The sequence below is a fragment of the Micropterus dolomieu genome, linkage group LG08 (genome assembly GCF_021292245.1).
Source record: "Micropterus dolomieu isolate WLL.071019.BEF.003 ecotype Adirondacks linkage group LG08, ASM2129224v1, whole genome shotgun sequence".
NCBI lineage: Eukaryota > Metazoa > Chordata > Actinopteri > Centrarchiformes > Centrarchidae > Micropterus > Micropterus dolomieu.
In genome coordinates this window covers 11,042,923-11,115,011 of record NC_060157.1, presented here as the reverse complement: position 1 = coordinate 11,115,011, position 72,089 = coordinate 11,042,923, and the positions used below count along the sequence as shown (strand labels likewise).

Sequence of the window (72,089 nt, the reverse complement as noted above, 5' to 3'; positions counted from 1 at the left end):
GTGTGCGTACAGGCAGTGTTGTGCCTAACAGCACTGAGAGAGTGCCGTTCATTGAACATGCTTGTTTTGGTGAACTGAATGTATCGTTGCCTTTTTAGTTAGACTCAATATAAACTATTAAAATAACAGAAAAGAGACTCGTCTTATTACCAGGTGTAAGTATAATCAGGTTAAAATCAAGATACTATCAGGATACAAGATGCATTATATGTAAATGGGGTCATATAGGACCAAAGAAAATATTCACATTTGAGAAGCTGAAATCAGAGAATTTGGACATTTTGTCTTGACTCAAAACAATTAATCAATTCTCTAAATAGTTGGCCAAATATTTAATAGTTGACAACTAATGGTATCGACTTAATCGTTGCCGCTCGGCCACTTCGGGAACAATCTTTTAAATGCCTGTCAATGAACTGGATTTTTTTAAAAACAAAATTTAACCTCAGTTGTCTCTTCTTGACACAGTACAATGCTTGCACGCTGCACGGTGGCAAAGGCCAGGAGCAGAGAGAGTTTGCGCTGTCCAATCTCAAGGCAGGAGCCAAAGACATCTTGGTGGCTACAGATGTTGCTGGTCGAGGTATCGATATCCACGACGTCTCTATGGTGCTTAACTACGACATGGCTAAGAACATTGAAGGTAAGAAACCTCATTACGTGTGTTTTTCTTCACTTCCAACATATTTATTTTGTGAAAATTAGACTCCTGGTGTTGTTTCACTCGAATGAAGTGTCTTGTTTTCTCCTCTTCCTCCTCTCCATGCAGACTACATCCATCGTATCGGTCGTACGGGTCGTGCTGGTAAGAGTGGTGTGGCCATGACTTTCCTCACTAAAGAGGACTCGGCGGTGTTCTACGACCTGAAGCAGGCCATCCTCGAGAGCCCGGTGTCCACCTGCCCTCCAGAGCTGACCAACCACCCGGACGCTCAGCACAAACCTGGAACCATCCTGACCAAAAAGAGACGAGAGGAGACCATCTTTGCCTGATTTACCCTGAACTCTATCCATTTGAACACACATACACACACAACTGTGTTTTAAACTGTTGTATCATGTTGTATCTCTACACAATATGCATTTCTGTTTTACTTTCAGGATTTGGTCTGCAGATCATTTCTTATGTTCTTTTTCAACCTTGCCTCCCCATGCTTGTCTTTTCAGCCAGTCTGTTCGTAGAAAAGAACACATTGTTTACTGGTGCAGAACCATCAAGCACTGGTTTGGGGATTGTCTGGCTCAAATGTGGCTAAGACATATTGATGTGTGTGAATTAGAATATTTTTACTCTGTTGAAAATGTGTAAATGAGGACTCAGTGGTAGAGGTTTGTTTTGCTTCTGTAAACAAGAGCCAGGATCAGTGAGCAGGACCCAGATGATGTAACTGATATGCACTGTTTAATTGCTACTCTTCATATCAAATGTGATAAATACCAGCCAGGATGAGTGTAGATGAGTAGTAAGTGCATTTTATTATTTGTATGTTATCATAGTTTTCTGACTGTTAAAGAGACGATGGCCGTTTCTTTCGCTTCAGATGCATCCTCTGGCTAAATTGCAATTCATCATTTTAAATATAAACATTTGTATGAAGTGAATACAGTAAATTTGTCAAATTTATCTGTAACATGAAGCATTTTTCTTTTTAGTCTGAAATGATAGTGGTGTCTTCAACGAGTAGATGTTGGGATGGAGAAAAAGATCTTCAGATATGTACAAAAGAGCAAAATTCAGGCACTTGCACATAGAAATCCAAATGTCATGACAGTTGTGTATTTTGCATTGACAGTATTGTCAATCAAACCACACTTGCACAGTCCTTTAGTTAGATGACTTTAGATGAGTTTTTGAGTGGAAAACCCAGAAACCCTTATGTGTGGGGACGTGAATGCAGTGCGCTCTCACACGTGGAGGAGATACCCAAAATAATCAGTACAATTTTGAACAGATAACATTAACTATTTTAATACTTTAAGGGTCGACCACTAAGCTTGTGGCTTTGAGGGTAACATTCTCACATAACAGTAACATGCTGATGGTTAGTAGGTATAATGTTTAGTCACTAAACAAAGTATTGTACAAATTTAAATTTTAAACTTGAATATCACCAAAGTTCTTAAAATTAATCATGATGGTGAACATACTGTATATATCTGTACCAAACTTTGTGTCAATCAATGCAGTAGCTGTTGAGATATTTAAAAAAAAAACAAAAAAAAACACAAATGTCAACCTCATCGTGGTGCTACAGGAAAAGTCAGCATTATAGGCTCTGGGGACGCTGAATGTCTGTACCAAAGTTCATGGCAAGTTTGAGTGTATTGTAGTAGAACACAAGAAAAGGACACGAACAATTAAAAGTACATAAAATGTCATGTTTATTTTGTTTAGGTCATCTTTTATTTAGTATTGTAAATCTATTTTCAAATAGAAAGCATTCTATACAGCATCAGGCAGGAAATGTCTCACTTTTTACACATTTGCTGTCTCTTTTGATAAATAGAGGGAAGAGGCGTGTTGGGTCACGCTAGCACGCTGTGGTAATCTGGTGGATACATGGTTATATTTAGTGCAGTTATTGCATTACAAAGCAACCATCCCAAAAAAAAGTAGTGCAAATTTTTTTTTTTTTTCTACTCACACAAAAAGAGGAAGTCCAGATGGTCTAAGGCGTTTTAACGTTTTTCAATGTTAGGCTTAGTATTGCATACAGAATAAGACAGAGGAAACTAAATTATAACCCTTGTAAAAATTGTGCTTAATAAATTGAAAAACCTCAACTGCTTATCAGTTGCTAAATTGGTCCGCTTTGAAAAAGATACTCCAAAATATAATGAACATAGCTAATTGGTGAACTAAGACATGCGGGGCTGAAATAATTCACTCATTCATTTTTTTATTTATCACAAAAAAAGACTTGATCTGGGGCTGGGACAGTTTTTTAGTGAGTGACTTTTAAAAGTGCGTCAACCAGGGTCCAGCCAATAAATTGTGTGTGTGGGGAAAAAATGTCCCCAATATTAAGCTTTGTGGATAAATAAACTGATTTTAGTGATGTTAGTGGTGTGAGGAGTGAGTAGCCCCAAAGACAAGACTATCACTACAAGACAACGAGGAGAATCAGAATTAACGCATTACTAAAATACTTAACTGTAAAAAGAAAATCAGATTTTCATGCAACACTTGCATAGATTTTTTTTCTTTTTTTTTCCTTCAATCATGCTAATTTTTTTTCTCTTTTCAAAATATACAGAACACTGGATAGAGAGATACCTGTGACACATGGAAGCAGTAAACCTAAAGCTGGCAGCTTGACACTGTGTGTGAACAGGAGCAGGTTGCTGCTCATCAGCAATCATGTCCAAAACTCTTCATCTGCTCGTGGACTAGTAACGGTGCAGGAACAGAATGACGTCGTGTCACGGGTGCTACGAGTCCTTCGGGAGCACGACACATTCGTTACATGGAGTCGAGCGTGATGAGCGTGTAGGACATACACCTGAGGATCTGCCTTGGTAAAAACCTAGTCAACTGTTAAACCTGCAGTACACAAACAATGTTTGGCAAAGACGTACAAAGTGGAGGGGAGGGGGGGGGGGGGGGGATAAGTTGGATGCTACAATCAATAACGTGCTACAATCGAATTACAGGGTGATCGGTTGTTGTGGAGACACCGGGTGGTGTTTTGGAGGTGCAAAAGGCATGCAAGCTTACATTCTCTGAAGCCTGGATTCGAGGAGGAGCTGCGGCTGTGCAGCATGTGCTTGATATATGTGAATGATTCAATGTAAACAAGCAGTTTGGCAAATAATTTACCCTTTTAAAAAGACAACATTCCCTTTCTTAGTTGTGTTTACATTCTCTGTGCCCATTTTTAGATTTTTTTTTTTAGAAGTGTTAAGAGTGATTGTGCAACAGCAAAGAGAAGCGATGCCCAGAACGTACTGTACTGTACTGAACTGTAGGTGACACTGACGCTGTACTGCAGCTTTGTACCAGCTTATTTCACTGTGTGTGTGTGTCTCCCACGTGCCGTTCACCGTCTTCAGAGTACAAACTGACTGAACACATGGGTGGCAACATTTCTCTGAAACAACAAACAAGTCCATATTAACAGAATCAAACAAATATAGTAGCAATGAAACAAACCAGGTGCCCATTCAGTATATACATTGGAATCAAATGCATTACGATTTCCCATAAATGGATTCAACAGTAGACATTCCTACATTAGTTTATCCGTATAGATCATTCATTTCCTGTTCTGACGTTGATGTGCAAATAGTCTTAAAATAATTATACTCATACATGCAATAGTAAAGAGAGTTTAAAAGTCTTAGGAATTTTAAGGCCAGTATATGAGACATCCTACAATAGAGAAACCTTAGGCAAAGCAGCTAAAGTTTGAGTTTGCGTAGAGCTGGTAGCCTGAAACCTTTCCATTGCAGAGGTGAGTAGCCCTGTTGACTTTTATCTGAATCTGGAGAGGTCATTACATCCCCCTCGGTTTAGATAAACTGGGAGTCTGGAAGAGAGCAACTGGAAATACTTTAAAAATAGACCTATAGTTTTCTACTTAATAAACTTTGCGTCTGTTTGTGATTTAAGTTTGGAGCTGATTATGGGGGAAATTTTTTCCATCTCTAAATCGTTTGTTTGGGAACGTGTGACAGTCGGAGGGCTTGGGGTGATCTTGGTGCTGATGTCTGGGGAGGGGCCCTTGTTCCTCAGTAGGTGTCTCGGGGCCAGGGGCGGCTGCGCTGGCGGTTGTTCCTCTGGTTGTGACCTTGCTGAGCTTCGCGTTGGAGCAGCCTGTCCTGTGACTCGTGCCCGTTGGCACTGTGGGCACTGCCTGTGTGCCCACGGTGAGGGGGGTACATGTCCCTGTATGTGCGAGCATGGCAGGGAGAGGCATACTCGTCATCCTCCTCCTCCTCTTCTTCTTCTTCCTCCTCCTCCTCTTCGTCCTCCTCACCCCCCCTGTGGCACGGGCTCCCCCTCCGGCCGCGAGACAGGGAGTCGCTGGCCTCGTCAGACGGCATAAGACTGTCCTGCTCCAAGGGGGAGTGGGCCTCCTCGCCTGCCTCCTCTTCGTCGCCCTCTAAGCCCACCTCCTCACGAGGCTGCGGCTGGTTCTTATTCTGGTTCTGGAGGATTCAAAAGACAGCGCTGAAAACAGGACAGCATCTAAAAGTAGCTTCACATTTTCTGGTAATTGTTTTTTCCTCTAACGACACAAACACAGACAGTTTTTCTGCCACAGCAAGTTTTCACAGACAGCAAACACACAGAGGATGGACAGAATAATGTGAACACTCCATTCCAAGAGGGAATTTGAAGGAAAAGTTTCAAATCTATCTCAAAACAACACTCACCTGCCCATATGTAGTTTGAAAAGAAGTTACTGGTTGCTGCAATTTTCCCCCTGTCCACACTGGCTACAAACAGATTCCTTGCTAAAGGGTTTGCAATGTTAGAGATACAGGAATAAAACCAGTGCTGAAGCTAACTTAATGAGTAAAATAAAGTGGGTATCTTATAGTCTTTTATGTAAGAATTTCTCTTTTTGGGGTTTCCATAGACTGTGCTTCCTTGCCGTAGGATATTTACACAAATAATTATCACTGTGTCTCCTAAACTGGAATCTCTTTACAGCCAGTACACAACCAGGAAGAACAATCACAGCGACCAATAACTGTTAATAACTGTAAATGTGGGCGTGTCAGTATTGTTTTAAGAGAGACGTGTGTGGGGGGGTGGGATAAAAATCTATCCTTTACTCTTTAATTACAAACACTGAAACAAAATTGTGATGCCAGTTAGCAGCATTTTTCAGCTTTAAATCAGCACTTGATAAATGTTTCAAAACAATATCACTAATAAAATTAAAGGGAGCTATGATTCAGCGTGCGGGGACAGCTTGGTATAAAGCTGCTATCCCACGGAGGTTTTGTTGAATAAAAAAGGAAAAAAGGCATGACTTCAAGGCAATTTAAAAATGATTATGATGACTACATGTTCTAGTTAATGCTAGGTTATTGGGATATTTGACCCATTTTATATATACTAAATAAATACTAACATGTGGGTGTTGTTTTAGGCGTTTCACTAAAAAACAAAAATGTCAACATCATGGTGGTGCTCTAGTTAAAGAGCACCAAAGTCAGTAGGATATTCTTGGGACCTTGAATGTTTGTATGAAAGATTGTACCAATCTGTCAAGTAGCAGCATGGCTAAAAAAAGGACTGATAATTTTTCTGATAATCAATCGGCTAATCGTTTCAGCCATAGGTGGCATGCTGATTGAAAACACATTTGGTCCATATCTGCAGAGGTAGTTAATATTCAACTTTTTATGAGTGCTGAGTCACTATTTCCAGTGTTTAAAGCTACAAGTCACAAAGAAGTTAAATCATCTGAGCACAAATGCACAGCTCAAAGAAATGTTCCTTTAAAATTGTGTTTTAGAAAGTTTCTAAAATGTCACAAGGAACATTGTGGGAAATCATAACGGTTTATTCTAAACACAACCTGCAGGTAGAGTAAGGGGCAGCCATCACAATCAAAAGTAACAGAAATCCGACAAAACTGTACAATATATAAAGGGGGTTTGAGGATGTTAATAACTGGCATGCAGCAGTGTTGGGAAAGTGTCTTCAAAGTACTTTTTTTTTTCGGATTAAACAACAGACGGTGATCAAAAGAAATGACAGTGAAACAGCTGAATGGATGGTTAGGAGGTTACTCTTGGACATACAATGTTACTGCACTGATATTATGGTCTTTGTTGTGTAAATGATGTATTTAGTTCAGGTGAACACATTATTTAAGCATCAATCATATGCTGTTTATTAGCATTATTAGCAAGATAGCATTTTGTGTGCCACACAGCATGCTTGGAAAAGGATCAACGCAGATTTAAAATAGAGAACAATTGGTCAGATTTTGACATTTCATGCAAGCGTTTTATCATTTTCAAACACTACTGTACTCAGTTGTGGTGTTCAATTGAAACTGCTTTGTGAATTTTCTCCCAGAAAGCTTGTGGAGAGGCGATTCACCTGAGAGCATCAACTAAAGGAAAGGAGGCAGGATGCAATGAAGAAAAACATGTCATCTTATCTGTGGCGAGATCTGAATGAATAAAATGCTGTTCATTCACCGTCTCAGCCGCTGTGTCGTGTTCAAGTGTCGGGAAGTGCATAAGGAGGGATTGTTGGGGTCGAGAGTGCAAATATAAATATATATACACAGTATATGTATGTATATATATATATAAACCCTACTACTCACCCCATTTTGTAAGCGATCATTCAATTAATTCCTGTGTTTCAGAAAACTGCAAAAATGTTAAGCATGGATGAGAGGACAGACAAGACAACTGGAGACAATCAAATAAAAACAAAGGAGTGAGTATCTGAGATGGGAAGAGCTGGTAAAGACATTGACAACATACAACATGTTCAAAACAGGTTTCCTACTTCCAAGTCTTTAAAACAGTATTTAAAGTATTTTCATGCTCTCCTGTTCTTTTACAGGTCAAGCTTACCTGTAGGCTGGAAATGGCAGAAGGCGGGGTCATCAGACTCTGCTCCAATAAGGGGTTGAGAGGGGTGTTGCCTGGGAGGTGAGTGGCACGCCAGTAGACCTCCATGTATTCAGCCAAATGCTCGCAAGCATCTTCCAGCTGGTTCTCATCCAAAATGACATCAAACATCTCCTACATGTGAACAGAAGTAAATCAAAGATATTGGCTCCTGTGGAAAGGCATAATTTTTCCTCCAGCAGCTGACAGAACTGTAAAAACAGGTGCCAAAAAAAGTTGAATTTCATTATATAGGTGTACAACTGGCAAACACCATGTTAATTTTAAATATATGTATCTACAGAAGCAATATTTTCTTGTCATGTGTGTAAAGGATCATAATGTTATACATCTGACCAGCTAAGTCATCTATATCTATCTATCTATCTCTATATCTATCTATCTATCTCTATATCTATATATATATATACATACACACACACACACACACATATACACATACATATATACACACTCTTCTTCACCTTATAAATGCGACCTGTTCATAAAAGATATGCATATTGTACAGATTGATTAGGAACAACCAAACTTAACATTATATCAACCGCTTCCTCCTCTACTCACAGGGGGGCACTGAGAGAGTTTGTCTGCAGCCATCATCTGCACATTCAGGTGCTTGCTCTGAGACTTCCCCCTGGATTTGACCAGCCTCTGGAGCACCTGAGAGAAAGGTAAAGATAAAGGTCAAGGTGGATGACGCAGCCTGAATCCAACGTTCGTGAGTAAGGTAACCTTAAGTACCTTTGGCGAGGAAACCTTCACATAGACAATAATGGGCGCGAGGGAGGTTTTGGCTAGCTGTGCGGGATGGTTGATGGTGTCTGCGTCCAGAATCACTAACTGCAGAGTTTTGGCGAGCTCAAATATCCTCTCAATCTCACTCTGAACCTCCGCTGCACAGACAAGACACATTGGATTATATACTTTTAAACTCTTTGCTTCTTCATACCAAAAGACTCTATTCATGCTGAAATTAGCACCTAAGCTGGAGCGAGTGTTGGATCTCTCCATTATGGGTCTTTTGTTGAGGACAGATCTCTTGGCTAGAGACAGGTCGGCAGTTACACGGGTGATTGAGATTCTGTGGACAGTCGCAAATGCAGTTAGGAAAAAAAAAAACAATTGCAGTGAAAACTTTTGGTCAGATTTATTAAAAGTGCTGACTTTCCCACAACTAAAAGAAGATGTTTCTGTAATGTTTTACTGACCTTCCCTCAAATCTGTGTTTCAGGAAGTCAAAAAGAGCTTTCTGCATCATATCCGTCACCTAGGTGGACGATAAGAGGAAAGAAACAGACACAAAACTCCACCTTTGGTTTAATGTCAGGATACCAAATCAATCAGATATAAGAACAGCTTCTTTCCACATTCTATCACCATCACCCATGAACAGTGAAATATCCATTACTGTCAAAGGTCAATCTAAGCAGACTGTATTACTGAATATAAACATGTATACAGAAGAGGGTAAAGTAGATAAAAAGTGTACTCAAGTAGAAGTTACTTAAGTAAGAGTATCAAAGAGTATAAAAATATGAGTAGTAAGTAAATTCATTAGTAAAAAAACAAGGTGAAGAAGTGAACATATGTCAATCTGTAATGAAATTTTAAATCATAATTGTGATCATAAAATCTCCACATTCATTTTAGACTACATGAGTATAAAAAAATTAATAAATGTAGTGTGACAAATCAGATGTATGCAATTGTAACGTAGTAGAAGTATTGGTTTGTCCTCCAAAATATATTTGACTACTATTACAACTACTCCAACAAGTACAATTAACTCAAAAGAGTTACTTAACTTACATTTAATATTCAAAATTAAGAAAAAGTAGCTTCACACTTTCTGGTAACTTTTTTTTTTGTTTTATTCCAGATCTTGGCCCTCATCAGAAGTTCATAAGTTACATTTGAGGACAATGTGTTGAGCAGGTGTCAGAAGTAAAATATCTGCTTTACTTTGGATTTCCACCTAAAAATGTTAAAATGGTACATTCACTTAGACTCATTAGAGACCGTTTACCATTTTATGCTGAAAATAGTATGCATTCCATGAAGTTATTGTGTAACCTCTCGGCCTTAAGCAGCGTCTACAAAAACCTTTTATGATAATATATTATCGTCCCATGAAGTTGAATCTGATTGAAAAAGAATGCAGTGCGTCGTTCTCTGTTTGCTGGAGGTGAAACAGGGAGAAGCTGACCTCATAGCCCTTCAGCGATGGTCCCACGAGGACCACCGGCCTCATAGAGGGCACCACGTCGTAGGGAGGGATGTGTTCCTGGCAGAAATAGGGGACAACGAGGGGAGAGGGATGAAGAACAGAGAGAGCAGTGGTAAGAGATGATGGAAGCTGAGTTTGTTATGTTGTGAAAGGCTAAAACACAACAACATAACACACAATCAGGGTTTCTGTGGAGGGTTTCATTGAATTAAATTGAGGACTTTTTAATACCTCGTAAAATGTAATTCAAGACCTTTTTTAAAATACCCTTTTCACGTTGCATAACAGTCAAAGAATGATGTAAAACCAACAGAGTGGCAGAAATTTGATGGCTGGATTAACTAATTAAAAATAATGCATTTATTTAATATTTAAGTTTTTACTAAAATTGCTATACGCACAATCCACTGGCGCACTGTTCTCAACTGTAGTTTATAAGTAATATAAAAGGTATAACATCTTGTTATACATATAGCTTGTTTAAAAATATAAAAATAAAATTTAATAACTTACAAGGTCATTTTTTGAAGGAGCTGAATTGAAAGCTTTTAAAAGACTTAAGGACCTGCGCATTCTTTGATAAAGTCCCTTAAAACAAAAATGATATATTATGAGCACATGCTGTGTCATCACAAAGTGCTAAAACCTACCTGTTTTTGCTTCTGTTTGGCTTGTGAAAACAAGAAAATAACAATTAATGAAAGAAAAAAAATAGAAGACATCAGGGAGGTTTTCTTTTTTCCCAGCCTAAGAGAAATATTTGTAATACTTACATTCCCCTGCAGATGGCGGTGTGGTCCTCCAACTCCCAGTCACCATGTCGCCTAAACTAGAGGAATTACCCCCTGTTTTCCTGCAAAGCGAGACACTAAATTATCAAACTTATATTGTGGAAATGAGTCCTCTGAGAAGCTTGATACTAATAACTGACCTTTGTTTCTGCTCCTGTTTGAGTCTCATTGCCTCCAGGCGTAGGGGGCTGGGGATGAAGGTGATGTCCGCTCCCTCTTTTACTAGCCGACCGATCCACCAGTCATTATTATACTTCTGTTAAGTTCAATACGACAATAGAACTGTCATGTATGTCTGTCTTGTTTTAATGTAATGGAGGGGGTCATCTTCATTAGCGACAGATAATCACTCACTTCTTTGATGTGCAGGAAGTCTTTGGCATCGAAATTGACTGCAGCTCCTTGGACGGGACAGTCCTCATCCAGAGCTCCACAGTAACTCACATTCGTCTTTACTGCAAACGCTACAGGTTTGGACTATAGCAACAATAAATAAGGACAAAAAAAACACTTGTGAGGGAAGCTGCAGTGCCATGGTACAGCATAAAACTCAAGTCATGAATCTGCTGACTTTAGACTCAAATTTGAATTTAACACCTTCACTTGGACTTTGAATGACTTGATTCCCCTCCTTAAGCCCAAGAAAATAAAATTCTGACTTTCCCGACGACACATATACTTTTATTCAATCTGACAGCAGCCAACTGTGTAGCACGAGCAGGAGGGAAAGATGTGTTTGGCAGTGCAGACTAGCAAACAGATGAGTCCGATTATCACATTCGGATACACGCATATTTCTGTGGGCACCAACTAACCAACCATGAGGCTGAAAACTGAAACGCTCAACCCAACTTTCTTTGTTATTTTAGGCTACACGGGTAGGTTAAATTAAGGTTAGCGTTAATGTTCCTTGGCCAGCTATGGCTTAAGCTAACGTTAGGTAAAAGCTAGTAAGAGTTCAGTACTTAGCTTTGCATCCAAGATTTGGTGCCTAAATGTTACCTTTTAAAACCAATAAACAATGTTTAAAGTTAGCTAATGATAGGTGGCTAACAGCAAAGTTAAGCTCCTGTTGCTGCTGTTCCTAATTTCATGGTGACTTGTTTAGGATTAAAAATACAAAATTTAGGACTTGGACATGATTTGGGACCTGTTTGTCTAGACTTGGAGCTTGACTCAAAAACAATTTGTCCCACTTTGCACTAAAGGCAAAGCTTATAATTCTTTACAGACAGAAGGTTTAGAGTAGAGTTCACACAGATGCAGTTATTGACAAATCAACTACACAACCAGTTTTCAAAAGGCAAGTGAAACTCGATCATCATCCAGTCTGTTACACTGATGAATTTAAACGAATGCAACACTGTTTTACTTGTGTAAACATGCGACTGATCAGCGCGTCTGGCTGATCAGTTGCGTATGGTGTGCGGAGGATCCAGAACAACGTTTGCAAGCGCTCCCAAGCAGCAAACAGCAGTTGCTGGTTGACATGAACACCAACAGGAAACATTTCAGTGTGCATCAAGACCGTTTTGGAGTCAGTTTAACAGTCCAGAGAAGGAGTTTTCTTTCAGCTTTTGTGGGATCTGACAATGTGTGTGGTCGGTAGCCAATATTTGGGGGAACTATTTTCCACATTTCATCTATTGCACACTTGAACTACTATTTAAAAAAATACAGTATGTGGTAGTATAAATCACGGTATGGCGTACCTTAGCTCTGTCGAGCTGCAGTTGTGCCTGGCGCTCGGCTTCACGCCGATACGCCTCGCGGTCCTCCTCTGCTGACAGGTCTGAATCCGACGGTCTACTGGTGTACGAATCAGCCGACCCCTGTCAGGAGAGAGTCAGAGGCAGACATTATAAGGATTCAGTTTGAGGTATTGTAATTAATACCTTCATGACTTACATTAAGATCTTCTAGTCATGCTAAGCCAAGATTACCAAGAAATGTTACTGCTACTGTTTCTGTCTATACTTTCATCTGGCTTTCTGTTCTGCAGTCTTTATGCGCAGGTGTGCATTATGCAAATACGGGTCTGTGTTCATAAACACATTCATGCGCGAGCCTCCAACACAATGCTTTGCTCTCCCACACCAGCCATCTTCTGGTGGACCAAATATAGCACAAAGGAGGCAACTGCATCCTCTTCTCTCCTGCTTGGCCCCAATCCATTCCATCATCCCCCACAGTGCAGCACATATACATCCTTCATCCCCCTGTTTATTCTCCAAGGACACCTCCTCATTAGCACAATATATGCTGGGTAGCATTTTTCATTGTAAGCGGTTTAAGGACATATCCCAGGGATGATTAGCACGTTATGTTGAAAACCACAGATAAAGCACACAAAGAGGCATTTTACATTATAAAAATTACTTAATAGGTGCTGCTTTACTCAAAATTTTCAAGGTGGTTCATGTGTTTAGTTGTTTAAATGATCAACTGAATCAGGAACTAGTTTGACAGTCATTTAAATATTTTCTATAGCAAAAATGGCCAAATTTAACTTGTTCCAGCTTCTGAAAAGTGAAGTTTTTCCATATTTAATGATAGCCTGAATATCTTTAGGTTTTGGACTTTTCGCGGGAAAATCCCCCCCCAAGACATTTGACAACGATACAATGACATTTTCCACAATTTATTTTGACATTTTATAGCCAAAACAAATAATCAATGAACCAGGAAAATAATTACCAGGTTACTGCTTAATGAAATTCAGACAAAAACCATGATGCCGATTTCCAAAAAGAAAAACATTGAAAAGGAGACAAATGGTGCTCTAGATGCAGTTTGGGTACTGTGTGTGTGTGTGTGTGTGTGTGTGTGTGTGTGTGTGTGTGTGTGCGCGTGCTCCCATATTTGGTCTCTATTTGGCTTCTATGAAGGAACTCAGTCCTGAATCTGTCAGTAAAGAGAACCGCTGCAGCAAAAACAAGTCCAAGTAAGGCAAGCGAGAGAGAGGCGAGACATGAGACAAGCAAGAAATAAAAAGACTAAAAGAAGTGATGAGTGAGACGGACAAGAGACGGACAAGAAACCACCAAGATTAACCTCCCACAGGTAACTCCAGTGCTCATAATTACATATCACAATCAAGCATGCTCTTGAAAATGAAGCAAGATGTAAAGAACTAAGAAAACAGCACATAATACAGTTTTCACTTTGGTTTTCGTCTCCTCCAGAGTGCAGTGACTTAGTCCTGGTCATCCATCTTGCCAACATATACAAACGAATCCTCTGGAGGACCAATTAGCAACAGCACAACAAAAGGAAATTCAGGCTCCAAATCCACCAAAGAAAAGTGCCCTGACACGAAAAACAACCACCACCGTTGCGATCTCAGAATGCATACATATAATCCAAAATGGATTTTGTTCTACAGTACCGCTTCAAGCCCCAGAGAAACGGCCAGTGAACACCTCTCCTAGTTTTTTTGGGGGGGGTCTGTGTCTATGTTAGATAACTAGATCTGATTTCTAGCACTCACAAGCTCTGCAAGGCAACACTGCACCAGCGCCAGAGCAGCACCGAGAGAGAAAAGGAGGGTGAGGAAGAACGGGATAGAAAGAGACCCAGAAGGAGGGGAGGTGGGTGGGTTGAATATTGTTGACAAGATATACTGAAAACAGAAGGATGTTTACGAGGACAGAGAGTGAATGAAGGATGGTTGGAGAGACGAGAGAGGTATAAACGATTTATAAGACAAGATAAAGCGAGGCTATCTCAAGGGGAAGATGAGATTAAAACATAATAAAATGCCATGAAGGAGTGGAGTGAGACCTAGATATCTATCCTCATCGCAGATAGAAGAAGGGAAACACAGTAGGGGGAAAGAAGGAAAAAATTACCGTGACCACGAGAGACAGAGACACACAGACAGAGACGGTCAGAGAGAGTTGCATACCTGGCTGATTAGGAGGACAGCGCTAGAGCCTGATAAAGACATGAATCTGAATATTTCTCACTGTAAAGGCTTCCCTGTCTTCACTGGGAACGCACTCAAACACACAGACATAAAAGTGGAATGAATATGGTGGTGGGCGCAGGGGAAAGGTGTTATGTCAGAGAGCTGTTTAATGATGTTAGAACACAATCAGCTGCCTGTGCTGTGATTGCTATTCATTATTAATGTTTGGACATGAGGCTGTGGACCTCTGCTGCACACTCTGTGTGCTGGCTACCGGTCAAACCTGCCACCCCAAAAAACTTACCACCAATGAAACTGACTAGAAATCAGTGTATTTTGCAGATGAAGCTAAGCTGCAATGCAGAGCATAACAATGTCAGTACATCTTATTGTCTGGTGAGAGGATGTCTTGTTTGTTTGTTTTTTTACTGCTAATGTCCCCATCTGGGGGCTAAATTTAACTCTGTTCATTCCTATTCTGCTTTTGTGATTATTCTTCACACACTGCAACACTGATGGCCTCAACTCCACAGGAAGGGAGTGTGTCATCCAGCTAGTTGAGTCCTCAAGAGGGCCTCAAGTCATCCTACAGTCTAGGGACAGAACAGCAGGGAATTTCTACAGCTTTTTAAAAAAAATTCTAATTGAATCATGATTTTACTGAGACATTGTTCAGTCGTTTTGCAATTTATATTCAAATGTATTGTAATTGTCTTTTGGCAAGACATGTAGAGATGTTTTCAACATTGGCTTTGTTCATAAAATAAGGTTAATTAACTGGTCAGCCATGGTGGAGTATGCAAAACAGCAACTTTAAAGCTACAACCATTGACCAAAATGTAAACAAAACCCCACAAATGAAAATCAAAATGCAACACTAGAATGGGTCTTTTAAGACAAGGAATAATTCTAGACAACACATCTGTTAATAACGTTTTCTGATGTTATTAAACCTGCATTAAATGATTGTGTGAGTACAACACAAAACAGTATTATCACCTTATAAAGTTGATAAGGTTAAGGTTTTAGCAAAGTGTTGCTTTTTTTACACAGCCAGTAGACACAGAGCATCGTTAGCATTCATTTGGAGCCGTGCTTGTGTCCACCTGATGAATCCAAGTCAAGATACTCACTCTCCTTTTAGCTCTGTTTTTGGTCTCAACCAACTCATGAGGGAAATATCTGTCTCTAAATGCTCCACTATGTTCCCCAGCTATTTGCTAACTTTGTGTCTCTTGCTGTTTGGTGCTGAGCAGGTAGCGTGAAGTGGGTCTATCAGAGACCACAACAATAAGCTGAAAGAGGCTGAAATGCTCCATAAACCTGCAAAGTCAGGTGACGATTCTGTTCATCACCACAGTGAGAGTAGTAATTGGATCCATTGTTAATATAAATGTATTGATTACAGCCACTTAAAGTAAAGTTGGTTTATATCAATAATGTTTGTAAACCTTTTAATTTCTAACTCTTTATTTATTTATGTATATACCTCCTCTATAGTCAAAAAATGACTTGAATTGGATATTCAAAGAAAACATTAGTGCTACTGAACCAAAAAGGGCTGATGTTTACTGTTTTTCCTCTCCCTCAGGGACATGTCTAGGTGGACTTGTCATTCACTCGCTTTATGCTCACTTAAATTTAATGTCACTGTGAAACCTCAGGTAGACTTTCAGCTTTACATAGAGATTCATGTTTTTAAATCCTCTACTTTGTAGGACCAGCGGCACGTCTTTCTAGACAACTTCTAATGTGAAAGTAGGAAACTTGTTGTTTCATAAGCAAAAACCTAATGTGTTTGTTTTTTTTTGATTCACACTTTATTAGACTTTTCCAGAACTTTGCAATACACACATACACAAAACAACTGACATATAACCTGGTCATAGCGGTGGGCAACAAAAATATACATAACTAATTAGGATAAAAAGCATAACCTGTCAGTGCAACTACAAACTGGTTGTTTAAGAGAAAAAAGTAAAATGATAATCCTTAAAACGCACTAAAATACACTTTGTGCGCACAACAACAAAAAACAAACAGAAAAAAAAATATATATATATATATAAATAAATAAAAAAACATTTCACATCATAACAAAAGAGCGTCAAACGTATATAGTTAGCCGCAGCACATGAAGAGGAAACATTCTACAGTGTCAGCCCAGCCCAACTGCACAACCCAAACTAATCAATTCCCGTCCAAATAGGCGTGGTAGTGACCCCACTTCTGATGGTAAAATCCCACCCTATCAATTAATCTGAATGACAGACATTCCAGTGCAGCCAGCTTTCCCAAATGGAGATACCAAAGAGAAGGCGAAGGTAAAGAGTAGGGTCCAGTAAACTCTATGTAATATCTTGAATTGAATGAGCCTTGTTTTCAGTTCTCTCGACACCTTCTTTGAATTTTTAAGAATTGACCCCCAGTTCTCTTCTGAGAGGCCAATATTAAGGTCTGCTTCCCATGTTGATCTAAGGGCTGGCAGATCGTCTTGAGAGTTACGAAGTAACATGGAATAAAATGCTGCTGCCTCATGGCCCTTACCAAAAATGTCCAATATGCGATGCCCGATATCCACACTAGGGGGAGGCAACTCTAAATTACACTGGCAACCAGTGCAATGATGTTAAAATTGGAGTAATATGGCACAATTTCTTTTATATTCTTAGCAGACGTTCGGTCGCATTTTGCACCTGCTGAGGGCGTGACAGTAGTGTGAGTAGTCTGACTGACTCTGTGGGTTAGTATGCTGCAATAATCCAGTGAGAAGTAATAAAAGCCTCAAATGTCTAAAAGAAAACATATGCTTGACCTTAAAAGAAGATTTAACAACAGCATTTATCTGTTTATCAAATTCAATATTGTGGGTCAAATAAAATGTGAAGATTCTTAGCATAGGGTTTGTTTTATCCACAGAGTGGTCCTAGGTTGCTAGCTACAACATTTTACATAGCCTATTATTTCAATATCTGGGGATCTAAAAATTACAATTTGTCTTGTGTACTTTTAGTAAGTTAATAGCCATTTAAATGCTTGATGTTCTTTAAGCATTTCAGTTTATCAGGGCCGCCAGGTCTCAAACAGTGGTACAACTGTGTGTCATCAGCATAAAAGTCATACAACACTGCTTTTCCATAATATGGCTTAGGATTACATGTACAAAGAAAGGAAAATACAGCTACACACAGATCCTTGTGGTACGCTATACAAGAGGCACTCATAGTATTGCACTCTTTGTTGACATGGAAAGTTGAAAACAGAGAGCTACCTCTTCACAGCTGGCCAATCGCAGCATGAAATAGGTTTGAATGTCGCATTGTCGGTTTTAGAAAGCTATGGACATTGTTGGACGCAGCACCCCCAAATTCTGACGTCAGAAGGTTGTTGGGTTCCAAAGACGTTCGACCATCTAACAGAGCACTTATGTTGAAACATACTGGCCCCTTTAGGCACACTGGTGCTTTGAGCTAAATGCATGCATGCCATGGAAACAATTTTTTTCTTATAATGACAACGCTAACATGCTGATGTTTAGCAGGTGTACTGTTTATCATGTTCATCATCTTAGTTCAGCATGTTGGAGCTGAGGCTGATGGGAGTGTCATTGTCTTTTACAGATATTTGGGCAGAAACTTTAGTATTGAAGAAACTGAATGTTTGACCTGATGATGTCACTGAATGAACAATTATAGGATCACTAGAGTTATCACAATTCATCCTCTCAGGACCATGAATGTTTGCACACAATTTCATGGCAATCCATCAAACAGTTGAGATATTTAAGTCTAAACCAAAGTGCTTAACTGACAGAACGATAATGTCAGCCCTAGAGCCACAACCCTAGCATGGTTAAAAAACAATGGGTAGGCTACCTGCATAGCAGGAGATACCCAACTCAAAAATCAACTGCATAACGATTTGTAATAAATGGATTAAAAACCCAAAACAATGTATGCTACTTTGAAAATATGTAAAATAAAATGCAGGGAATGCAGGTTAATGCTAACACTAAAATGTATCGGGCTTTATTTGCAGAAAGGAGATTCTGCACAACAACAGAATATATTATTCAGGAGGCTGAAACACTTTTCCCTCAAAGCAAAAAAAAAAAGAAGCTGCACACCAGCGATTTGGAAATCCAGTTGCCAAATATCCAATTTCAAAAAGTGTTCGATTAACAATGCAATTGTAATTCAATGTCAGCAAGTTACACATGCACAGAGCTCGCTGATACACAATGCAATAAATCACTCTGTGGTTGCATCAATATCAAAGTCAAGATCAGGCACTGTATGTTAAATTGATCAATCACAAGACGCACATGGGTAATCAAAAAGTAAAGCAGGTGACAGAATGAGAGAAACAAAAGCGTTTGTTGAAGAGGGGAGGCAAGGGGAAGGAGGAAGACAAAGGAAAACAGAGAGGAGCAGCGACAACACCATGGAAATGCTACAAAGAAATGTGGGGGAGACAGGAGGAGTTTCAGACAGGCAGAAGAAGACTGTGTCGAGAGTCATTTGTACTTACTCAGTTAATGTGGTGATGCTGCTGCTGCTGCTGCTGCTGCTGCTGCCGGTCCCTCCCTCCCTCTATACACTACATGCTGTAAAATGAAATGCAGACAGACTGTACTGCGTCCCATCCCCTAACATGGGGACGACCTGCACTGGAGCCGGCAACACCTTCTTTTCTATTCTTACCCCACCTCATCCCATCCCAGCTCTCACACACACACACACACACCCACCCACCCCACAACAACAACCAACGCAGCTTTTGCGTCACTTCAAACCACTTCTCTAAATTTACATCCCAATCTTATTTATTTCCATTAAAGTCCATACCAACATCCACAGAGTGGAGAGGAAACAGAGAAGAAACTGCTGTTATAATCACACACACGGCTCAAGATTTCCCTTCCCGTTTCAAAGCTTACATGTCCTACATGTAACACATACATCCACACATACTGCTTATTGTATCCTGCTGCAGAAATGAGTCATACTCCACTGCTCCTCCATAGACACCCCACCCCTATCACAGACAAGAAACTATCTGCTCTGTTTGTGAATTTTACTCCTTCTGCAGAAAACACTTTGTCATATCACCTATTTGGGGCTGGGGGGTGCGCCTGTTGTGCGTGCAGAGAGAAGATAATGATCATAAAGAAACTAAAAGGTGCTCATGTGAACAATGAACCCACACATCAAATCGCCTGAGGCCTTCAAAATGAGATTCATGAATATTTTATGCAGTGCAATATTCTCAGGGAATCTGGAGATTTTCATTAAGCCCCCCGATCAGGATAACTAATGTCGCCCTCCTGAAGAAGATGTCTGCTCAGCCCCATTTTCCTGCTTCTCCTCACTAACGTCCCTCTGTTACATTGCTCCATACACCCTCACGGTAATGGTGCTCTGCATGAAATACAGGCATTTTTCATCATGTTTGAATCCCAGGTTTTCTTTTAAACTTTCTACTTTCTGTTCAACTATTAATGATTCATTGTTTGAGTCTTTTTTTTCCCTTCAAGCAAGAATGTCCAATATTTGCTGGTTCCAGCTTCAAAAATATGAGGATTTGCTCCTTGTTTGTGTCATAGCTGATAGTAAATGAATTCTTTTTTGGTTTGGTTGGTCAGATAAAACAAGCAATTTAAGGACATCACTTTGGCTCTGGGAAGTTGTGATGAGTGTTTTTCCAGCACTTCTGTTTGATGTTTCATAGACTAAACAAGTAATCAATAAAGTAATCAGCAGATTAATGTATGAAAATAATAATTAGGAAAATAATTGTTAGTTGTAGTGGACAAACGCTGCATTTTTGAAAACTTGTTTATTTACCAAAGAAACTTGTTTCAAGTAAATTGTAGAAAATTGTTTTATTGAATTGAATATTGAACATATCAAATATACAAAAATACAATAGTTGATATAGGGCTGCGACCATTTATTTTCATTATCTACTAATCAGCAGATAATTGTGAAAGACAACTATCACTTGTTCCCAGAGCCCAAGTCTTAAGGCGTCCTAAAATTGCTGCAAAATGTAGAGATTTTCAGTTTACTATGATTTAATATGTAAAAAAAAATAACAATCAGCACATCCTCACAGTGGCAAAGTTTGAACAAGGATTGGCTTTTATTTTGCTTGAAAAATGACTTAAGTGATTAATCAATGATTAAAATAGTTGCAGATTCCTTTTTCTTTTGATCAACTCAGTGATTATTCAACTTAAAGTTTCAGCTCTGATATTGATATTTGAAGTGTAGCACTATTTGTTAGACAGCAAATCTATCCGTTTTCACTATTTTCTGACATTTTATACACAATTAAGGAACAATGTAAAGTGCTAAAACATCATGGAACAGCCTTACTAATGTCAGTTACACAGTGTTTCTTATGTTTGTTAACATTAGCTAGTATTAGCCACAATAGGCTACTGGTGATACCAGACCAAGTAAAGCTGGAGCAGTAAAACATCTGAGTGTGCTGAAATAAGTATGGGGGCGCTTTATTGACTATATTAGTTTACCTTTTCATTTCTATTATTTAGTCTGTCAAACATTACACAGTCTCGTATTGATTAATCGACTAATCGCTTCAGCACTACTTTATTCTATTGAAGAGGCATTGCAACTATTTTCCTATCAATCTACACTTTCAAATTTTCAATTTAGGATTTTGTTGATCAAATCCACACAAAAGCTGGTTCAAACACTTGAGTGGTTCCACTAACATCATTGATTTATCTGCTGATTATTTTCTCGATTCAGTTGGTTGGTCTACAAAAAGTCACACAACAGGGAAAAATATTAATCGCATTTTACCTAAGTCAGAACTGACGTCTTTAAATTGCTTGTCCAAAACCCAAAATCCGATCAGTTTACTACATGAGAAATGGTATTTTTACTTGAAAAATTACTTTAAATTATTGATCAATTATCAAAAGAGTTGTAGATTCATATTCTGTCCATCAATCAATCAATTAATCAACTACTCCATGCTGTGTGTTGTTATGTGATGTGTGTGTATGTTTTAATGAACTGCTAGACAAGCCAAAGACAATTTTCCACCTTGGTGAACAATATAGTTTTATTCGATTCTAATCCACTCTATCCTCTTCTCCAATGTTTCGACTAGATGTTAATAAATCAGGACTAAATGGCTACTTGGAACATATTCTACAGATGGTGTAAAAGTCTGCAGGACTACAGAGCGAGCCATGTAGTTTCTGTCATTGGTAAACTGGGCTCCTTTTGAGAAAGAATATTTGAATCCTTCCCAACTCCTGACGTTCCCTCTTCGATGAGGCTCATGAACCTCAGGGATCTGGCAGTTTTGGGATGAGCTCTGCATTCACAGTTTCCATCTGTAGCCCTGTGAAACCTCTTGACTCCTCACAACCTGATTTGTGCAAGGATCAAGTTCTCCCCTCTGCTGGGCTCTCTGTGAAACTACAAGCCGCTCTGCTTTACACCGACACCCACATCAAATCAAATCCATCGTCAGAAAAAACACAAAACTGTTTTGATTATACACACTCAAATCCGCTGATCAAGGTTATTCAGCATGAGGAGAATCTCAGAAAAGCTTAGAAACCTCCTTTGCACCCCCTCCCCTACCAGTTAGAGATCATCTTAAATAACACCAAATCTCCATCAGTCTACCGCACGTGCTTGACCTGAAAACATTAATTAAAATAACTGGGCTGTGTTGGGATTTTGATGTAACACACTGCCCCTTTTTTCAGCATTTTGCTGCTCTCTACTGGGCAAAACAGCAACTGAAACTGAGGAGAGGAGCTCTCTGGGTGAAGATGAAGAGCAGAAATAGTCATATGCTGGATTGAAGGATAATAAATGCAAAACTACAAATGTCTTTTTGTGACAACTGTGAGTCCAAAAGAAGAAGAACCTTGATTCCCCACCAACTGAAAAATAATATACGCATCTCACCAATGCCATCAAAACAATGCAGAAACATCTGTTCTGATTAAAAAGCAAATTTAAATCTATTTAGCTTTATTCAGACTCAAGAGCACAACTTTCCCACAGTTCCCATAGAAGCTACAGTTCTTCCCTCCAACTTACAAGAGTAATAATGTACCTGTGACAGTGATGTACCAGGGCATGATGTAGACTACAATTCATGCATAAACATGCAAAGAGAAGCCAACAAATGTTTGGAGGGCTTTTACCTGCCGTTTGATGAAGCTGGATGTTGTGTCAGAGGACGTGCTGCCATCTGAGCGTTTGAAGCGGCTCTTGCGTTTAGGCAACTTCCTGGGCAGCTGTTATGAGAGAGGGAGACACATACACAGGTTTAAGGCTTTTCTGTAATTTTGACTAAATATAAGCCCCAATTTGGGAGAACTGGTGTAAAAGAGCTGCTGTGGAGGAGAGTGGCCACTACAATCAGCTGTAGCTTTGCAAATATTTCAGGACTGAATTCATCTAGCTGCACATGCTGGTCTGTCCAATGCAGGAAACAGATTTCCTCAGGCCTCTGAGTCCATTAATAAGAAAGCATGGATGTTGCGGGGTGTGTGAGGTGGCAGGCCCTGTAGATTCATGCTACAGGTGAGTCAGAGTCATGGTCTGTCTGTATCTTTTTACCAGAAAAATTCAGCATACAAGCCCAATCATGTTACTGTTTTTCCTACACTGGTGTAAATAAAGCGCAGCAGGAAATGCGATTGAAATAAATAATACATCATTAATACAGAATCCATAAAAGGCCCGATCTCAAACAGCAAATGTATCTCATTTTTTAATCCTGTTTGTGTATGAGAGGCATAATGAGCATATTTGAGCCTTCTTTATTATCGCATCCACTGGCATTTCGCAAGCATCAATCTGCAGTTTCAGTGGCGGAGGTTAAAGAAAGACAGAAAGAAAAAGTAGCTCGCTGCCAAAACGCGACGCCTCAATTTCAACAACAAGTAGCAAGACGTTAGCTAACCGTTATAACGTTACCTCCACCGCACTTTAACTCGGCAGTGATAATAGTTAAAGGTGTGTGAACGACAGAGCAAAGTGTGTGGATTTACCTGAAAATAGTGCGACTGAGAGGCTGTTTCCACAGCGGACAGTGGGTCTACGGGCGATTTGGACATTTTGACTTGCACCATCTATTGAGAGCGCAGGGAGGCGGGATGCACACAGACATGGGTTACTGGAGGAAACAAGGGACACAAAATACATCTATATGCACTAAAAACAGCGGGGAAGCGGCATGCAGGAGCGATAATATGACGGAAAAGGCGATTAATATCCAAGCAGAGCTGATAGGAAAGCTAGCGTTTGCTCCCGGGGTGAAATAAAATGTGTGTAACACCACGGAGGGGGGAAATGTAAAGCGGAGCAGGAAAAATACAGGAGCTAAAATAAACCATTGAGAATGAAGCGTCATCGCTCGAGCAACCGTTAAGGCCCATACTAACTGTGTGTCTCTGCCGGGGGTGTCAAGGGTGGGTTAACTGGCATAAAAATCAATTTATATGTGGATACAGGAATAAAATTTTAATCTTTGTTTTTTTTTAGAGGTGTGTTGCTTCATACAAACACTATGTTCCTTCCCGTATGCGCATAAGAATTAATATTTGTAAGTGAAATGAGGATTCAAACACAGTCAAATATATGTGGAATGTTCAAAGAGTGGATCTGTGAATTCACAATACAGGGGAGATCGAGGTGAAACGTTAGTCTGCACTTGAAAGCACATATTGTTTTTGATTTTTATTTGGTAACTGATTACAGACACACATATACAGAAACAAAACACTTTTCTTCAAAAATTTAATATACAAGCACACAGGCACAAAGACTCAAAAACCTGTACAAACACTTGTTTACACCAGTACCGACCTTCAAACTATCTGAAACGGAACATTTGCCATAATCACATTTGCACTACAAAAAGTTATATATATATATAATTTACTTTCCTGTGGATCTATATATATTCTCTCTTGCGCTTGTTAAAGAAATAGTTATTGTCTGTGTCATGTAGCACCATGGGCCAAGGAGGAACAATATTTCTCACCTCTGTATGTTTTTAATATATTTGAGAAGTGACAACAAATTTTGAGTTGAGTTATCAAATGATTTGTAACACATAATGATGTAGTTGTAGGCAGTGTCAATCAGTGGTGGGTGGTTTAAGTAGATTAGACTAATTTTAGGTACTTTACTTGAGTTGCCTATGTCTATGTTATGCTAAAAAAAAATAAGGGAACACTTAATCATCACAGTATAACATTATGTCAATTAAGCTTTAGGGATATAAATCTGTCCACTTAAGCATAAGCGATTGTGAATCAGTGTCACTTGTGTTGGCGGAAATGAAAGTGACAACAGGTGCACTGGAGAGGCAACAGCAAGCCAACCCCCAAAAGGTCCCATGGGTTTTTGCCTCCTCGTCAGCGTGTCCAGCCTCCCGTACCTGAGGTCACCGGTTTGAGACAGGACCGTGCAGTGTTCTCGGGAGCAGACGGTTACACTTGCAGCCCATTCAAGTTTAAAAGGTAGTCAATCCATATGTATAGTTGCAAGAAGGTTTGCTGTGTCTCCCAGCGCAGTCTCAAGAGCATTGAGAAGAGGAGACAGGCCATTATAAGTGAACAGCTGGACAGGGCCGAAAAGGGTATCAACCCAGCTGCAAGACTGGTATCTGCTCCTTTGAGCGAGGAGGAACAGTAGGGGCACTGCCACAGCTCTCCAAAATGATGTCCAGCAGGCTACTTGTGCATGTTTCTGACCAAACTGTAAGAAACAGACTCCATGAGGGTGGCATGAGGGCCAGACGTCCTCTAGTGGGATCTGTGCTCACAGCCCAGCACTGTGCAGCTCAATTGACATTTACTACCACAGAACACCAGAACTGGCAAGTCTGTCAATGGTGCGCCGTTCTCCTCACAGATGAGAGCAGGTTCAAACTGAGCACATGTGACAGATGTGAAAGAGTCTGGAGATGCTGTGGTGAACGTTATGCTGCATGCAATATTATCAAGCCTGACCGGTTTGGTGCTGGGTCAATGATAGTCTGAGGAGGCATATCCTTGAAAGGTTGCACAGACCTCCACATGCTTGGCAACGGTACCGGGTGTTAGGTACCAGGATGAAATCCTCAGAGTCCTTGTCAGACCTGCTGGTGCAGTGATCCCTGGGTTCCTCCTGGATGATGAAGGCATTGATGCCATTGACTGACCATCACATTCCCCAGACCTGAATCCAATTGAGAACGTCTGAGATGTTATTTATCTGATCATCCAAAGCTTCCAAGTAGGGCCAAAGACTGTCCAGGAGCCCACTGATGCCCTGATCCAGGTCTGGGAGAAGATCCCTCAGGACACCATCCACTGTCTCATCAGGAGCATGCCCAGATGTTGTCAGGAGTGCATACAGGCATGTCAGGACCATATACACAACTGAGTCATGTTGTGAGTTGCCGTGATGAAAATCATGCAAGTTGGATTAGCCTGTGATTTAAATTTTAGTTCTTTTTAATTTTAATCTTAGTTTTTGAGTGTGATTTTGAATACAGCCCTCAATCGGTTGGTGATTTTGGTTTCCATTGACCATTGTTACGTCATATTGTTCTCAACAAATTATACAATGTACAGTAAAGTATGTAGTTGAGTAGAAATATAAAGTAGCAGATAATGGAAATAATAATAATAATAATAATAATAATAATAATCTTTATTTGTAGAGAACTTTTCAAAAACAAGTTACAAAGTGCTTTAACAAGTGTAAAGACAATAATACACAAAAGACAATAATACAAAAACAATACATGATAAAAGCAAAAAAACATTGAAAAGACTAAAATGCACGTTTAAAATAAATATAAAATAAGTAAAAATAGAATAAAATAAAGGGGATAAAATAAAGTCAAATAAAATCGGGAAAGGCTCTCCTATAAAAGTATGTTTTAAGAAGGGACTTAAAAGAGTTCACTGACTCAGCCGACCTGATTTCCTCAGGCAGGGGTTAAACAGGTGAAAAGGCTGTTGCAATAATCCAGGCGTGATGAGATGAAGGCGTGTAAAATGGTCTCGGTGTCCTTAAAAGTTAACATAGATCGAATTTTTGCTATATTTCTAAGTTGATAAAAACATGATTGAACAAGCTTTGTGGTGTGCTGCTCAAAATTTAAATTACTATCAAACCAAACACCAAGGACATGCAACAGGCTTAATGTGATTTACTAGGGAACCAGACGATGGCAGTATTTGTTTTGTCATCTGCTGGGACCCAATGACCAGGATTTCTGTTTTGTCTGAGTTCAGCTGGAGGAAATTATATGACATCCATTTTTAACTTCTTAAAGGCAGTTGTTAAGTGAACTCAGCATTCCAGGGTCTGTGGATCTGACGGGCAAGTACATTTGTGTGTCATCAGCATACATATGAAAAGAAATACCATGTTTATGGATAATATGTCCAAGGGGAAGCAGATACAAGGAAAACAAAATGGGTCCTAAGACCGACCCCTGAGGCACACCATATTTAACTGGACAGAACAAAGAGACATAGTTGTTTACAGACACGCAAAACTTCCTATTTGACAATTAGGATGAAAACCATTGTAAGGCAGTACCAGACACCCCCACCCAGTGCCTCAGTCTGTCTAACATGATGTTGTGATCAATGGTCTCAAAAGCAGTGCCATGTAAAGTACTCAAGTACAAGCACATAATTCCTAATTGTACTTAAGTAGAGTACTTGAATAAATGCACTCAGTTTCATTTGTCACACTCTACAGTGCAGCTCGAGTGCTTTTGTTTGGATGGCTGTGTAGATGTAGATGTAGTTCCCTAACAAGTTTAATGTAGAAATTGAGAATCAATTATTGTTATTATTATACTATTGGTCACTTACAAATGCTACAGCACTCAAACCAATAGAGTCACTTTTCAAACAAGCCTTAAACCATTTTCTTTTCATTACTGCTTAATCCTGCAGAAACATAACATTTTTTGAAGTTTAAATAAGATCCTACAAGGACTTGCTCCACCCCCCACTAAGAAGACAGATGTACAACATTTGGACAATTTGTATTGTCAGTTAAGAGAACATAGATCTGGAACAAGTTATTGGCTGCGGTTAGGGAATGTCTGACTTACCCCAGCTTTAGCCGTTGTATTGTATGTGTAGCCTATGAGTTTGTAAATTGTAATAGATGCAGCACTTTACTGCATTAAATAGCACTTTAATATAAATAATTTGTACTTAATTTCATAGAATGCCACTTTACCGCATAAACAACACCTCCCTGTCTACAAAACTGTGGTGTCTTTTAAATTGTGTTGTATTATATATATAATTTAATGTTTAACTGCGTTACTTTGTACCTTGTGACGACCTGCCGGGGAATACAGATGGAAAATAGCCTTGGGTTAATTGTATACATTTAACCCAATACATAATTGTATACATGTATAATTTCGTTATACAGCACAAGGCTGCATAACGAAACAAAATTTGTAGTTCCTTCGTGCTACACACTCAACATATAATTAAGTGTAGGCCTATGTTAAAATATGGTAACATATAAAATAAATTTAAACAATGTTATCTGTATACACACCCTGAACATTCCACAGTGCATTTTTTGAATTTGCATGGGGTGAATGTAAACAGCAGCAACCAGATGATAGTATGAAAGTTTCATCTTCACAATAAACAGTCTGACATTTGGGAATCAGAATCCATCTTGACTGCGTTTGTGCACCAAGCATCAGCGATGTAAAACACAGAGTCTACCTCCTCTTATCTTGCCAGAGTCTTGGGCTGGCAGCTCGGAACATGGAACGCATACCAATGTTGATAGGGCAGGTCTCTGTAACGATGTGGGCACAGCAGTCTCTGACTTCCGTTGCTTGGTCAATATGAGTCCCATTTTGTCCAAACTGGCTCTTTAGGAGCAGAATTAAGTCCAAGCTGGGCCAGCATGGCTCCTCTCCTGGCTGTCTTTCCTCACCGCACCCGCCGTGGAGCCTGGTCTGGTTGTTTGGGCCAGGTGGATCGTGGTCTGCTGCTCTTTAATCCAAAAACTCCGTCTTCATCTTCCAGTGACTGTACTTATGTCAGAGGTAACACATTTTTTAGTAATAAAGACAAAACAAAAGTGTAGTGAAGTTTGAAGGAGCTACAGGCTGCTGCTTCTACAAGCGCTCCTACATTGCTGAAAAGCTATGCTGAAAAGCTGTCCCTTTTAAATAAATAAATAAATAATTGTACATGTCCAAAACAAAGATTAAAATATTGGAAAAATAGCTATGTATTCTTGCGTAAACATATTTAGAGGCCTCTGTACAATTGTCTATACACCCCCACAGTCTTGAGAAAAGTCTAATCGGGAAACACAAGTGAAAATACCTGTCTGAGTGGACTATGGGTGTTTGGGGCTTTAAAGGAACCTGTTTGTCCTGCAATTATCTGCATTTTAATTGGAGGCCAAATTATATTTTGACCAGTAGCCTATGAACTTATAATTTATTATATTGTATTGGCAGGCATGTCCTGTGAAGGATAATCTTGCCCAGGATTTAAATTAAAAGTTAAAATTTTAAATTAAAAAAGAAAATTGCAAATAAACTATTCAGGTCATAACTAAATGTCAAAAAGAAAAACGAATTGGAAAATTGTATCTTGAAATGACAAACTGATATTGTGATTTAGCAATCTGTCATTTCAATATCCAAGTGTGAGTACATTTTCCATTTTAATTTTAATTTTGGGTAAAATTACCTCTATACATGTTAACAAGAAACTGACGCAGAGAAATTACAAAGATGTGTTTGAGATAGTTTAGAAACATAGCTAGTTTGTACACCAGAGAGCACTGAAAAGTTTATTTCTGTTCTGTGAAAGGTCCCTCTCTGTATCACTGAATAAAGTCATTATAGTTCTTGTTTTACGGCCCAGGATTACCATATGGTTGGTTGGGTCTCATTCTTTTCAACCCCATTCACAGGCAGCTGTTTTTAACAAAGAAGTGACCTAACATTATCTGCAAGAGCATGACAAACATGATTGCAATGTTGCTCCGTGTCTGTTGGATGTAAAGTTAGGCAATTATGTGCTAAGACGTTAGCATAAGAACTTTTAAGGCTACATGTCAGAACTGTGTCTGTCAGCTCGTAATGGAGTTCTGCTGCCCATAGAGGCCAAACATGTATTAATTCACCTTCAGCCTATTTTAACAGTAAGACTACATAGTGTTAGGCTTTCTAAGTTTAAAAAAATACATCTTCCAGCAACTCCAAAATCGTCTTATGCACTTTTTTACTAGCTAACGTTAGGCAACTTAATCCTAACTTAATTCTATGCTAGCTGTAAGTGTTCTGGAAATTGCTCCAACTGGTAAGCAACCAATTGCTCTTCAAACTATGTCTTGTTTTTCATTTCAACAACTATAAAATGCACAAGTGTAAAGTACAGTTGTTGTTGTTATTTGAATGTGTAGTAAATAGCCTAATTCTGAATATGCTAGCCATTCATTTATGCTAGCTAACTGTTTAGCTAGGCTAAACCCGTCCCAGACCTATATAGTATCAATTTCATAAAGGAAATTAATACTATTTGTTTTGTAACTGTCATTCAACTGCGGGTAAGACAGCATTTAACGTTATTCAAAAATGTTTGTCTTCCAATACAGTTACAGATACCTCATTAAATAGAAATTTAGTTTATTTACAGCTATTTTATTTCTTTTTACAGTAATTAATAATTGTTACATGGTGTAGGATGTGCTGTTATGATATTTACCATTCCTTGACACCCACTGTACATAATTTTGTACATTTCTTTAAATACCATAGATTGTAGCCTATACAGTCTTTTGTTAAACCTGAAATTCTAACTATCATATTGTGTTCCATAATATTTTTTTTTATAGATTTTTGTTTTTAATAAGACAGAGGCACGTGACATGGATACATAAACATTTAGCCACAAATCTTGCTGACGTTCCTCCTGTGACTGTCCTCATTTACCATTTTAATGGAGAGGCTCCCTGACCTAACTCATGTCCACACTCATGTAGATGAATGTAAAAACATCGTTCCCCTATATATGTATACAGAAATTCTTAACATCCATTTCCAGATAGATTATTCATGTTGCCTTGCCTCCACAGCATTTATACCATTTCAAGGTACAAGGTATTGTACCTTGTTTTGTAACAAGATTAAGTTGTAGTTCCCTTTATCCTACTCACAAAAACATGTTATGTACAAAAATTGTGTATAGTAGAAGGGTGAACAAATAAGACAGAAATAAAACATTTTCATGGTAAGGTGCTGGGGATAAATTAGTAGTCTCAACAGCCTGGGGGAGGAACCATCTCTGAAGTCTGGTAGTACAACAGTAAAAACTTCTGTATCTCATGCGAGACAGCAGCAGGATGAATATAGATCATCACTCCAACCAGGGTGGTGAGAAACTTGGGTGTCATAATTGATGATCAGACCATGTCACCGCTGTCTCTCTGCCGTGCCACTTTGCTCTATACAAAATAAGAAAAATCAGGCTCTACCTTACTCAGTACACCCCCCAGCTTCTGCTACAGACCATGGTTATCTCTCCTGTCTCCTCGACTATTGCAGTGCCCTCCAAGCACCCCTTCAAATGGTTCAGAACGCAGCAGGACGTTGAGTTTTCAAATACCCCAGAAGGACTCATGTCACCCCATTACTCAGCGACCTCCACTGGCTACCAATGGCCTCCCGAATCAAATTCAAGTCACTAATGCTTGCATACAGAGTGACTACTGGGTCTGCACCCATCTTCCTAAACTCCATAATACAAGCTTACATTTCTTCTCGGCCACTGTGCTTCTCCAACGAACACCGCCTGGCTCTGCCATCCCTACACACGAAACAATCTCAGCCCCGGCTGTTCTAATCTGTCACATCACAATGTTGGAACAAGCTACCACATGCCATCAGAGCAGGGACTTTTTGATTGCACTATTTGTTAACTCTTACTTCTTCCCCTAGGTATTTATCCCATTGATGCCGTATGCGCTAATCTTACTAGTATTTCTTGCTGCTCTTACTAGTATCTATTATCACATGTAGATCTCTTAATTTATTGATGCTTGTATGTTCCTCATAAATGGAGTAAAAGTGCAAATGAGTGTATAATGTGCACTGTGAATTGTCATTTGGAAGAAATAAGTCTCCTCTCCCTGCCCTGAGGGAAGGCATTATGTATTTTAATTGCAGTGGGCGGGAATGATTTCCTGTAGCGCCCCTTATTACTGCGGAGCTGAAGGAGTCTCTGACTGAAGAGTTAGAGTTGTTGTCCGACCAGTAGTTTGTGCAAAGGATGTGAGGTGTCCATAATTTTTCAGCAGTTTGTGCAACATTTTTCACAACTGACTCGAGAGGCTCCAGAGAACAGGCTGTGGCTGTGGTGGGTACCTACTTTTAGTATTCTTTGGGCTCTGTTCAGGCACCTTAACTCAATCACTGATGCTCAGTAGATGGGTACCAATGATCTCCTGAGTGATTTTTATCACCTGCTGAAGAGCCTTCCGGTCTTGTGGCATGAACATCCCCAATTTGTGATATCAGGATGCTTTATTGCTCCTTTGTAAAAGGTAACAAGTTGGAACTTTGAATGGGAATTTATCCTTCTAAAATTTCCTTAAGAAATACAGCTTTTAATGAGTTTTCTTTACCAGTGTGTGGCACACAGGGATGATGCTGGCTGTCTGTCAAGAAGGAACACTCTCTTGTGACAGTGATATGTTGAAATGTTTTTACTACATGGCCAGGAATGTTATCGAGCCCAGCAGCTTTACTCATATTTATTCAGTTCTCTTCTCACATCTGCTGTGGATACTGACAGTGACCGTCATTCTGGAGGTGGAGTAGACTTTGCAGCTGACTCTTTGTTGAGGAGATCAAACTGAGCATAAAATGTATTTAGCTCATCTGGTAACATGGCCTTGCACATGATGGGAGGGCGCTCCTGCTTTTACAGCCTGTGAGGTTTTTGATTGCCTGCTGCCTACCTTTGGTGTTGTTGGTGTTGAGGCCTCTCTCCAGCCTCTGCTGATGTCTCCGATTTGCATCCTTGATACCAGCTTTCAGTCTCGCTCTGGCGGTGCTTTATGCTTTCTTATCACCTGACCTGGCTAGAGTCCTAACTTCTCCATTCACCTTTATGGTTGTGGTTTTATGTTTAGTGATCACCACATTATCAACACATTTGCTGATGTATGATGTCACTGATGATGTTCCTCAAGATTGTTGTGTCTCTGTGGCTTGTGTCTGTAACACCACCTGTTGCTGCAGCATCTGGGCAGACCACTGCTGGTCCAGCCTCCATTGCCCAAACTGCTTTCCTGAGCAGTCCGGCCTGTCCTGTCAGTCCCATGGCTGCCCTACCAAGCAGACAGGTTTTCACACCTGACCTGTCTCACAGGTTGACACCCCAATTTGTGATATTCCTCAGTGTTGCTCTGCTACCTTGCACTTGCTTTGATCAATGCAATGGAGAAGAAAACAAATATGAACGTATAGTATATACAGACGCCCGAGGAATTTGACTCCGAATTTTACAATGCTGACGATGTACTTACTTACAATACAATAATAATAATAATAATACAATAATAAAATCCCACACAGGCTACAGTATAGAGAACACACATACACACTATAAACAAAATAAATGTAGAAATTCAAGTATCCAGTGGCATATGAAACATACATACATTAAACATACATTAAACCTATATTAAAATAAAATAAAAGATTAAAATAAAATTAAGTTATAACACAGTAGCCACAGTAAACAGTGCAAAACAGTAAACAGTGCAAATAGAGTGCAAATGGAAGTAAACAGTACAGATGGAGTGCAACTGAAAGTAAAGAGTCTAAAGTCCTCCCTGCCATGACTAGGAGCTGTTGTACAGTCTGATGGCCAGGGGGACGAAAGAGTTTTTAAATCTGTTTGGTGGAGCTGGGCTGGGACAGCAGTCTGCCTTACATGCATACATGTAGGCCTGTGCACAGTGTGAAGGAGCATAGTGCAAAGGATGCTGGAATAAATAAGTATTATGTACGGGTGTTATGTACATGCGGTACGTGGATTTGGTATACAGTATATACAATATACAAAATGACAATATGAATAGTATGAAAAGCTCTGAAATAGAAAATGATGAATAAATAATAGTTCCTCCACATCGCTGTGTTTTCCTTCTGGGACTCATTCTGGAGATCACAGCTGGTGGTGTTTGACCGGCCCGGGCTCTCCACAGACACGGCTTTACCTCTAGAGGGAGTGCCGAGTTACTAAAAGTGGGAAAGGGAGAGTGGTGTGAGCAACGGCGCGTCTGGACTGAGGAGAGCTGCCTCAAGCTACCCAAAGTTAGACAGCATGACACCGGAAATACGTGGAGTATGATTTCAAAATAAAAGTTTGAGGCGCTTGGGGTGAACACCATGGGCATCAGGATCACAAGGTCATGCAACAATGATCAATGCAATCAGTGATTTTTAAATGACATGGCTTTGGAGAGTAAAGCTGCGCAGTCTCATTAGTAAAGGAAATAGACCTATTTAAAGAAAGACAAAAATAGTCATATAGTAGTATAATCAATGGCAGGATAAGTCTATTTATATACCTTTCAATGGATACCCAAAGTGTTCAAAATTAAAGAAATAGACATGATTACATTATGACATTTTAATTCATAATAATTTAAATATATTTTCAATTCCAGCTCTTATATTCAAAAATATAATTTATCCAAAGTGTGTTTGTTTAATCTGTAAAGAGCAGGCTGTTTCCACTTGTTTCCAGTCTTTGTGCTAATATAAGCTAAGCTAATCGACTGCTGGTTGTAGCCTTATATTTAATGTGCAGACATTAAAGTATTTACATAGCTCAGTGGTTCTCAAACTTTTTCTGTCATTGCCACCACCCAGAATCCAGCAAAAGTGGATTTCAATTTTTATCAATCATTAACACGGGCATTGAAATAAGACAAAAGATTCAGGTTAGCAAAATGGCCTTGCTTGCATCAGCCTCCCCTGTAGTGGCGGGCGTGCCACTACCACTGTTGAGCTGACATATATCGACACATAACCTTTTTATACAGCCTACAGTAGCCTATATGCACATAACCCCCAGTAAACAGTGAGGTGTAGTTTTTACACTTTGGTTTTCAGCTAGCTGTTTCCAGTCCTAAGCTAAGCTAACCTGCAGCTAGCCATTGCCTTATATTTAAATGGACAGGAATGAAAGTATTGATCCCATAAGTAGGCTATTTCTGACATTTTCAACGCTTCACCTTTACTTGTAATGGCTATTCATTTATATTGCAGCACCCTTCCGTTTACCCCTCCACTGCAAGGGGTTTAATTTGAAAACAACAACCGGAAGTGTGATGTTTGTTTCCCCCCTCGTCTTGACAGTGGTGCTTGGAGCCGAGAGGGTCAAGGGGAGGAGAGGAAAGGGAGTGGAGCGAGAAGACGACTGGAGGAGAGCCACCACAGGGTGACCAATTTAACCGGACCATCCTTGGACAGCTGTGCTACAAATGGTGCTCCAGCCTGGCCGCTCCGACCGACAACCGCACCGAATCGTATTGTCTGCTGCTGTCCTGTCGGGGGACAGAAACAGAAGATGATCACGGTGAGTCCGTCTTTCTGACTGTGACTGCTGCTGCACACTGCGGGCCGACAAATATCATACATTGTCTCCTGTCACACGGACGTCTCAAACGCTGTTGCACTGAGTCGGAGCCTAGACGCCTCTGCCACTTCTTCTCTGGCAATACAGCATTTCTGCCGGAGTGAATGACATAGCTGGCGACAGTTGCTGTAAGGCCTCCGCTTCACACTGGTGGTGGTGGTGTCAAAGGATACACGGTCAGCTACATGTTTTCCACTGGCGACCAATAATAACATTTCTGTGTGTGTGTGTGTGTGGGGGGGGGGGGGGGGGGGGGGGGGGGAAGGAATAAGCTGCATCATAGTGCGTTTATGTTTCTTATTGACAGTCCCGAGGGTTGTTGGTATGGCTACAGTCAGGGGCTGAAGCCGCTTGCAAGACGCATCTGATGCTCATAATGATTCACATCAGCTGCAGATAATTTATCATAACATAACTTTAAACTTAACCACCTATTTATACGCTACTGACCACTATACACACATATGACTGTTGAAAGTGATGGGTTATATACTGCTAGTCCTCAATCCACTGACTGATGCTGAGGAATGTGCAGCAGCAATAACATGTTTAACGTTAGGCTATCTGTTTATTTACCCACTGATAAAGATTGTCAATACACTAATCCTGAGAGCTTTTGTTGCAGGCTGAAGGACATTTAACATATATATGTCGCTGTTAGAGGCGTGTTGTTGTCTTCACTTGGACTCCGGACGCAGCGGAATGGTTTTATGGTCTCCGCTATGGTTGTCACACAGGCCATGGTGTTATGTAACAAGAAGCCTACGCTGTTTGAATGCGGGCCCTCACACACGGCCTGCCTGTGCATGACATTAATACGCCGGATCGCAAACAGATCATACGCACATGATTAAAACAGGGAAAATGCAAAAACGCCAATTCAACGCCTTGCACACGATTTGAGTTCCCCCTAATTTCTTGATTTGTTTTCGCATCTGTATCATCTGGATGACAACTGAGGCGGAGAGAGAGAGAAAGAGAGAGAAATTCGGACTTATCTAACTGGAACAAGCTCACAATGAATGACTTTATGCTTTGTTGTTTTGCTGTTTGAGGCTGTCATGCCAGTGTAGCGGCTGTCCGGTTGAAAATGTCCACTAGGAATAGTCCGTCACCCCCGCCTTCCCTTCCCCGCACCTCTCCTCACGCTAGTGGGGGAAACAGAGAGTACAGCCAAGCACCATGCAAACACCCACCAAGCGACTGGCAACACCGCGACGTTTGCAAATTGTACAAGCTGGCCGACCTTGTGCAGGGGAGTGAGGGACGCAGCCGGGGAGGTGGAGGGGAGGAGGTGGTGGAGGTGGGAGGAGAGGAGAGGAGAGGAGAGGGGAGGTGTGTGTGAGAGAGAGAATCGCGGAGGTGGTGGTGGGAGGGGGGCTGGTTCTCCTTGAATCTTGTCGATCCGCTGCCAGGGAGGAGGGATACGGCTCGGACGTGCCAGATAAGGCGCATGCAGGCAAGATATAGCGAGGAAATGCTATTTTTACAACAACAGCACAGCATGCCTCTCCGGTGAAGATGCCGGGGTCGAGGAGGCGGCGGCAGCGACTGCAGAAGCGGTTGCAGCTGCGTTGCGTTTGCGCGTCTCTCTGCACTGTGCAGAGCACAGGGCGTCTGGAGGCCTGGTCAGATCAGCTGGTAGCACTTGCTCAGGCTTATGTGGACGTTTTAAAATTAAATCAGGACGAACACTGATAAATACACTATTTATATTAACTATAAAATATTCTAGGGTTAATATAGCACTACTGGAGATAATAATACTATAAAATGTGACCAGGTCAGCTTAAACCTACAACTGGATATCAAAGAAACGCCCACTGCAAGTCCCTAGAGACCATTAGGGGAGTATTTGAGATCTTTTCTGTCAGGACTGTAACCACAGTGTATCCCCCCATCTCTGACTTTTTCTCACCCAATATGATACCTCATCTCAGGTCATCTGCCAATACCGTTTTCCAATCTGACACTTCTTTTACCAAATTTTTTAATCTGTATGCCTCGCTGTGTGGAACTTATTGGGATCATTCTCTTGTAATGTAATATGAAGGCAGGCCTACCATGACCGAATAAATGTAACTGACGGAAATGTGGGGGAAAAAAGTATTTAATGTGGATTGTTCACATCTGATCAATACCTCGTGTGGTTATTAAGGACAGTAGTGCATCCTTACTCATACATGAATAAATGAATGTCAAACACCCAAAGGCGCACAGACCAAATGGGCTTAAAAGACACTGCTTACATTACACTCAGTGGCAAGATCCATATATCTCAAAACATAGTGTATCAGATTCACTCATAACAAATTTAAACAGAACACTTTCATACACTGATGGTACGCCTTTAACAAAAACTTAACCAAATGAAATGATTATATGTATGTCTGTGATATAATGCTAAATGGGAAGGATTGATAGCTTGATTTTCTAGTAATTTCTAAACAACTTTTGGTTTAGCGCTGCAAGGCTCGCACATCCTGTCATGCTGTGTCTCCCATTACTGATTTGATATTTGTCTTGACAGTATCCTGTTGTCCAGTGGCATTTATCTGTATTTATTACTCGCCCGTTATCATCGATTGTGATAATAAACAGAGCTTTATCTTCAGCCCAACTGACTTCAAAATGCTATTGTGTGTTTATACCAGAGGGTATTATTTTTTTGCACGGGGGTCAAATTGAGCAAGTTCTTGCTCACCTTTAAAAAAAACTGAATCTGTCGCTGTTTTCAGACATGAGACAAAACCTCAAGTCTATCTGGTTATCCAGGGAATGATGTATGTGCATTTAGCGGACAATGATACATGTCAGATTTGGGGTGAAGGAGATCTTTGCTAACAAGCACATCTTTCCTGTTTGTCACTCTACAATCTGTATGTTTGATTTTTCCTGTAGACGCAGCAGAAGTCTGGCAGCAGAGACTGGTCTTCTCATTAACCTTGGTCTCTGATCACTGGCTGAAACATCTGGAGCTTTGTCGAGCAGCTTGTGCGCCTTTTGACCCCATCCAGTCCTGCGGCCCTGCTGTGTGGCCCCTACAAACCCCTCCTCACTTCTTCAAAATTTTGTCCACAGGGATAAATGAGTGAACCGGCTGCTAGGGAAAGGGCTGGGACATGTACCAGAACCCCAACAGGTAAATGAACCACTCATGCAGGTGGATGGGGGAGGAAATGGTATCAGTGCTGTAGCTGTTATCTGTCTTTGACCCGTTCCTGTACTGAACGTTCCTCTCTCTGCTCACACAGAATGTCCTGGTTCAGTGGTTTCCTAGTCGCCAGAGTGGACGACCGCAAGACTGCGTGGGGGGAGCGCAATGGCAAGAAGTCCAAACGGAAGGGAGGCTCATCTCTCTGCAACCCGCGTTACATGAGCTGTCTGCGGGACCCAGATGCTATGGAGCCTCCTTCTGGAGCCCCCCTCCATCAGCACCACCGCGGAGGGGTGACAGGGGCCATGGGAGGCGGGGGCAACTTCGGTGTCCGTTGCGGATGGCAGGAGGACCACTACGGCAAAAGGGGAGGGGCTCCCGGGGAAGGGGTGGGGCTGAAATCGGTCGACTTGGGCTTTGAGGACGGGGAGTTGAAAGGGAGGAAAGGGGGATGTAACGGAGGAAGCGGGGACATGGGGGATGATGGTCCCAACGGCGCAGCAGGGGTGGTGACGGCTGCGGACTGCTGGCTCAGGGTGGTGCGGGTGTTCCAGTCAAAAAAATTCCAGTCCCGCAAACTGGAGCGCCTATACCAGCGTTACTTCTTTAGGCTGAACCAGAGCTCCTTGACCATGCTCATGGGGGTCCTTGTGATCGTGTGCGGCATCATGCTGACCTTCCACTGTGTCCACGCCGCCCCTCATGTGGCCTATTCGTCAGTCCTGTCGGTGGCAATGGCGCTCTTCATGGCTCTTATGGTAGTGTGCAACCGCAACGGCTTCCACCAGGACTACATGTGGATGGTCAGTTACCTGGTGATCGGAGTCTTGGTGTCAGTACAGGTGTTTGGGGTGCTCATGGTGGCACCCAGGAGCGCTTCAGAAGGCATCTGGTGGTCTGTGTTCTTCATCTACATCATCTACACTCTGCTGCCTGTGAGAATGAGAGCGGCGGTGCTGAGCGGGGCAGTGTTGTCCATCATACACGTAGTCACCACCTGGCAGATCAACCAGGAAGACAAGTTCCTCTGGAAACAGGTATAGAGAGGCTTGACTTATGATTGTTTGATTGTTCTCTTTGCATGTCATGTTTGACCCGAAGTGACACTGAGAATGAACAGAGCGGAAACTATTTCGACAGCTCTACATTCATTTTCCCTTTCTGTTATGTAATTTCTTAAACTGTATATAAGCAATTTATCCTGCGGTTTTTCTGATTAATTAAGTTCACGAATGAACCTCCGCATTTGTTTTACCCCTTCTCACTCACAGATCCTTTGGTGGGTCCATCTGCACAAATGCATGTTGTGTAGCTAGTGTTGTTCACACACATAACTAATTGGAGTGATGAGTGAGTTATAGTTGGACCTTTTATTAAGGTGAAGCAACTAATGATTCAACATGTTTTTATGAGAGTAAGATGAGGCAGTGGCAGTGGACAGGGTTAAAGACCTTAATTAATAAAATAATTAATTACTTAATTAATAGTAGGAAATATACATGATAGAAAACAACATAGATTCCTCGATACATCGAGTCCATATGGTTCAGTTGTTAAATATCCAGCAGACAAAGAGCAAGATTTTCATTCATTTGTAGTCGTCTTACTGGGCACCCGATGAATGCAAGTCCAATATTCACTATTCTTTTAGCTCTGTTTTTGGTCTCCATCAACTCCAAAAAAGCTGCCTTTTGTGCCTGAAAAACTAGCTTGAAGATACTAAACACACTTCTGAGCTGAGAGGTCAGGTGGTAATCCTCTGTGAGCGCATCATTATGAGTGACATACACCGTCATTTATTTCCAGTGTTAATTTAAAAGTATTGCATAGGTCAGCTTTAAATTCCTGCCAACTCATATCCCAAGGTTTTCTAAGCTACCAAATTTGTCATGTAAGAAGTTATACACATTTTTCACTTAATATAATTGGTCAACCATAAACAAATAGGATCCAGCATATACATTTTGAACTCACTAGTAGGGTGATATACTCTCCAAACAGATATATAGCATGTTATATAATACAGTGTATTGTATTATTGCTGAAATGGGGTAAAAATGTAGTTGATTAGTCAACAAATTAATGGACAGAAATGAAATTGTCATCTGTCTAGCAAAAATACAACACATTACTTAGTTTAAGCTTGCCAGTTGTGAGGATTTGCTGCCTGATCAGAAAAAACAAGACATTTGAAGACGTTATGTTGGGCTTTAGTTAATTGTAACGGGCAGCTTTCACTATTTTCTGACCTTTTTTAGAACAAACAATGAATTGATTAATCTCGAAAAAGATCGGCAGAATAATGGAAATTATTGTTATTGCAGGCCTAAAAAATGTCATCAAAATGTGACGCTACTTTAAGTGGCACATTGGAAACATTGAGGTTAAAGTAGTGGCTAAGGAGTTAAACACGTCAGAAAACTGAAAGTTGTGATATATAGTTAGTAGTTATCACTGTAATTTGACTGATCTTGGCACATTGTTCAGTCGCTTTGTGTCCGGGCGCATTTAAAATGTCACCTCTGTCATGATGTTTACGACAGGGTGGTGTTGTACTGTGTGAACCGGCAATGCAGCCCATGCAACGTATATTGCTCTACTGTGTTTTGTCAGCATCTGCGTATTCACATGTACTTTGGGGCTTATGGGTCTTGCTGTACAGTGTGTTGTTTGTGCGTCATGTCAAGGACCAAGGGGCTCACTGAAGGTCATTGGGCTGAACGAACCGCCCCGGCTGGACCGCTCTGTGTGTGTATGTGTGTTGTTGTGTGACAGTGAGAGAATACCATGATATAAAGCAGTATCACTCAGGTCTCTGTGCTCTCACACAAGGGACGCTTTGTACTTTTCTCCAAGGGTGGGGTGATGGGGGGGTGGGGCAGTATGGTGGCTGCTTGCTTTCTGTACTGACTTAGCTGTTCTGCAACTGTTGTCTCCTCGGGGAAAAGTTATCAAAAGCACAATGGGAAGGCCATTACATGAAAACAATAGGGGGATACAGGACTTAATTATGAATCACTGATTGTCACTGTAATGTCTCTGCCATCACCATAAGGGATGTAATCAGTAACATATCCTTTCACGTATTAGTATAATCTATTCTTAGAAAACAACCCAAATAAGACACTTAAACATGGACCACTTTGTGGTAATATTGCGAGTGTTTATTATGAAGTAATAACTGAAGTTAGGGACCTGTGGGAACTCTGTAATGCATGATAAATTATAGTGTAATCCATCACATGCTCCAACATTGTTTGCCATTGTTAAGTGAATGAATGTCATGAGATAGCTGCGGCCCGGCAATGCTGTTTATTCTTGAGGTCGCCTGTGTATTATGTAAAACAGTGTCATCAATCACTGCTTCACGATTGTGTGCAAGTATTTCCTCTTTCTCCAATAACTCATTAACCTCACTGGGTTTTTCTGTTGCTGTCGATGGGTACGGATAATGATAAAGTTGTGTGTGAGGAATGATGTAACTGTATCTTTTCATTTGCAGACACTGCGGATTTAAACGGGCAACTGAGAAGGAGTCTGTGCAGTTGAGTTGGGTCAGGTGGTTACTGTTGACTGGGACAGTAACTAGATTCTGGATGTCTGATTTCACACGGGCCTCTCTTCTCTCCAGACGTACGAGAAGCTGATTAATGAGGCCAGTGGGTTAGAGTTAATGTCAGTGTTGGCTATGATCACCCCATCCGGGTCAATGTCAATCAAATCAGATCAAACCACACTCATGCAGTCCTGATGAAGCAGATTAACTGAGTTTTTGACTGTTAAATTTTGATAAATTCATCAAGATATTTATTTACAAACTTTCATTTTGGTTGGTGCGTATGCAGTCAAAGAAATAAAAGTGCTGGATTAGAAATATCTTAGATTTATGACCAGTTGTCTGTGTTATGGATATCTGTGGCTTTAAAGATGACGGCCTTCAAATTATCAAGCTTTTGTTTGTTGTGCAACATGGCATTCAATTTATATTGTGTGTAGTTACTTTCCAGCCACACACACTTGTTACTGTAGAATAGATACCAGACCTATCTAAACTGACATTTTGACAGGCAAGCTGCCTTGTAAAATAGGTAAAGTACTTAAGTACATTGTCGGTGAGTTACAGTGTACAGTCCATAACACAAAACAAGTAAAACACGTGTTTGAAATCAGAGACATGTATGACCAAAATAGAAGTCTTGACAGAATGTGCTTTACAGGAAAATAAAAGACCAACCTAACTCAAGACATAAACAAAGAATAAGCTGAAAACAGAACAGTAGTACAAGTAGTTTGTTTACTTTAACATTTCTTGACCAAAATATGCCGCACTATAATTGCAAAAATCTTATTACAAAATGTTGAATGTGATGTTTGTATTGGAAATGGGTGTTGGTATGAGTAATAGTATTCTGAGGCTCTTGCAGACATCTTGGCGGTGTCTGTCTGCTACATGAGAAGTATTTAATTTTCATCTCTTGAAATTTATGGCCCTTAATCCCTTTAAACCTTTCAAAACACATGCAGACCATCTGGTTGTTTCCTAAGCTGTATTGCTCTTGGCGATGGTTGGTAGGTGTGTTTTCACAGCTGCATACGGTAGACTCGTGTGTCTGTTCTTAGCTTCACTTTGAGTGTCTTATTCTACACACTCACACCATAAACAACAGTATTTTGGAATTTGCATCGCCTTGGTATACTCAGGATTGATTTCAAAAGAACTATCTATCAAAGCTGTAACATGTAAAATGTATGGAGACGTCCTGTTGAGCTTCATCTCTGCTGCTGCTCCCTGGGTTTTCTGTGTCGCCATGTCTACGATCCTCAGACTCCTCAGCTGAAATCAGTTTGACAAAGCAGTACAGTACCAACTCATGTGCATGTGCATGTCCCACCCAGCAGCCACCCATCAATACACATACACACCATCCCATGCTTTGTTATGGTTGTCACCTTCCCTTCTTGTCTCTATTGAATGTTTGTCAGCATTGCTGCTGTTGGTTTTTATTTGGGAAGTAACATTCCAAAACTATTGTCCTGCCTGTATGTGTGGGAGTCCATTTGCGTGTGAACATTAACATATACAGTCACGCTTCTGTCCCGGATTAAATCAGAAAAATGCACAAGTAAAGCCCAAGCACGTTTCCATACACACTTTATTTTGCATGCATGCTGATCACTGCTGATACGTTTGTCAACAAAATTGTTGGATTTTGTCACTGAAGCTTCTCATTATTCTGCATTCTTCACCCCAGAGCTATTTGCTTTATGGCCTCCGACACTGGCTAGGATTGTTGTGTGGATATTGTTGACACAAGTGCTGTGAGAGGTCAAAGACTGATTCCTAAAAATACCTGGCCCTCAACGTTTCTGTTGCGTCACATGGAACAGTCACTGCAACAGGCAGGTCACTTTAACTCCCTTTTCTCTGCATACGTGGGGCTGCGTTTTCACCTACACTTAACACTACCCTGGTGCAGAGCGAGGCTAATACTGTATATACAACGATTTCTTTATCTTTTTCTGTTAATGAAGCATAACGTAATGCATTTCTGCTTTGATCTTTGACCACGGCAGAGATGGTTGCTTAAGCCCCTAAAAGCCCATTAAACAGCACAGAGGGCAAATTAGGCCTCCACGTGGGTCAGGGGACAGTCAATATGTTTCACTGGTCTCCTTCTCAAGCTCCCGCTAAGTGTTTAAAGTGTGTTTTTTATTAAGTAGATAAGATAAGGGAATAGAGTTTAAATAACAATGTGCTGCTCCTGTAGCAATGCTCTTAGTTTATACGCAAGTCCACAATACTCTGACGTCAAGCTTTCCAAATGGCTGTTTACTCAATTTTTAAATTTCCAGGATGTTATACAGAGAATAAATGCACTTTAATCAGCGCAAATCTCACACAGTATCAACTATATCAACTGTATCACAGTTTCTCAGCAGCTCCCGGTGCTAGAATAACCTTGTGTGCATCATGCATCAAGATGGGAGACTTGGATCCCAGTGGAGGAAGTGTCAGCCTGTGATGATCACCTGTGCAAAGCTACAGCTATAGAACAAGACACCCTGTATAAAGGAAGGAGGGTGCAGCAAGGCATCATGATCGGAGGAGAATCCGATATTCTCACCACGCAGTCCGTCCACAGCCTCCTTGATAAATAATTTGTGCGTTTAACGCGCCAGCAGCATTTTAACGAGAATACCTGTCACATGTACACTTTGCTCGCGGGTGCTGACTGAAGGGATCACACACACAAACACACACACACACACACACATAAAGAAAACACACCACAGCTTTAACAAAGGTTGCAGTATATCAACATAGATACACCTTAATGTTATATGATCCCTCATTACGTAAATATGTCTCTTCACTCGTTTGTCACTGCTTGTTTTTACTTGTATGAGGATTACGTGGATTTAGACACACAAATACGCACCCTCAGACACACATACCACCACCGCCAATCTGTGGACCAATAAGAGCGCTGGAAAATGAGTTTAGCATCACTTCTGAGAATGATGGGGAATAAACGGCATTGCTAAGTGTCTCCCTCAGTGCTTGTGTTCAGCTGGTCCAGTGGTTGCCATGGAAACAACTACGACTCAAGCAGCCGAGACCCAGTTCAGCCTGCTGGTGTACAGTTTGGTAACCGTTGCTTCAAGTAAAGACATAAAAAAAGGGAAAGAAATCAGGTCAAAATTGATTTCTGCTGTTCACTTCTCCTTCTTAGAATCTGAAAGCTCGAAGAGCGGGCGTTGGAGGGGTCTGAGCTTTCTAGACATGCTGCTGTTTGGCTGCTCTGATAGATTTGTGCTTTGTTTTCCTCCCCCCTGCTGTCGAAATGAGATGGCCCATAATTAAACATGGCGATGACAGAGGAGAGGTCATATGAGTGGAGGTGGTGGGGAGCCGAGAGGAAGGGATGCACAGGATGTTGTTTACCAGTTGTCCAGTTCAAGGAAGCTTATCTCCGGTCAGCTTGCTATGACTGTGCATTTGTAGCCCCAGTAATGTAGAGATGTGTTTTTAAACCTCAAAGATGCACAAGCTTTTTTAAAAACTGGGGGGGGGGACACAATTCAGGAGGAGTGAATGTAACAGGTCAATAAACATAGCTTATCTTTTATTTATCTTTTATTATGTATCTTCTTTTGGCTCTATGTGTGTGTTTTGGGGTTTGTGTGTGTGAACACGTTCAGCGTGGTTACGTAGGTACGTGCGTGTGCGCGCTGGTCAAAGCCTTTTCCAGCTGACAAATGTTTATAAAAGCTGTGATTTGTAATTTGAACGTGATGTAATTGTTATATCCTGTTCTATATAAAATCAAATTCATTTTGTGTTAGTACTGCTCCGATCTGAGATCGCTAACCCAAGTTCTTAATACGTTTCGTCGTGGAGACGGGCTAATGTCAGAATGATGAGTTAGCTAGCATAACAAAAAATAACAAATTAAATTAAACAATTAGAAAACCAGCAATCAGATTAAATTAGGTAACCAGAAAATCCATATTTAATTAATTTAATCAATAAAAAAAAGAAAACCACAGTATCACTTCACATTAAAGGGTAATTTTGGTATTTTTAAACTTGCGCCCTATTTTCACATATTTTGGGGTAGAAATGACTGGCAGGTACAAAAAGTTTTGGAATCCGTGCAGTTGTCGGCAGCCGCAAAATGGCTGCAGTGGCTTCAACGTATTCCTTTTTCAAAATTACATTCACAAAAACTGCTTCTTCTTGCCACCGACAGGCTCAGACATCAAGGATCCCTAAGAGTAACACCCGGTAATACCCTCTGAAACAGAAGTCTTGTAAAAGGACAATTGTCACTCTGAAATCTCTTGAGAAGCGAGCTGTTGCAGGAAGACGCCAGTGAAAACGTGAGTCAGTGTCAGAGAGGAGCAAAGGGCCACAGGCCCGACTCTAACCTGGGCTGCTGCGGCAAGAACTCATCCTTCTTACATGGGGCACGCACTCTAGCGGTGAGCTAACCGGCGACCCCACACAACAAATGTTTTAAAATATGTGAAAATAGGGCCCAAATTTAACAATAAAGATTGCAGGTGCCCCTATCATTGTTTTTAATTAATCAAGTATTATTTCGTTGATTCGTCGCTTCATCGAGTAACCGGATAAGAAATACTTTTGCTTGGCGCCCCAAGTATGGGGATCACCTGTGTAACTCATATCACTGTAACGTTACAACCCAAACAACAAATGCATGATTATACATTTACTAAAAAGTGTGCCCTACCATTGTTAGCCTTCATCTCAACTACCATGATTTACGATGCTAGTTACATGAACGTTACCTTGATTCCTGTCTGCTCTGTGGACTCGATGTGTAGACTGGATGCTTTCTGCTCTGATGCTGAAGCATTGCCGTCGTGCTGTTGTGGTATGCTAGTCATAATCATAATCGTTTCAGCCCTAGTTTAGATGCATTAAAATTACATTAACAGGCAATGCTGTAGTATTACCAGAGCAACCACACTATAGACTCAACTTAAATACATTAGCTAAACTGGTGTGAATGAACTATAAGGCTTTGAGGCTAGAACCTTTCATTGTACAGTAGATCGATTCAGGACTAACATTTTCAAAATAAACATTTAAACACTGGGAAACATCTCCATACCTGTGGTTATATACAAATACACAAAAGCATCAGCTGTGTATGTTTTGCAGGCGTGTAGGCTATTTTGTCCTTTGCCAATCATATGCTTGGTTTACATTCCTCTAATGCTGACATAACTCTTTTTAGAGGCTTTTTTGTTTAATCACAGCAGTTATCCCTGAACCTGTTGTCTGCCCACAGCATGAAAAAGCCTAGCGTCCTAGCAGGGATCCCATGCGTTCCAGAAAAACTTGATAATATTGTGAAAAGGAGCTTTATTCTTTCAAGCTCCCGTCTTTTTAGGCAGATTCTGTCCTTTAAATAAAAACTCTTTTGCAGCTCCAGTGCAAGAATACTTTAGTAGTCACACTCTCTCCACAGTAGTCACACTCGCCTTGTTGCCAGCAGAAATGTGCGTGCTGTGTAGTTTTTCACTGTTGGGACCCCCAGCACGTCCCTGTCCATGTTTACAGAAACATCGCTGAGGGAAAAGGAGTTTAAACCAGCATAAGTAATTGTTTACGACGCAGCTGTACAGTATTTATGTAATGTGTATGGACTTGTGTTTCAGTGCACGGCCTCTAAAATACTCAGATGTCTAAAACAGCTGAAGGAAATGCAGAATTATTAATAGAAATCTGTGTCATCAGTCATACTTTTATGTTTATAGATAAGAAAAAAATGTTCACTTATCCCAAAACAAATACCAGTGGTGACAGGGGAAAAGAGTTGAAGTGTCAGTGTATTCAGTGTTTTTTAACTTAAAAAAAACAACGTTTGTTGTAATAAAATGTATTGTGATGGGCTGTCTGAATAAATTACACTTTGGGAAGCAGAAACAATTGCCACATATTCGGACCATTTCCTGTTTTAAAAGAAGAAGAACATAGATATAATAATAGTCACACACTTTCTGCTCTTTTGTGATTTATGTTATGCATGACACGTTTGTTTAGACGCATATCTTTTATTGAAATGCACAAATTAAAGACACCACTTCCTCCAATGATTGCAAGATTACAGCTGCTAATGTATTCTACAGTAAACTGCATCTGTTATATTATCAGTAGAAAATAAATCTAGACGTTTTATTGTCTACTCTTGGAACAAATTTCAAAGTAAATTATTTCTGGATCTCCTGTAAGTGAAATGTCAGACTACGGCTGGGTCCGAAATCAGTCACCGGAAAGTGCACTATATTTACTCTCTGTCTGTGAAATTTATGCTTTGTGTAGTGACTGTAAAAGTTCCCACGATGGAATGAAAAAAGTAGTGCCCATCCACCACTACTATCTTTGTAAACTACTGTGTAGAGTGAACTACTGAGTGTTTATTATAGGGAATACTGAATGTTTTGTTTGTTTTCTTTTCTAGAAATAGGGTGTGTGGAATGGGCTTTGTCACAATCTTTCCATGTGACAAAGTATATCCAGGATATTTACACAAGTCAACATTTCCTGCAACATTTTTCTTCCTCATGGTATATGTGCAGTGTGCATGTAAAAATATATGATGGGAATCCAAAGACTGGCTGCATATAAATCAAAAGAGACTTGCTCTTCCCTGCAATTGAAACGACTTGAGAAAACTATAATTGAAATTTAAGAGCTAACGAAGTTGTAAATTCAGATATGTTAGAGCAAAATGACTACATTTTGTTCCCTCACATCACAGTGGCACGGATGTTTTTAAATTACAATGCTTCATGCCAGTCGTAATTATGACAGATTTTAGACACTAAAAATACCTTTAAACAGTTTGATTAATGTTGTTCTGGAAATGTCCTGAGCAAGAAAAACACGCTGATCATCACAAATTACAGAAATGACAAGGCTGTACAGGTGATCGTGCTCCAAAAAGATTAATTTTTATGTGAAGTTTTTCCGCTGTACGACCTAAATGTGTGACTCACCTTCAGACAGTGTAAAGACCACCCTGGCCGAGTGAGGGAGCAGAGTGCGCAGGCGGGGCTTGACTCTTTATCTGTTGACGTGGTTCTGGTCATTTCAGATAAGGACAGTGGGAGCTGTGTGTAGACATGAGACTCAGGCTGAGTACACAAACCCAGCAGCTGCCTGGAACTGCACACATACACAGACTTTTTCACAAAGGCTCATGACAGTGAGTGCAAGTCAGAGCACGAAAAGGCAGGAAAAAATAAAAGAAATGAAAGAATATGGAAATAAATAACAGATGCTCTCAAGAAAAGATAAGGGGCAACCTACGGGGGAGGCTCTTAGGGTTTGTCAGAAGTAAAGCCCTGTCATTGTGTTTGGGGTGTTAGAGTGTGTTTTACAGAGCCTGATCTAACACAGATGCTCTAAGGAGTTCCAGATGCTCCTCAAAGGCCAATGAGCTCTGACTTGTACTCTCGCTGGCCCCGTTTCAGTAACAATATCCCATCAGTCATTGCTCCCTCTGGGAAAAGGTCTTATAAATTTAGTGTCTTGTTCTCCACAGTTTTCTGGACAGTATGTCCAGCTAAATGATTTTTTCCATGTCAGCCTAAAATATTGTTCTCAGTGTATTTAAGTAAATGCAGTAGTCCAAGTCAGCTCCAGTGAAGCAGTGCTGAAATGATTAGTCGATAAATTGACAGTTTGCTGAACCCCTCCCTGAAGCAGCGATTGTCCAATCATAGCTTCGCAACTGTCACTTGGCATACCAGGCCTGTCAAGTTGTTGATTTATCCAATTGTTGAAGCGGTGTTCATGGGGCTTTAGTAAGAGCAATATTTACCATTTAAAAACTTTTAAGAGTGGTAGTTTTTTCTTTTACCTTTCCGAAACTGCAAACACAAGAGCAAAAGTGTGAGCAATGGATTGAACAGTGTGTTCCTCAGCTGAAACATCTTTAATCCATAGCATGTCTGACAAACTTGCTCACTAGTAGTAAATGGGTGCCACTTCCAACACAACAAGAGTTAGCATATCATTGACTAACTGCATTCATTTGTTATATCCCCGTTTACGACTAGCACATCCACTGTGTGCTCCTAGATGCTATCAACATTTTGGCTAACATTTTCCAAACACAAAGGTTAGTTCGCTTACATTTTTTCTTAAGTATTTACAAGAACAATGTTTATTTACACAGTCAGCCACGTGGGTTACATTACATTTTGTACAGTACATGGTATTTTTTAGCTGATGAAATAAAAATAAATTTATTTATAATAAAAACAAGTTGTTGGTTTGTGGCAAACCAGAGTTTGAATATACTGAGAATACAGTATGTTCTGACTGTGGCGTTTTGGTGTAATGAGACTGTAAGACAAAGTCATCTGTCCAGCCCTACACCCACTACCACCTACCCCTCCTCAGGTGGACCCCCACGCTGCACTGTCTCTGAACCTGGGTGAGGGACTGCAGGTCTTTGGAGGGAGCCTGTGGAATGTGGGTGATAGTTGCTAAGTGAAAGCTGCGCTGCCATCTCTAATAATTCACAGTCACTGTGGGTGTGAGTCTCGGGCCAACACTAAACAGAACCTTTCAAAAGACTCAGAAAGAAGCAAAGAGAGAGAGAGAGAGAGAGAGAGAGATAGACTCTTAAACAACATTGAGTTTCATATAAAATCACCACCATCATCACATCTACATCTTTCATGCATAAGAGGTGCATCAAGACTGCTGGCTTCAAAATGAGCTCTCCAACGGGAATATTAAGTCAGCAAAGTGAACATGCATACACATTATAGCAACAACTTCTAAACTGAGTGGCTGAATGATAAGAGACAAGGCATGTGTTTGGATATCTGATTTTCTTTCTTGCTTATAGGTGAATTAAAAGGATTTAAAGTGTAAAAAAAATCATGTACTGAAAGAGCTTTTGGTCATGCAGCTTCAGTATTCATTTCAGTCATTTCTTTTTTAAGCCTCTAAACTTTTCATTCTGTCAAGTGACTTGCGAGGGGTCTGATTAAATGAAGTAGTATAGAAGTAACACCAGGTGTCTGGGGAAAATGTTAAGGTCTTCCCTGACCTGCTAATTTTGTGCATTTGCATGTATGCACACACATACACACCTAGCTGTGGTTAGTGTCGGGTGTCTGCTGAGTATTGTTAAGTGGGATGGAGAGCAGGATGGAGGGATTAAAGGAGAGGGCAGGTCATGCTGTGAACATGCTGAGGGAAAAAAGGAAAGAGATAGTGGCCTGACATTCTGCAAGAAGGACTACACACTACACAGAAACGTCAGACAGTTTGATTAAGATTGTTTGGTTTGAAATGGAATTGGCTTGTGAGTGCTGGCTATTAGTCACGTCCTACTGTCTGTTCTGGAGAGGGTTGTTTAGTTACTTCACTACACAGGCAGTCTAAAATTGTATTCTGTTGCTCAGTTTCTCTTGGAATACCAGATTTCTTTGGCCACTTGAAGTGGTGCGTACAAATCTTAAAAGTTGACTTGGTTAGCAAACAGTTGCTTATTTACACATCCAGCAGTTATGGAGCAACATTAGCATTCATTAGAAATTGGTCTCCACTAACTCCTGAGATGCTTTGGCTAAAAAAACACTACTACAGAAATGGGAAGAGCGAACCAAAACCGAAACAATGAGCTTAAAGACGCTATATTTCTGTAGAGCTGAGGGAAGCTGCAGAGTTAGGTAATATTCTCTGTGGGTTCATTGTGTCATCCATTAATATAACCATATTGATTATAGCTGCTTTAAATGATCTAATCCTGGTACATTGCATATGTATATGTCTTACAGGATGCTGTTAAATGTCCCATTTGACCACATGCTCTCTCCTCCTCAAAGAACACTCTTTCCCAGTCTGAAACAGGGGCCTGATGGCCTTAAAAGCCAATGTTTATAGACTCACTGTCAGGACCACAGACTTCCTGCTAAAGTAAATGTGCTGCTGTGCTAAATCCATCATAAAGGAGGAGAAAAATTATAAATAAAGTTTCTGAATGTTCCATTAGCCTCCCTCTAATCCTCGTCTACTCGGCCAACTTGGGAGTTGGTAGCTTCAGAGGGGTTTCATTAGGTGTAGAGTGGTGACGAGTGTTTGGATGTGGAGGGAAGGTGTAGTGTTGCTGCTGAGGCATTGCCAATGATGGGCAGGTGGATATCATTGGCACTACTTTGTTTAGACATATGTATACCTTAGTGATACCACCGCTAGCCATGGTAGCAGCACAGCTCTAGCAATGCATTGTCAATGCAAAAGTGACTTATTATCTCACAATGATGGCATTCTCATAATTTTGGCAGTTATTAAACCCTTAACATCCTATTTCCACTTTAATTTCCCCTTAAAGTTGTTAAAATCATCTTATTTCACACTGACAGTATCAAACATATATATATAACATATAATTCTGTATCAGCTTCATCGATCAATCAATCAATCAATCAAGTTCATTTGTCACATGTAATCATATAAGGTACAATCACAGTAAAAGCTATGACCTTGAAGTTTTAGGATGTTTATGCTAAGTGACATATTCAAACCTAATAGACTCCATTAGTTTCATAGCTGTGGTGTTCAATTAAATGGTAATACCCCCCCCCCCCCCCCCCCCCCCCCCCCCCCCCCCCGATTCATCCCCATGTATTTGTTATACCCACAATAATTTAAAATAATGTTTAAAATACTTTTTGTTTTTTTACAATTGACAGAAATTGGCTTCTAAATATCTCAGATAATCTCAGTAACATAAAGAGCTCATTAGGTGTTAAGAAAACGTCAAGGATCCATAAATTTACATTGTTAGAGGGTTGTTCCCTTTTTTAAAACTTAATTGTGGAGGTATTTCAGGTATGCGACAAACTTATTTTTTAGCATAGAGGTGGACACATATTCAGCATCGCATCATTTATTGATTAAGCCTGCATATCCTTCCTAAGCTGTTGGGGGTCTTTTTGTGGCAAAATACATTTTAATCTATGTTGTGCTGAATAACCAGTATTAGTGCTGTTTTGCTTGTCCTGTCTAGATCAGCGCAACTCTTACATAATGCCATTTTGATAACCAGGGATTAGGACGAGGTCCTCTCCACAAACTGGCTGGCTGCTTCCAACATGTCACCCCCGGGGAAAATGACGACTGCTTTTATGGCGAAAAACAATGATGTGATTTTCCAGTGACGTGATGTTCAATTCCTGGTTTATTTTAGTCTTCGCAAACTGAACATAACCCTTTAAGTAGGCCGTAATCACATTGGTAACTCAGTCATGAACCCCACCTGACAGGGAGTGAGCAATGAAGATTTTAATGCGTCGTGGTATGATTATAATGGTGCTGGACCAAACCAGCACAGGAAAGGCCGGCAGGATATAAGTGATGAGTTTAGATAAATGAGTGTGTTGTTGAGCACAGAGGACACGCGCAGGTGCAGTGGCCTTGTACTGGGTACGTGGTAGTGTGTACAGGTAGCAGGTAAACGCTGCCAAGCAGAGCTCCTAAAGAGGTGGAGTGCTGTTGCGTCAACACAGGACCTTACTGTGTACTCTGTAAACCCACTTGCCCTTCCCCTCTTGAGAAAAGCAAGCAATTAGTTTTGAGCCTGTGAGCACAGACACGTGGAGTGTGATGCGCACGCTGAGTGTACCTCAACAGATATAAATACTTACAGTCGCTGAAGCTGATTGGGAGAAAACACATCTTCACACGTCTTGACTGCACCCGTATAGACTGACAGGCAGCATTCACCTGCGAGCGCACATCATGCCGCAGGTTTCACTTTTGTCTCATGGCTGTTTTTGCTTGATCAGTGAGAGTAATGTAAACAGAGCTGAGCGCTCTGAGCCATCTGCCTAATGTCACTGTGGCCCATATCTGTCCTGCTCTCTCTCTCTCTCTCTGCACTCACTCGTACCCTTCTTACTCTCGTCATCCTCACATTGTGTTTTTCCCCTTTCTCGTCCCGCTCCTTACCACTAATTTCCTTCCTACCCTTAACATCTGTCAGTCTTCCACTTTATCTGTGTTGTCCAATATGCCACTGTTCTATTTTTTACCCCACTCCTTGTTTGCTTTCTTTTTAAACTCATCTGTCCATTACCCATATGTTTCTATTCATCATGTCTGTGGTACTCTAAACTCTACTAAACTATGTCACCTTTATGCCCTTTTGCTATTGTGAATGTGAATCTTCTGTACACTATATTAACAGTAAGATTGGTCTAAACATAAAAGGGAGCAGAAGCATGTGCATAAAGATACACACAGACCTTTCCCTTGCTCAGATCATTTCAAAATGGAAGGCTCGAAATATAATGTTTAGACTGCTTTTTATACACCTTTGGATAACCTTTCCAGTGAAATTTCAAGAAGTAAAGGAAGCGTGGTGATCAAAACACTTGAGGATCATCAGTGATGAATTTCTGAAGAAGAACAATGGATCTTAATAGAGAAAGGTACTTACGGAAAGCGACCTGGACCATGCTGAGAAAGGTGTTGAAAAAAGATGATTTGGAAAAAAATCAGCAGAAAGTTTATTTTTGTTAAGCCTGGCGAGAATGTTTGAAGTATTGTATATTCAACATGAGCCACACAGATGACTTTTGAGCGGCAATAACACATTTGTTTCAGAGATTTCTCACCAATATTCACCTTTATCATTTAAATTATGGATGTTTTTAACAAAACCCCTAATTGATGTTTGAGATTTAAAGATGCCATTAATATCAATATTTAAAAAAAATTAAAAGTAAAGTATTCCTGTTGCATTCTTGTTGCATCTTTCAAAAATAAATGGCAGTGACTATCATTCATGCCAGATACAGATGATTTAGATAATTGTAAAGGTTTTGAAATAGTATGTGAAGCCTTTAACTTCACATTATACTTCTGTTTGTGATAAATCTAAATCCGAACAGGTCTTTTGTTCTAATGTCAAACACTTTTCTTCCCAGAGATCTGATGTTCATGGTCAGTCTACTGTCAGTTCAGTTTTTTCATCTGATAATGAAACAGTTATTATGCTGCAATGATTTAATAAAAAGATTAATACTGGAAATGTCATATGTATTTAAATAAAGTTAAATTAGATTAGAGAATAATATTGATAACTTAAAGTTCAAGATTGTCAAATTTTGACAGCCCAAAATCGCACAGCATAAAGGGGCCTTAATGCAAGTTACAGTATGTCTTGAGTGTCTTGATAGAAATAGGGGAGCAGAAATGTTAGAGAAAAGAGGTAAACGGGGGGTGATTTAAAGTTAAACCCAGAGAACAAATACATCTAAGCTTTTTCAAAGGTAAAATATTTTCTTAAATGTGTACAACTTATCCTGTGTACTTTTCTCTCAGACTGAGGTTTTGATTCATGAAACCATTTTGTCCCAGAAGCAATAACAACTACATTGGTACATGAGAAATGAATCATTTTCTGTCAAATTAGTATCAGTGATCTATTTTATACCTTCCTTTTAACGCTTAAATGATTCAGAGTTTCCTCCTCTGCTATCTCACAGGATTAGCAGCATTGTCCTTCCTCCCTCGTACCTTAAGCTTGACGACCTCTTTCTCCCTCCTCTTTCTCTCCTCTCTCCAGGTGAGCGCTAATGTCCTGATCTTCCTGTGCACTAACATCATTGGAATCTGTACACGACGCTCTTCCGATCTGTTTCCCAGAGACAAGCCTTCCAGGAAACCAGAGGATACATCCAGGCCAGACTACATCTGCAGAGGGAGAATCAACAACAGGTGTGCTTGCATCATATACACATTTGTCTACATGTATTTATGAAAGTATTGACCAGAATATAAGACAGTAACCACTTTTCAACACTTGTTTTTGGAAAAGGTAGCTAACTAGCCTAGCAACATGAATGCTAGAAACAACCCATAGTGCAACACAGTCTGTAGGAGCCTCCGTTACGCCAGTACTACCTCCCAAGAATATCTGATGGTATGAATAAGTAAATATCTAAGCTTTGTAAATAATACAACCTCACTTTTGAGCTGAGTACTGATCTGACACTAGTGCTCCTTCTTTTCCAAAATTTTCCAAAACTGTATCGCTCACAATAATTTTAAACCGGAGGCCAGGGATTGTTGTGGCACTAAATACTGAGTCAGCGGCCCTCTATCATTAAATGACCGTAACTGAGTGACTGATGGACAAAAAAACTGTATACAATGTGAATTGCTCACGTCATGGTCAATACTTAATCTGCTTGATGAGGTCAGTTCAGGCAACTCACGCAGAAAAGTTTATTTACATGTAAATACAGCGCAGCTCCTCATTTCCGCTCACCTCTCCAAGTAGAGTGTGTGTGCAGGTCAGTGTTGGAAAATAACTAACTTATGTATGTCCATTTGACTTTTTACTTCTCTAATACATTTTCTCCACTACATTTATATGACATATAATTACGTGTTAGATGAACTTTTTCACTCTGTTGTTGTTAATATACACACACACCTCCAAAATACACACACATGCACAAACAGGACCTATACGCATGCACTTTGCAGATTATGATTTTACATACAAAACAACTGAATAACTTAATTTGTAACTTAGCAGTATACAAATTAGTTTAAATTTGCTCCACCTTGGCCCTCTATATTAAAATGCTATATTAAAATCTATATTAAAAATATATATATTATAGTATTATGTTATATAATAATGGTGACGGCGCAGTGGATAAGACAGATGCCTTTGGTGTGAGAGACCCAGGTTCAACTCCCCAGCATTGTGTCCCTGAGCAAGACACTTAACCCCTAGTTGCTCCAGAGGCGTGCGACCTCTGGCAATTGTAAGTCGCTTTTGATAAAAGCGTCAGCTAAATGATTATTATCCTATTGATGGAGTAGTTTACACTATTGTACTAGTAATTTTACTTAAGTAAGGGATCTATTATCTGTACTTCTTTCAGCACTGCACTAATCTGCTGTTTGGTTTCAAATAAATGAACCTTTAAACAGTGGCATGAACAAGAAATAACACGATCAAAAAGCACAGAGGACTCAGAGATGGAGGGTACATCACCAGTCAGCATTTTTAACATTTGTCTTAGAATTAATTATTCTTAAACTTAAAGGAAAAGGCTGGTGATATTTTTGTTATTGTCAACAAATCCTATGAAAAGACCAAAACCAACAATGTATTTGCCTTTTTCTGACGTCCCTACCCTCAGTCTAAGCCCATTCGTTCCTACTTAGATGTAAGTTTTTAAAAATGGTTCACAAATATATAGTTTTATTTTTAGAAATCTGAATCTGAAATCTGAAACAGCGGGGCACTGTAGTCTTTAGCAAAGATTACTCAAACAGGAGCAAATAATGCATTTGCTGGGCAGTATTTTCACCCACAATTTGTTATTGTCTACAAATCCTATGAAAAGACCGAAACCAACAATTTATTTGCCCTTTTCTGACTTCCCTACCCTGTGTTTTGCTCTCAGCCCTAAGCCCATTTGAATCTGAAATCTGAAACAGTGGGGCACTATAGTCTTTAGCAAAGATTACTCAAACAGGAGTAAATAATGCATTTGCTGGGCAGTATTTTCACCCACAAATGAATGCACATTTGGTGTGCAGGTGAGTATTTATGGCAGCGGGATGGCATATATTGAATCAACTCAAAATAAACTACAGCGCTCGCGTTCATCATAATGAAGGAACACGTCCCCCAGTGCGACAGGGTGGCTTATTGATTGTTTTTAATCGTTTTTATACAACAATGGAGCTCTGTGGCACAGAGGAATATAAGGCTTTGGATACGGAGACAATACCACAGGATCAGGTCATTGTTGGTTTTTGGTCTTCTTCATGGGATTTGTTGACAAAAAGAAAAATAAAGAATATTGCCAGACGTCTCCTTATCTGAACACACACGTGCCTGCACACTTGACACATTGCACAGACAGAGTAATATTATGAATCTGCATTTTTTTTTCTTTTTTTGTATTTTTTAGGAGCGTCTGTTGCTTTCAGTGTTGCCAAGGCATGTTGCCATGGAGATGAAGGCTGACATCAATGCTAAGAAGGAAGACATGATGTTTCACAAGATCTATATCCAGAAACACGACAACGTCAGGTCAGCTTTGCCTCAGTGATTTATTTCATGTTTTTACCTATGAATTAAAATTTCACTTGTTTTATCAGCCTTGTTTTATTTATAATAGGGTGAAAATCTTGTGTTAAGTAATTGTACACCCCCACACCCACCCCCCACCCCCCGGCAAGAAGAAAAACCATCTTAATTTTTCACATTATACAGCCCTGTGAAAGCAAGTTTTGATCCCCTCCAACATTATTATTATTTTAAATCTACCTGCTTTGCACCTGCCTCAGACTTCTCCCCAAACTCACATTCCTACACCTACACCTCTGTTCTCTTACTGCAAACACACCAGCTTGCCCCGCCTCTCTCTGTCTCTCTCTCTCCCCCTGTCTGCTCCCCTGACTTTCTCCATCAGCAGTATGTTTTATAAACTCGCACAAAAGACACAGAACTCGTCTTTATTCCGTAGTTTTCCACCATTGATCTGTTATCATGGCAGCATGTGAGCCACGTGCCGGCTTGTTCATGACGTAGTTCACTGTTGCTTTACCTGGTCTGTGCTTGTAAAATATCCACCATGTCCGAGACTTGTATCGTAATACCAAGTTTTTTACCAAGTGAAGTCTATGTGCCTTTATAAGATGATTGCTATAGCCTCTGCCATCCCGATGCTTGATTATTGTAGACATCGTCCAATGGCAATTTTGTAGACATCGCCCAACGAGAGTATGTCATGTGATATACTAAGATGTGTCATGTCATGGCATCCTCAAAACATGAAAATACATGATTGCTTCATCCCAAAAAATTAAACACAAAACAATCCTTCCCTAATTCTTCCTAAAAATCATTTACACTAGTGCTCAACGATTTGGGGAAAACATCTGATTTTCTGCCAGATTTAACGATTACGATTTGCATTTTTTATTAATATATATATCAGTATTCACTGCCAGCTTGTTTTTGACGGAACCTGCGTCAAGCAGCACAGAGCATATGAACCGGGCAGGAAGTCAGACACAGAATGGCGAGAATCCGGTCGATTGTGAAAATAAAACACCCTCTGCACACTATCGATAGTATATCAACAATAAACACAGTTAAAACAAACAAAAAAAGAAACTATTAAACTATGTAGCCTACTTAACCATAGTAGAAGCACAAAAAGCAAGGACAACTGAACAAATTAACAAAATCTGAACAAGTCAGCAAAAACAGGTAGGCAAAACGCTCTTATTCTGAAATGCTCCATGTGGATGTACCGTGCATAGAACGGAGTGAAACAGGCTCACAGAAAGCTGTTATCGGTAGTTGAAGCACACTGAATGACAAATTAACAACACATCAACAACATAGGGCAGGCTTAACGCTCCGCTGCTGAAACACTTAATTAATATACATTTTAATCGCCATCTTCACAATTAGTTAATCGTGTTCTTTCATATCGCAATTTCGATTTGAAAACGATTGTTCAGCCCTAATTCACACACATTTGTACATACACACACACACATCCTTATACTTCTTTCTTTGTGAGGACCGACATTGACATTATGCGTTCCCTGGTCCCTTACCCTAATTTTAACCATCACAACTAAACCTAATTCTGCCCTAACCATTAAAACCAGGTCTTAACCATTTAAACAGCCCTTGAAGTTGTGAAGTTGTGAGGACAGGCCAAAATGTCCTCAGTTCCCAAAAATGTCCTCACTCTGTTGGTTAAAATCTTGTTCCCGTCCTCACTATGCACGAAGTACAAGTACACACACACACACACACACACACACACACACACACACACACACACACACACACAGAGTCAGAAGAGGGTAGAGTGGTTTGGCTGTGTGGAGGCTAATTAACACTAGTGAGGGAATACTTAATCACCAACAGCCAAGATAAGATAATCCCCAAAGATGGAGAGCTTCAGCACACATTCAATTACAGCAGTGAGCAAACAGTCCCTTACATACAGACACACATACAAACACACACACACACACACACACACACACACACACACACACACGCACACACTACACTGGCACAGATCTCCTTCAGAAGTCTTAAAGGTCAAACTTTGTGCCTCTCTCAAGGTCAGCAGACAGTGACATACTGCAATATCATGCGGCTGCTGTGTAGTGATGACAATAGCATTGCTAATGCTAAAATGTCAATGCCAAACCTAAATGAAGATGCTTGATCATGTTTGAGGATTAACAGTGTTTTTCTTTCTGTCTCCCCCTGTCTTTTTCACCTCTTGATCTCGTCCTCAGTATTCTGTTTGCGGACATCGAGGGTTTTACCAGCCTGGCCTCTCAGTGCACGGCTCAGGAGCTGGTCATGACACTCAATGAGCTCTTTGCCCGTTTCGACAAGTTGGCATCGGTAAGGAGCACAGGCAGTGTTCTTTCTCTCGTGTCTGTATCTTCACGTCGTGTTGTGTTTTCTTAAAGGAATAGTTCCGCATTTTGGGAAATAGAGGTGCCGATAATCGGATTTTGAGCTAAGCTAATCATCTCCCGGCAGACATGACAGTGGAATCAATCAATCATTGAATAAGTATTTTTCCCAAAAAGTTCAACTATTCCTTTATTTCCTTTCTCCTTTAACACCTGTTGGACACTTTGGCAATGTATTTTTTTTTCTTGCTGTGTTTTCCTTTCTCAGGAGAACCACTGTCTACGTATTAAAATTTTGGGTGACTGTTATTATTGTGTGTCCGGGCTGCCTGAACCCCGGGCTGACCACGCCCACTGCTGTGTGGAAATGGGTGTTGACATGATAGAGGCCATCTCGTGAGTAGAAATAGTTTTTGCATATGTGTATATGTGTGTGTGGTGTTTGTTTTGGAGCTAGTTTGTTCAATGTATTTTACCAATGTTTGCCCTCCTGCTGTGGAGGAGACACTGATCCTCTTCTGTGTGTCTGCAGGCTGGTACGGGAGGTGACGGGGGTCAATGTTAACATGCGCGTTGGCATTCACAGTGGGCGTGTGCACTGCGGCGTGCTGGGACTTAGGAAGTGGCAGTTTGATGTGTGGTCAAATGATGTCACGCTGGCAAATCACATGGAGGCGGGAGGCAAAGCAGGGTGAGGGAAATAACCAGAGGTTCAAACACACTCTCAGTTTGCATATTGAAAAAACACATCATAATGTACAATAGCTATCAACACAACGCCATGTACTGGTGGTCAACAGAATTTGTTTTATTTGATAAAAACATACTGCGTAGCTTGTATCTATATAACTAATTCATCAGTAATCATAAAGATGACATCATGAACCACATATGATGTTTTCCAATATTTTTTAATTATAATTTATTATAATTCATGTATTTGTGTATATGTCCCTGAGCCATGTTAATTGGTAATTGTGCATATACTAATAAAGTAAAAAAAACAAACAAGCACCCGTTTGCGTACTAAATTGCAGGATTTATATGATAATCCTTTTCTTGTTATCGCTGCAGGCGGATCCACATCACTAAAGCCACCTTGCAGTATCTTAATGGAGACTACGAGGTAGAGCCAGGATTTGGAGGTGAAAGGAATGCGTATCTGAAGGAGAACAGCATCGAGACTTTCCTGGTCCTTGGCTGCAGCCAGAAACGGGTCAGAGCATAAAAACACACACACATAGCTCAATAACAGTTTGTTGTGGATGCTGTTCAGGGAAAAAATACATCTCCAGAAAATTTTTATATTTTACATTTTTCCTATACTGAAAAGATGAACTTTAACATCTTAATAATAGTAACTATATATTTCACTGATTTCGGGTTATACATGCATTTATCACAATGCTTTATATGTAGGTGTTAGCCAGGCCTCCCTCTCTCGACTACAACTGGTTCAAAATGCTGCCCTGTTTTTGCCTCCCTTCACCCAGTTTGTTTTAGGATTGATTTTAGATTTACATTTAGATACTATTCTTTGATTTTATAGTGCTTCATGGGATAGCTCCAGCCTATATTGCTGATCTATTGAAGCCATATGCTCCTTCAAGGTCATTAAGGTCCACTGACCAGTTACTCCTTGTTGTCCCTGAAAACATGGCTCAAGAACAGGGGGGATCGAACTTTCTCAGTCGCGGCCCCCGAGACTCTGGAATGAATTGGTTGGTCCCAGCCTTCCGGTTTTTAAAAGCATGACTAAAAACTCACTTCTACTCATTGGCTTTTAACCAAGTTTGAGAGTTGTATGTTGCTATTTTATGCTTGTATTAGTTTTTATGGATTTAAATGTGCTTTACAAATATAGTAGGATTGGATATATTTTTTAATTTTTGTCTAAATTATCTTGAAAAATGTCCTTTTTCTAATTCTTATTTTTTACCCTTATTTCAGATATTATTGCGCCTTTCAGCATACTATGCCACCTCCACATTTAACTGCATATATTGAAAATATGAGTACGTGACCAATAAATATTTGAAAAAACTTGAGAATATAAAACAAAAGTCTGACACTGCAAAATGAAACATGTTTGCTTACATCCAGCGATGACACCAGATTATATATGTGATATTAAGCCTACAACAAAGGGCCTATGTTATTCGATCAACATAATGAGGACATACCTGTACTGTCAACTTTTCAATTTTCCATCATATCAATATCAGTATTTAATCTCTGTCAATAAAGGTTAATTTAACACATCAAAACCTTATTAACATACACATAGACAAGGTACACACACAAGAGTGTCCAGTTGCATTCAATATTTACAAACCTTCATTTCATAGTATCAAGTTTTCGAACCATGTTCTCATAATTTTATAAAATATTCTTTTGTTTTCCATTCAATTTAAAACCTTTGTCCCCGAATGGCATGCCATAGTTTACAAATGTTTAAAATGCATTTGAATTGAGACATTGATCAAAGCTTTCCAATCAAGGCTAAAAGAACCTCATAACTGGGCTGAAACTAATTGACAGACACATCCCCGCTGAGTGACTAAGTGTGATCTAGATGTTTTAAGCTGGTGGTGGTGTAAGTGTAATAACTGTAACATGAAAAGCTGTGAAGGAAGCAGAACCGCAGAGGCAGAATCCTATCAGATGAGAGTGGACAGATTTGTGAATGAAGTAATCTTCTATATCCTGAACTCACTTGTGTCTTTCTCTCCCGTGGGTGTAATAAAAGCCAGAATGAAAAAAAACCCTCTGGTGTATTTAGTCACTTACATTGTCATTCACAGTGTTGTATGAGAACAGTTGGTGAAGCTTTCATATTCTTCCCTCTGAGCAGAAGGAGGAGAAGGCGATGATGGCTAAGATGCAGCGGACGAGAGCCAACTCTAATGAGGGGCTGATGCCACGCTGGGTCCCCGACAGAACCTTCTCCAGGACCAAAGACTCCAAAGTCTTCAGACAAATGGTGAGACTCAACATCATCACACTTCTTCATGGTGATAGAGCCGGGCTGCAGCTTTCTGGGAGAGTCATCTTTTCTGTCTATTGTCTTTCTTCTTCAGGGGATTGATGAGACCTCCAGTAAAGACAAGTGAGTACTGACTCTTGATGCGTACACCTGTGAAAACTGCTGCACTGCTATACTGGATTTCGCTAACCCATTCATCTTGTTGCAGCCGCTGTGTTCAGGAGGCCATGAACCCCGAGGATGAGGTGGATGAATTCCTGGGGCGAGCCATTGACGCTCGCAGCATTGACCAACTCAGGAAGGACCACGTTAAAAAGTTCCTGCTCACCTTCCAGACTTCTAGCCTGGAGAAAAAGGTTCAAACTAAGACCCCTAATTATCGTCTGCACTTCTTCAACTGAAATATAATTCATGTATGGAGGAGGGAACCGCTCACATCCGACTCTCTTCTTCTGCTTTTTCCTGCTGCAGTATTCCAAGAAGGTGGACGATCGTTTTGGAGGCTATGTTGCCTGTACTCTGCTGGTATTCTGCTTCATATCCTTCATACAGATTGTCATCTTTCCACAGTGAGTACTTGACATTCACATACTGAAGCTCATCCAGTATGTACTGAATGTTTTTTAAGATTGCTTTCACAACTGTAGGTCAGTTAATTTGGCTTAGACTGACTTCAGAATTTATACTTTTTCATTCTAGTCTGCTTCACGTTCACGCTGCAGACTTAAAAGTGAACATGAACAAGTGAAGTCATACAGACTAACTGTTAATTGATTGAGTTTTGGTGGCTCTCATCTCATGTGTGAACCGTGTGTGTGTTTATTGTCAGTGAGCTACCAAAAATAATGATTACAAGAATTATTAGTCCACGCTGCAACAGGACCTCTTATATCCATATGTTCTTGTCAAAACTTGGCAAAATAAGGCGCCTTGTTCCATAATAACACAAGTGGGTAGTTACTGTGTGGCTGTGTGTCACTTTTTATGTAGAAACTGCTAAAATACAGCTGAAAAGAAGCTGAAAACTCCTTTTCACTTGCTGATTGTTAAGGGAAAAGTAAGCATGTGTGTTACTATCACTACTATTATGTATCACTTAAACAGAAAGCTTACAAAATTGTTTTCTTAACCGTTCACTATCAGCACGTTTAGCTTTTGAGTTCATGCTAAAAGAAACATTTACCTGCTCTTACACAGTCCTGTAGTCGGTGTTCATTGCTTTCACATTACTAACTCGTGCCTCCAGGATTTCATGGGCCTTTTTTGTGATTGTTGCGGTCTAAAATGCATGATTATGCGGCAGCTTTTCTAAAAATTCAATGAAAGTTGTGATGTTTTGGGATGTTTTTTTGCGATGAAATTGTGGGAATAAGGGAAAACCGCAAAGGTAGATGTGATTTTTTTTAAACCTTAGAATTATAGTTGAATAATGTAACAGTCCCTCCAGGGTTTCACGGGCCTAACCCTAACCATGCATATTCAAACCAGCTTACCTTGATTCTTTCAGAGCTTGCAATTGACCAGGATGCAACAGCCTGTATCACAGTGATTTGTCTCGTTTGACGTTCTCCATACGTTTGTGCCACTCTGCGTATGTTTTGCGATGGAAAAGTGTTTGTCAATAAATGATTTCTTTTTTGTTCAACCACGATACTGCACGTTTTGCAAAACAATTGACCCTGCTTTAGTAAAGAAGATCTGGACACTGTTTTTCATGGTCCTTTGCTGTTATTTTTGTATGTAAAAGTGAGACATTGGTATCATACTTCTGCTGCGTCTTGTAAACAAGGAAGCGGGTTTGCTGACATATGACAATGTTTTGCGGGAAATGGTGATGATAGGTCAAGTTTGCGGAAAAGTTGCAGTGATTGGTCAAAATTGCAAATCGCACTGAATTCACTGGGATTTGTTGAATTTGTGTTAATAGCTGCGATCGAACAAACGGAATGAGAATACAATTGGAAGTGAACCGAAAGGTGGTCTTTAGCCGTTCGTTTGGTCTGCAAGAGTTTGACAGCTTTCACACTAGCCCAAGTGAATGAAACTGGTTAGTAGTTTCTCTATAACCCTGTTTCTATATTCTTCCTTGCAGCACCCCGGTCATGCTGGGAATCTACATCAGTATCTTCGTCATACTTGCCAACATCCTTTTCATCTGTGCCATATATTCATGCATCAAGGTAGTGGAGCTTGTCAAAACACACGTATTATTTTGCTAATACGTCTGTGGACTCACTGTGTTAAATGTGTAAATCATTTTTTATTTTCCTCTTTTAGCTGTTTCCTGCTGCAATGCAGACTGTTTCAAAGAAGATTGTCCAGTCACGCACTAACAGCACTCTGGTTGGAGTGTTTACCATTATCCTCGTCTTCATCTCTGCCTTTGTCAATATGGTAAGTGATAGCTAACTCAGAGACAGCATATCCGCACAGTATACTGACCAAACGTGTTGGCAATCATGCTGAATGCACGCTTGTGTGGCTTCACTGCAGTTTGCCTGTGACACCAAGAGTTTGGTAGAATGCGTTGCTGAGAAGCTGAACACCTCCGCAGCCCTGGTGACGCCCTGTCTGATACGCAGCTTGAATGTGTCTGTTGAGGGGGGTCTAGAGATCTGTCCAAGCCAAGGCCCCTCCTGCCCATTTCCTGAGGTGAGTTCATTGTATGTCACTGCTCACACTGTTTGTGTTCCCTACGCAACTGGTCCAACCATTTCAAAGAGAAAATGTCACATTTGCATTTGTGTTTTCTTTTTTCCTTTCTGAGATCTATTGTTGATAATACCTCTTTGTGATGCTGCTCTCCTGTTTGTGCCAGTATTTCAGCTACAGTGTGCTGCTGACCCTGCTGGCCTGCTCAGTGTTCCTGCAGATCAGCAGCATAGGGAAGCTGGCCCTCATGCTGCTCATCCAGCTCACTTTCCTGCTGCTGGTGGAGTGGCCACAAGTAGTACTATTCGACAACGCAGACCTCTTTGTCACATCCAATGCCATGTAAGTGCCACGGGCTGGATGCTAATGATGGGTGGTGCAGAGTAATGTTGTATGTACAGTATAAAATGAGGCTGTAGGGCTGGGTACTGAACCTCAATACTGAATATGCAGCAAACTCTTTCCTATCAATAGATTTCAAGGGTATCGAAAGTTGTCATCAAATGCTTGGTCAGAATCTTTTTAACGTCTTCTTTATCACACACTTCCTGATCTACATTAGGAAACCATTCCAACTTTATTGTGTTGGTTTTGAAACCATACCAGCCCTTATGTGTATTTTATCTATTTTATGCCACAAATAAAACCATGACTTTGAATATACACTTTTATTTCAGTTGAATGTGTTAAATGAGTTTTGTATGTTTCACTGTTTGCTCTAATGGTATTATTTTCCCTTTTTAGTGATTTAAATGAAACTAGTGCTCAATGGTAAGAATTAAAATTTGTATTTATATAAATATATATATATTTTAATACATTAATATTAACATGATTATTGGCTTTTTTTGTATTGACCAGAAGTTTTTCATGTTTAAACTTTTAGGTCCAGTTTCAATGAAACTACAAACCAGTGGTAAGATTACATTCAGTATTTTTATCTCTTATTTTATAATTTCAAAACTTTTTTTCCCCAGTTCACAAAATCTGCCGGCCATTAATGTGACTGTGTTTCCATCACTTTGCAGCCCATTTGTTGTGACCAAAGTGTCCCTGAAGGTCATGACTCCAGTGATCCTCACAGTCTTTGTCCTGGCACTGTACCTGCACGCCCAGCAGGTTGAATCTACTGCACGCCTCGACTTCCTGTGGAAATTACAGGTATGTACGGCATCCACCAGAGGGTGCCATCAAACCATGTTAACTACAAACAGAATCTCTTCACATCTCTGAAAAAGCCTCTGAGTTGTCCATCGATAAACAAGACGATTGAGCTGTCTCACGTCTCAGTGATATGGTTTATTAATGTATTATAATACATGCCAGACGTTACATTACACAGCATTCATAAAGACTGAATATATCTGATAAAGAACCTTCACTCCCAGGCCACAGAGGAGAAGGAGGAGATGGAGGAATTGCAAGCCTACAATCGTCGCCTCCTCCATAATATTCTGCCTAAGGACGTAGCTGCTCACTTCTTGGCGCGTGAGCGGCGTAACGATGAGCTGTACTACCAGTCCTGCGAGTGTGTGGCTGTCATGTTTGCCTCAATCAGCAATTTCTCTGAATTCTATGTGGAGCTAGAGGCCAACAACGAGGGAGTGGAGTGTCTCCGGCTGCTCAACGAGATCATTGCAGACTTTGATGAGGTAAAGTTTGCTGAGCCACGCTGCTGCGTCTGCATGGTTTCTCTCTGTGAAAAATGCAGATTTGACCTTTGCTCAAAGTAAATTTTAAAAAGAAATGTAATCATTTGCAAACTGCACAAATGAAATCCCTCTCTGTTCTCAGATCATCAGTGAAGAGAAGTTCAGGCAGCTAGAGAAGATCAAGACCATTGGATCCACTTACATGGCGGCCTCCGGTCTCAACGACTCCACCTACGACAAGGAGGGCCGTTCCCATATTACTGCACTGGCCGACTATGCCATGAGACTGAGGGAGCAGATGAAATACATCAATGAGCATTCCTTCAACAACTTCCAGATGAAGATAGGTAAGCTGAGGCAACATGTTGAATTAGAAAAGAATGACTTCACAGTAACAGCTTTGTTTGTTGAATGTTTTTATCTTAATTCCCAGGTCTGAACATTGGACCAGTGGTAGCGGGGGTCATTGGTGCGCGAAAGCCTCAATATGATATTTGGGGAAACACAGTCAATGTGGCAAGTCGTATGGACAGCACAGGTGTACCTGACCGCATACAGGTAGGGTTTCATGTAACTACTATTCAAATTCAGCCCTAACAGGTTTTAAAGGGCAACACCAATTAAATGTTGGTCGATGGGTTTTTTTAAGTTTTGGAATTAAAATAAGTTTGCAACGAAAATACTCATTAAATATTGTTTTAATAGCTTTACATTCACTTTATTAGGTACGCCTGTGCAATGTGTTGCAATTCGATACCACAGCCTTGCCGTAAATTCTATGTTTACGAAGTTTATGTTGAGTTTTTGTTGATTTCAGGAATTAATAAATTAAGTTACATGTTTACATGTTACATGCAGTCCAGTACACCACCACCACAAACTATGATCTGTGTTAAAACATGTAATAGAGTAGATTATATGTCAGAACAGTTGTATTGGACTGCATTATACTGTACATGTGTTCCTAATAAAGTGGACTCTGAGTGTATAATTAATACCTCAATATGTCAATATGTATGTAAAGGATCATTATTGCTCATATTAAAATGTAAATTTCTTAAAAATGTAATAACTGATTTATTGGCCATTTGGATGCAGTGCAGCAAGCTGTAAACACAACACTGACACATTATCACGAAGTTTTAGCAAACAGTTGCTTACTTACACATCCAACAGATATGGAGCCAGATCAGCATTCATTTAGAGTTGTGTTTCTGGCTACTAGACAAATTTAAGTCCAATATTTACTCCCCATGTCTCTAAAAACTCCTGATATCTGGCTCTTTAGCTGCTAAATGCTCCACTATGTTTACCTGCTTGTCGCAAACTGTATTTGTCTGCCCTTTTGGTCCCAGTTGGTCTTAATGAATTGATTACAGCAGCTTTAATTACATTATTTTTGTGGATTTTGTAATAAACGTAACTTTACTTCTCCAACCAACTGGAGCAACTGTAGTATCATAAGAGCTGAAATGAGGAACCTTCTATCAGCAAATTCTAAATGAAAATTAGGACAATAAATGTTTTTTTAAATAATGAACAGTCTCTGTCACAACTGAGCCTTCTCTGTGACCCTGAATTAATCGCATATAAAAAAAAACGCATTGTTCCATAATTTCATTAGTTAAATATTTACACAGCTTCAAATAAATCTGCCCTTTTCCGTTCTGCTCACAGGTGACTACAGACCTCCACCCGGTGCTTGCAAGCAAAGGGTACGTGCTGGAGTGTCGTGGCGTGGTTAAGGTCAAAGGTAAAGGCGAAATGACAACCTACTTCCTGAATGATGGACCGCCCAACAGTTAGCAGCCATGGCAGCAGCAGATGCTGGGATGATCCCCACTGCAAGGACACAGCACCACTGAGCAAGGACTCACTTAAATCCCAAGCAGAGAGGAAAAAAAACTTTTAAGACTTCAAAAGGAAAGTGTTCTTGATGAGAGGATAATGTTGTCGTTTGACAGCCATTTTGGCCCACATACATGTTGAAGGACAAGTGTTTTTCTCATGTCTAGCCTCTCTCTCAGGCTTCTTGAAAGATGCAAAGTCTGTTTATTTAAAACAACGCCTTTTAGCCTGTGTCAAAAGAAGATTAACGCTGTACATAAGGCTACTTTTTATTTTACTTTGTGTTTTGTTTTGTTTTTTTCTTTCCGGTAATTTTTATTTCACATGAATTATGAACAGGTACTCATGTTTTGTTTCTGGATTAATTATTTATTTTTTATCTAAATTTTTTGTGCAAAAGGTCCTTTATGAAAATGTGTGAATACATACGTGCACAAATATCCAGTTTATTACACGTTCATAAGTGTGTATGTACATGCATATTTGTGTGTGTATGAATATATGTATAAAATGAGGAGGAATATATTGACCAAAGACTAAAGTATTTACTAAAAGCAAGGCAAGACATGTTTGATATCACCACTTGTGTTTTTAGGCAGAAGGCCTGAACGTTCTGTCTTTTTGCCCAACTGCTGGCAGCAAAGGCTGTTTCATTGCTTTCATAAAATATGTACAATTAATTTATTTTGTCTGTCAGTCAGGCAGCAAAGAGCTGATCACTTTAACTCTAAATTATGATATTGCCCTCAACCTCTAAACAAAATTACTAAAGACGACTAAGGATGTTATAAGAAGATGATATATGAAATCTATATTTTATATCTCCACTCTCTGAGGAATAGAAGTAGCTTCAGCGGGGATCATCCTCACTTCATGTCACATTGGTTCCTTAGAGCTTGAGCTGGTTTCGGCCGTAACAGTATATTGTCATCGGCTGCTCCTTCCCTTTCAGAGAAGTATTTTTGGTGCAAATGGAAATAAACGAAACTTGGATCAGCTAGTTGTTCCAGAGCCATCAGGGAGGAAAACCTTGGATTTCAGCGCAGTGGTACCACACAGCCTGATTCTTCTGTGAAGAAGAAATAGATGAAGGAAAGAAATACATATTGATTTTGACTGAATACTGTGCTTTGTAATCCTGAAGGGGCATAACTATTTTCACTGTGAGGTTTTTATGATACAACAAAACTGCTTTCTTGCCAAACATAACCGCTTTGAAGCATGTCTGATTGTGGTATGTTGTTTTCATTTTTGTTTGTTTTAACGTAGGGTATTTTGTATCACTTCTGTATCCATCATTTATATATTCTTAATGTTGTTTAATTATTATTATTATGATGATTCTGATTAATTATTATGCTTATTATGATGATTCCATTCCAATGAAAAAGGATCAAAGACCAGCACGCTTTCTTGTAAAATGCCAGTTGTAAAGCTCAAGCTCACTGGTACCAACTGATCAACTGCAGCCAATGAATTCTGCTGTTCAATCCTAATGTACAATACAGTATTTCAACTGGCAATAGGTGTGATCATGTATAGCAAGTAATAACCGTTAGCTGCCTTTGCAGCAGAACCCGAGTGGTGTATGCTCACATAAGCATAGCAGTAAACACACACACATATACAGATGATTCACTGTGCTTTTTATTTTATTTATGCCACTACTGCAGTATTGTAAATCTCAGTCAGGCTTTATGGTGACCACTCCCTTCCACACATTAACTTCTCAGTACTAACAAATGACATCCCTGGTATTTACACTATGTAAGGAGTACAAGGCAGAATTAGTAGACCTACAAATAACCCCCCCCCCCCGCCCTGCTCAGTCTTTCAATGAAAAGTGGAAGTATTAATAACTGAGTTTGATTGCCTTAAGTTAATACAAAACAAATTATTGACGAACACAGGAACCGTGCCTGCTTGCCCTATCTGGACTGCTGATGTTAGGACCGAGAGAAAGGGATAAGGGCTTGTCGTGAATAATTTTCAGTAAACGTTCTCACCGTTGCAATGATTTCTCCGGCTTTGACTTTTGTAATTGGGAGAATCTGCTCTGATTTAGCTCTTCCGCCACACTCAACAATGGCAACCAACAGTTGATCATGTTTGTACCAAAGCCAGCTCACACAGCCTTGTGCTATTTGGTCCCTCCTGTGCAATGATAAATGGCCTCGGGGCGTGGTGGGAGCACCAGAGGACAGCAATGTAATGGAGATCACCAACTATCAAGTGAACTGTGACCAATGAAGAGTGATTCATATAAGCAAAGAGTTTATAGAATGGACATGAGTTTATAAAAATGTGCATTGTATGTATTCTATTTCTATTGGCTGTCCATAGACTTGTGTTGATTGTTAACTCTTGGGATGTTTTGGGGGGAACACGAGACGGGAGGAAGGTTGTCCCCATACTACTGAAACAGTGTTTTTCTCAGGCCTGATGAATCCTTCCGTATTTGTTTTTGCTTTATTTGTATTTTCCCTGAGTTGGAGGATTGAAAGGGGAATGTTCTGTGAAGCTGAAGGACAAG

The 72,089-nt window shown here is 40.2% G+C and overlaps 3 protein-coding genes across 3 annotated transcripts in view; 2 read left to right on the top strand and 1 right to left on the bottom strand.

Annotated features, from left to right (window-relative positions):
• Nucleotides 1-1,624, top strand: part of ddx23 (DEAD (Asp-Glu-Ala-Asp) box polypeptide 23) — a gene marked incomplete at its 5' end in the record, with an annotated part of 6,906 nt that extends 5,282 nt beyond the window's left edge. Inside the window, 2 exon segments of the mRNA XM_046055769.1 lie at nucleotides 469-643; nucleotides 770-1,624. Of these exon segments, the coding sequence (XP_045911725.1) occupies nucleotides 469-643; nucleotides 770-993 (399 nt within the window).
• A 734-nt stretch (nucleotides 1,625-2,358) lies between these two features.
• On the bottom strand, nucleotides 2,359-23,924 carry LOC123974828 (voltage-dependent L-type calcium channel subunit beta-3-like). The gene is made up of 14 exons (XM_046055770.1): nucleotides 23,595-23,924; nucleotides 22,743-22,835; nucleotides 12,342-12,461; nucleotides 10,984-11,106; nucleotides 10,770-10,885; nucleotides 10,612-10,691; nucleotides 10,489-10,508; nucleotides 9,818-9,895; nucleotides 8,820-8,878; nucleotides 8,592-8,692; nucleotides 8,353-8,504; nucleotides 8,176-8,271; nucleotides 7,555-7,725; nucleotides 2,359-5,151 (listed from the first exon to the last, which is right to left on the bottom strand). Exons 1-14 carry the CDS (start codon nucleotides 23,673-23,675, stop codon nucleotides 4,732-4,734), a joined length of 1,710 nt encoding a protein of 569 aa, XP_045911726.1. The 5' UTR covers nucleotides 23,676-23,924; the 3' UTR covers nucleotides 2,359-4,731.
• Nucleotides 23,925-29,818: 5,894 nt separating this feature from the next.
• LOC123975072 (adenylate cyclase type 6-like) lies at nucleotides 29,819-71,183 on the top strand. Its single transcript, XM_046056213.1, is given in 26 exon segments — nucleotides 29,819-29,915; nucleotides 34,988-35,207; nucleotides 38,169-38,409; nucleotides 38,522-39,461; nucleotides 55,554-55,622; nucleotides 55,625-55,705; nucleotides 57,928-58,049; nucleotides 60,293-60,404; nucleotides 60,687-60,814; nucleotides 60,951-61,109; nucleotides 61,493-61,634; nucleotides 63,273-63,401; nucleotides 63,499-63,527; nucleotides 63,613-63,760; nucleotides 63,876-63,973; nucleotides 65,497-65,584; nucleotides 65,682-65,798; nucleotides 65,898-66,056; nucleotides 66,223-66,398; nucleotides 66,801-66,827; nucleotides 66,943-66,972; nucleotides 67,085-67,217; nucleotides 67,445-67,708; nucleotides 67,851-68,055; nucleotides 68,142-68,266; nucleotides 69,386-71,183. Coding segments are annotated over 24 exon segments (3,630 nt in total). The 5' UTR covers nucleotides 29,819-29,915; nucleotides 34,988-35,207; nucleotides 38,169-38,389; the 3' UTR covers nucleotides 69,515-71,183.
• Nucleotides 71,184-72,089: the final 906 nt, after the last annotated feature.

Coding starts and splice junctions, on each gene's coding strand:
- LOC123974828 (XM_046055770.1), bottom strand. CDS start 23,675: ATGGTGCAAGTCAAAATGTCCAAATCGCCCGTAGACCCACTGTCCGCT. Junction 10,509..10,611: donor ACCGCCATCTGCAGGGGAAT/GTAAGTATTACA, acceptor TGTTTTCACAAG/CCAAACAGAAGCAAAAACAG. Junction 7,726..8,175: donor AACTCTCTCAGTGCCCCCCT/GTGAGTAGAGGA, acceptor GTTCACATGTAG/GAGATGTTTGATGTCATTTT.